At 40.6% G+C, this 70,000-nt stretch overlaps 4 protein-coding genes across 7 annotated transcripts in view; 3 read left to right on the forward strand and 1 right to left on the reverse strand.

Moving 5' to 3' along the window:
• The first annotated feature begins 5,335 nt into the window (after window positions 1-5,335).
• SLC24A5 (solute carrier family 24 member 5) lies at window positions 5,336-17,442 on the forward strand. The gene is made up of 9 exons (XM_070761975.1): window positions 5,336-5,420; window positions 7,413-7,592; window positions 8,491-8,574; window positions 8,673-8,776; window positions 10,626-10,726; window positions 11,963-12,237; window positions 13,183-13,389; window positions 15,696-15,797; window positions 17,003-17,442. Exons 2-9 carry the CDS (start codon window positions 7,526-7,528, stop codon window positions 17,323-17,325), a joined length of 1,263 nt encoding a protein of 420 aa, XP_070618076.1. The 5' UTR covers window positions 5,336-5,420; window positions 7,413-7,525; the 3' UTR covers window positions 17,326-17,442.
• Window positions 17,443-18,170: 728 nt separating this feature from the next.
• Window positions 18,171-37,557, reverse strand: MYEF2 (myelin expression factor 2). Its single transcript, XM_070762307.1, has 18 exons — window positions 37,317-37,557; window positions 32,644-32,873; window positions 31,395-31,447; window positions 30,184-30,191; window positions 30,000-30,093; window positions 29,086-29,277; window positions 28,487-28,640; window positions 26,535-26,584; window positions 26,370-26,433; window positions 26,100-26,201; window positions 25,669-25,719; window positions 25,520-25,591; window positions 25,356-25,442; window positions 24,068-24,166; window positions 23,317-23,388; window positions 20,977-21,191; window positions 20,836-20,887; window positions 18,171-18,737 (listed from the first exon to the last, which is right to left on the reverse strand). Exons 1-18 carry the CDS (start codon window positions 37,472-37,474, stop codon window positions 18,574-18,576), a joined length of 1,917 nt encoding a protein of 638 aa, XP_070618408.1. The 5' UTR covers window positions 37,475-37,557; the 3' UTR covers window positions 18,171-18,573.
• An 8,626-nt stretch (window positions 37,558-46,183) lies between these two features.
• CTXN2 (cortexin 2) lies at window positions 46,184-57,535 on the forward strand. Of its 3 annotated transcripts, XM_070762040.1 has the most exons (4): window positions 46,184-46,337; window positions 52,476-52,526; window positions 56,524-56,633; window positions 57,101-57,535. In XM_070762040.1, the coding sequence occupies exon 4, from the start codon at window positions 57,143-57,145 to the stop codon at window positions 57,386-57,388; it is 246 nt and encodes an 81-aa protein (XP_070618141.1). In that variant the 5' UTR covers window positions 46,184-46,337; window positions 52,476-52,526; window positions 56,524-56,633; window positions 57,101-57,142; the 3' UTR covers window positions 57,389-57,535. The 3 variants fall into 3 exon arrangements, with proteins under 3 accessions (XP_070618141.1, XP_070618139.1, XP_070618140.1); XM_070762038.1 differs by lacking the exon at window positions 56,524-56,633; XM_070762039.1 differs by lacking the exons at window positions 46,184-46,337; window positions 56,524-56,633 and adding an exon at window positions 48,056-48,083.
• Window positions 57,536-63,772: 6,237 nt separating this feature from the next.
• The window catches only part of SLC12A1 (solute carrier family 12 member 1), a 68,742-nt gene continuing 62,514 nt past the window's right edge, over window positions 63,773-70,000 (forward strand). For both annotated transcript variants that reach the window (XM_070763306.1, XM_070763307.1), the window contains exons 1-2: window positions 63,773-63,905; window positions 66,361-66,885. In XM_070763306.1, the coding sequence (XP_070619407.1) occupies window positions 66,475-66,885 (411 nt within the window). In that variant the 5' untranslated portion in view covers window positions 63,773-63,905; window positions 66,361-66,474. The remainder of the gene's footprint in view (window positions 63,906-66,360; window positions 66,886-70,000) is intronic.

The raw sequence follows: 70,000 nt of genomic DNA on the forward strand, positions 1-70,000 counted from the left end.
TCTCCTTCAGGTCGAATGAACAGAGGGCAGCTATCTTCTCCGATTGGAGCATAAAAGAAAAGCTTGTTTCTCGTCCTTTCTCTTCACCGTTTTTTCCCTACGCCTTGTGTTTTTCAGATTACAAAGCTAAGGTCAAGGAGCGTCTTTATACAGATATTTATAAACTGCCCCGGGAGACCTTTTGAAGGGAGAGGGGAGAGGAATTCTGAAAAATGAACAAATGCATTTATGCAGGCAGAAGGATAGAGTCAGCATCCCGCTAAGATCTAATCCAATAAGCTAATCATGCGTCGTGGCCGGTAAACCTAAGTAGGTTGGGTGACTGCAGCAAAGGTTTTTGCCACTAATTTTAATAAAGGAAACTTTCTCTCTCCTTTTTTTACATGCCTTTTACATGTATCTTTGGAGCGGCATCATGGCCTAGTGATGAAAACTCTCACCCTCCCACTCAGAAACAGAGAAACGTAGAAACGTAGAAACGTAGAAATGTAGAAACGTAGAAACATAGAAGACTGACAGCAGAAAAAGACCTCATGGTCCATCTAGTCTGCCCTTATACTATTTTCTGTATTTTATCTTAGAATGGATATATGTTTATCCCAGGCATGTTTAAATTCAGTTACTGTGGATTTATCTACCACGTCTGCTGGAAGTTTGTTCCAAGGATCTACTACTCTTTCAGTAAAATAATATTTTCTCACGTTGCTTTTGATCTTTCCCCCAACTAACTTCAGATTGTGTCCCCTTGTTCTTGTGTTCACTTTCCTATTAAAAACACTTCCCTCCTGAACCTTATTTAACCCTTTAACATATTTAAATGTTTCGATCCTGTCCCCCCTTTTCCTTCTGTCCTCCAGACTATACAGATTGAGTTCATTGAGTCTTTCCTGATACGTTTTATGCTTAAGACCTTCCACCATTCTTGTAGCCCGTCTTTGGACCCCTTCAATTTTGTCAATATCTTTTTGTAGGTGAGGTCTCCAGAACTGAACACAGTATTCCAAATGGGGTCTCACCAGCGCTCTATATAGCGGGATCATAATCTCCCTCTTCCTGCTTGTTATACCTCTAGCTATGCAGCCAAGCATCCTACTTGCTTTCCCTACCGTCTGACTGCACTGTTCACCCATTTTGAGACTGTCAGAAATCACGACCCCTAAATCCTTTTCTTCTAAGTGAGTCCTTCCTTCTCATTAGGTGGCCAAAGTGTTTGTGTTGGATCTCCTCTAGGACTGACCGGTTGGATTGCCTTGCAAGTCCAAGGGACTTGCAATCTCAAGCTAGCCAGACCCAATCCTTCCAACGCAAATGGCTTAAATCAGAGGCTAATTCCCTGGTGCGCTCTCTATAATTAGTTTAAAATACCAGTTCCGTGTCAAAATGGCACGCAGCCATCCATCTTGTTTCATTTAGTTGCGAAAGGAAAGGCTGTTTTGACAAGTTAACACATTCTTGGATATTTACAGACTGGCAGGATAATATTAGATGCCTTTGTGCGCTACCCTATAATCGATGTTCTGCTTTGTTAACGGTAAAATCTATAAAGATTTCTGAATGGGAGGCTGTAAAAAAAAAAAAAACCTCATGTAAATGAGTCAAACCACCAGAAATAGAAACATAGAAATATAGAAGACTGACGGCAGAAAAAGACCTCATGGTCCATCTAGTCTGCCCTTATACTATTTTCTGTCTTTTATCTTAGGATGGATCTATGTTTATCCCAGGCATGTTTACATTCAGTTCCTGTGGATTTATCTACCATGTCTGCTGGAAGTTTGTTCCAAGGATCTACTACTCTTTCAGTAAAATAATATTTTCTCATGTTGCTTTTGATCTTTCCCCCAACTAGCTTCAGATTGTGTCCCCTTGTTCTTGTGTTCACTTTCCTATTAAAAACACTTCCCTCCTGGACCTTATTTAACCCTTTAACATATTTAAAATGGTAACACTGAAGAGGCAATATTGAGAAGAACCACAAACATGTTATTTTTTATTTTTTAAATGGAAGAGATACAATTTGACTTAAGGGAGAGTGCATTTTATTTAGATTATCTGTGGGACCGCCTTCTGCCGCATGAGTCCCAGCGACTGGTTAGGTCTCACAGAGTCGGACTTCTCCAGGTCCCGTTACTAGACAATGTCGCTTGGCGGGGCCTAGGGGAAGAGCCTTCTCTGTGGTGGCCCCGGCCCTCTGGAATCAGCTCCCCCCATAGATCCACACTGCCCCCACCCTCCTCGCAAGAGTCTTAAGACTCATCTATGCTGCCAGGCTTGGAGTGATTAGATTCTAGCCCCTCTGGCCAATGAATATTATATATGGCTGTTGTTTGGGTATGATTGTTTTTTTTTTAATAATATTGGGTTTTTAAATTAACTGGATTTAGATGATTATATTCTATTGTTCTTTTTATGTTTTGTAAGCCACCTCGAGTTGGCCTTCTCCAGGTCCCGTCGACTAAACAATGTCGTTTGGTGAGACCCAGGGGAAGAGCCTTCTCTGTGGTGGCCCCAACCCTCTGGAACCAGCTTCCCCTGGAGATTAGAATTGCCCCGACCCTCCTTGCCTTTCGTAAACTTGTTAAAACCCACCTCTGCCGTCAGGCATGGGGGAATTGAGACATCTCCCCCGGGCCTATACAGTTTATGCATGCTATGTTTGTGTGTATGTTTTTGCTTTTTAATAAGGGTTTTTTAGTGATTTAAAATTATTAGATTTGTTATACATTGTTTTACTGTTGTTGTGAGCCGCCCCAAGTCTATGGAGAGGGGCGGCATACAAATCTAATTAATACTAATAATACTAATAATCCTAATCCTAATACTAATACTACTAATAATACTAATACTTATACTACTACTACTACTACTAATAATAATAATAATAATAATAATAACAACAACAATAATAATAATCCTCCCACCCGCCTTCTTATTCCAAGCAACTAATAGGCCCCAAATATCTCCATGCCAGTGATAAGTCGGATTTAAACGCACCATTATTTAAACAGCAACCAAATACAAGTGTGCAAAATCGACGTGAAAATATTTACCGAAGCTAACAAGCTCTCTAATTCGATAGAGCCGTAACTTGGCGTTTCGCCTTTCAACAGCCCGTCATTATTCCTAGACAGATTTTTTTTTTTTTTTTTTAAAGGCTGTGTCTTGAAAACAGACGAGTGTATTAGCATTTCATCCTTAATTACACGGATAGCTTCCATGTTGCAAAAGGGCATCTGAAGAAGCCGAGGAGGAAATAGCTAAGGAGTTTTCTTGTTTGCTTGCTGCTAGTTATTTGGGTGGGGGTGGGGGTTATATTTTTTTTTCTCACTTGGCTAAGAATCTTTTTTTTAAAAAAAAATGTTTACATTAAATTTAGGACTCTTTGTCCAGAATCGTCTAGGTGTGAGTTGTGGGACTCACACATGGGTAGTAATATAGAATTGTTTTTAAAAAATAAATCAAATAAATAAATGAGACTCTTTTTCCTACTGCCTCTCCCCCATCGAAGCTGAGTTGGGGGAGGTAGAAATTCCCAAAGAATTTTCCTTTCTCTTTTCTGGAACGGGTCCCATCGACATTCCTGCCTTCTCTGTCTAACCAACCCAACCAATCCTTGAGAGCATGTGCACCAAAGACAAATTCCTTTTGGTTCCAATCACACTTGGCCAGTAAAAAATTCTATTCTATTCTATTCTATTCGGGGGGGCGTTTGCCCAGGTTCGCCTGGTGCACCAGTTGCGGCCCTATTTGGACCGGGACTCACTGCTCACAGTCACTCATGCCCTCATCACCTCGAGGTTCGACTACTGTAATGCTCTCTACATGGGGCTACCTTTGAAAAGTGTTCGGAAACTTCAGATCGTGCAGAATGCAGCTGCGAGAGCAATCATGGGCTTTTCCAAATATGCCCATGTTACACCAACACTCCGCAGTCTGCATTGGTTGCCGATCAGTTTCCAGTCACAATTCAAAGTGTTGGTTATGACCTATAAAGCCCTTCATGGCATCAGACCAGAATATCTCCGAGACCGCCTTCTGCTGCACGAATCCCAGCGACCGATTAGGTCCCACAGAGTCGGCCTTCTCCGGGTCCCATCAACTAAACAATGTCGGTTGGTGGGCCCCAGGGGAAGACACTTCTCTGTGGCGGCCCCGACTCTCTGGAACCAGCTCCCCCCAGAGATTAGAACTGCCCCTACCCTCCAAACCCACCTTTGTCGTCAGGCATGGGGGAACTGAGATATTTCCACCGGGCCTATATAATTTATGTATGGTATGTTTGTATGTATGTCTGCTTAATAATGGGGTTTTTAAAATATTTTACATTGTAAATTATTAGATTTGTCATGAATTGTTTTATTGTATTGTGAGCCGCCCCGAGTCTACGGAGAGGGACGGCATACAAATCTAATAAATAAATAAATAAAATAAATTCTATTCTATTCCATTCCATTCCTCCATTCTATTCCATTTAATTCCACTCCAATCCACTCCTCTCCTCCGTTTTCTTCCCTTCCCTTTTATAATTCAGTTCAATTCTATTCTATTCTATTCCGTTATATTCTTCTCTTCTCTTCCCTTCCCTTCCCTTGTCTTCCCTTCTATAATTCAATTCAGTTCCGTTCCGTTCCACTTTCTATTCTATTCTATTCCATTCTCCAATATTCTATTCTATTCTATTCTATTCTATTCATCCTTGGGTTACAGTTCACACCGTTGAGTTTACTTAGCTTCCTTTTTCAACTCAGGCTGGGAAACTTCTACAAGCACCTTCGAGGCCCAAAATTCCTTCCGAGTCTGCCTTTCGGCTAAGACCGCCTCGCCAACCGTTTTAAAAGATCACCAAAGTTTTAAGGCTTCGAAGAACCCTCCAGTAGCAACCGCAAGGGCGCACGAATGCCACCATGAAACGAAGCCAGTCTCAGTCTAAAAGGACACCGCATAAACGTTAGTTGAATCCCTTCTAAGCCTCGCAACGTGTCTCTTCCCCCGACGAAGACCTCTGAAGGACCCTAAAGCTTACAAAGTTTTTTGTGTGGGTTTTTTTTCCCCTGCGCCAAATTCCGCCGCCGCTGCCAGCCCTGGTCGGCTGATTTCGCGCCGCTTCCCAAAATCTTTTCTTTCGAGGACTTGAAGCCTCCCTCCCTCTCAGCCCCCCCCCCCCCAGGCCCGACAAGGCCTTCCCAGCGGACTCACATGATGCCTCCGCAGCCCCCGAGCCCGGTCGCCTGCCTGCCCGCCCGCCCTGCCCAATGCGCGCTTCCAGCCTTGCGAGATGTCTCCAGCTCAGCGTCTCCCCGAAAGCCGCCGGGCGCCCCGCGTGGTCGCCCTGGGTCTGGGTCTGCTTTGGGGGACCGGGGGCTTTTCAGGGGTGTTACCTCTGCCGGGAGCGAGCGCTCAGCATCTCCGCGAGGATCTCGGTAAGGCCGGGCGAGTTCCCCTTCCCCTTTTTGCAGCTGCCCCCTCCGCGTCCTAGCGCGCACTGCCCTGGAAAACGGGTTCTTTTCGGAATGGGGACGGTTTCTCTTTTCGGGACTCGTCTACTTGTGAGTTAAGTTAAAACAATTAATCAGTGGAACGGCTTGCCACCAGAAGTTGTGAATGCTCCAACATTGGAAGTTTTTAAGAAAGTGAACACAAGAACAAGGGGGCACAATCTGAGGTGAGTTGGGGGAAAGATCAGAAGCAACGTGAGAAAATATGATTGGACTGAAAGAGTAGTAGATGCTTGGAACAAACTCCCAGCAGACGTGGTTGGTAAATCCACAGTCACTGAATTCAAACATGTCTGGGATAAACATATATCCATCCTAAGATAAAATGCAGGAAATAGTATAAGGGCAGACTGGATGGACCAGGAGGTCTTTTTCTGCTGTCAATCTTCTATGTTTCTAAGAAGATGTTGGATAACCATCTGTCTAAAGTAATGTAGGGTTTCCTGCCTAAGCAGGGGGTTGGACTAGAAGACCTCCAAGTTTCCTTTTAACTCTATTGTTTATTTGTTTGTTTGTTTTATTGATTTTGATTTATTTATAGGCCGCCCTTCTCCTAAAAAAGACAAGGTAATAATAGAATACAATTAAAACATTAGAAAACATGGATAAAACCCAATATAAAAACCATCAATCATTCCTCGTTCTAATACTAATGGCCAGAGCAGAACTATCGCTCACGGTTCCCAGGCCTACTGGCATGAATGTGTTTTTAATGCCTTTCGGAAGGTGAGGAGAGTGGGGGCGGTACGAATCTCCAGGGGACGGGGGCCACAACAGTGAAGGCTCTCCCCTGCGGACCTTCCAGTCGGCATTGTTTGGCTGATGGGACCCAGAGGAGGCTGATTCTGCGTGACCTAACTAGTCGCTGGGACACATGAGGCATTCCTGGTGGGATTATTGGTGGTAGAGGTCCCAGAATGTTTTGGGTGTTGTCCAAAAGGAGCTTTTCTAAAAGGCAATTGGACATTCTAGGGTTTTTTTTCCTCTTGGAAACATTTCACTTGTCATTCAAGAAGCTTCTTCAGTTCTGACTGAATTCTTCAGAACTGAAGAAGCTTCTTGAAGGAGAAGCAAAATGTTTTCAAAGGAAACAAAACAAGAAAAGCACCTTTGGGACAATCAGGACCTGGAGGATTGAGAATCTCCATCGACATTTTGGAGAATTATATGAGCGTGTAATACATTTGCAGGGGGAGCCATGAGCTTTGTTTATTTATTTTAAGCGGTCTTTTTAAGCTACTTCTCCCAGAGAAGAAAGAGATTATCCTTTAAAAGGATCCTTTGTGATCCCGCTGTATAGAGCGCTGGTGAGACCACATTTGGAATACTGTGTTCAGTTCTGGAAACCTCACCTACAAAAAGATATTGATCAAATTGAACGGGTCCAAAGACGGGCTACAAAAATGGTGGAAGGTTTTAAGCATAAAACTTATCAGGAAAGACTTCATGAACTCCATCTGTATAGTCAGGAGGACAGAAGGAAAAGGGGGGACATGATCGAAACATTTAAATATGTTAAAGGGTTAAATAAGGTACAGGAGGGAAGTGTTTTTAATAGGAAAGTGAACACAAGAACAAGGGGGCACAACCTGAGGTTAGTTGGGGGAAAGATCAGAAGCAACATGAGAAAATATTATTTTACTGAAATAGTAGATTTTGGAACAAACTTCCAGCAGACGTGGTTGGGAAATCCATAGGAACTGAATTTAAACATGCCTAGGATAAACATATATCCACCCTAAGATAAAATACAGGAAATTGTATAAGGGCAGAGGAGATGGACCATGAGGTCTTTTTCTGCCGTCAATCTTCTATGTTTCTATGTAAGTTCTGCCTGGCCCTTCTTCAAAGTGAATCTACTCAGGCAGCCTAGATGGGCTTTTGATGAAATTAGGATTTTCCTAACTTGTTTTACAGAAAACAAAAGCCGGTGTGTTCTCTCCCCATCGTCGGAATTCCCCGAAGGGTTTTTCACGCCGCAAGAACGAGTGGAAGGCGGCATCGTGATCTATTTTATCATCATTTTTTACATGTTCCTGGCAGTGGCCATTGTCTGCGATGATTACTTCCTCCCGGCGTTGGAGATGATCAGTCATAGTAAGTCTGCCGTGGGCGATCGTATCCCCTCCCAAAACTGAATGGCCACTGGTGTCAAGACATTGATGATAAATTAACAGGCTTGCCACACTATCTATAGAAGGCCTGATATTTATGGGAACTTGGGAGGGTTGATCTTCATGAGTCTACGGAGAGGGGTGGCATACAAATCTAATAAATGAATGAATGAATGAATGAATGAATGAATGAATCCATCATTATCTCTACCATCGTATTTATTATCTATCATCTAGCTAGCTAGCTAGCTAGCTAGTTATGTTATCTACCTGTCATCTATCCCTATTATCTATCTATCTATCTATCTATCTACCTACCTACCTATCATATACTGTATCTATCCATCATCTATCTACTTAGCTAGCTATCATCTATCATCTCTACCTACCTACCTACCTACCTACCTATCTACACATTCATCTATCATTCTCTATCATCTATCATCTACTCATCATTTATCCATCGTCTATCTCTATCATCCATCTATCTATCTATCTATCTATCTATCTATCTATCTATCTATCTATCTATCTATGTATCTATGTATCTATGTATCTTTCTTTCTTTCTTTTTTCTCTTTCTTTCTTTCTATCTATCCATATACTATTCATCCATTCATCCATCATCTATCTATCTATCTATCTATCTATCTATCTATCTATCTATCCATCCATCCATCAAATAATTATCATCCCTGCCTGTTTTTTCATGCTATTATATCAATATCTTTTTAAGTTGCTTGAAGCCAATGGACATTGAAGGGACATATGTAGAAGTAAGAAAAACAAATACAAACAAATACAAATACAAACGTCGTTCCTTGATTTTTACCCATCCCTGATGATTGCATGCCTCTTGTCCCTACTGACCCTTCCTCTAGCTCTGGGCCTCTCTCAAGACGTGGCAGGAGCAACCTTCATGGCAGCGGGCAGTTCTGCTCCCGAGTTAGTCACCGCTTTTCTTGGTAAGCCACCCTTTAACCAGCTTTGGTCGACTTTCGAACCGTGTTTCAGTCTGTGCAACAGCAAAAGTCAGCCCTGTCAACCAATGCTTCATTTTTAGGTGTTTTTGTCACGAAGGGAGATATCGGAGTCAGCACAATCCTTGGCTCTGCCATCTATAATCTTCTCGGCATCTGTGCAGCCTGTGGGCTCTTAGCCGGCATGGTGCGTACGCTCTTTTATTATTTATTTATTTATTTATTCATTCATTCATTCATTCATTCATTCATTCATTCATTCATTCTTTGATTTGATTTGTATGCCGCCTGGTCGCTGGGATTCGTGTGGCAGAAGGCGGTCCCTGAGATAATCTGGTCCGGTGCCATGAAGGGCTTTATAGGTCATAACCAACACTTTGAATTGTGACCGGAAACTGATCGGCAACCAATTCAGATTGCGGAGTGTTGGTGTAACATGGGCATATTTAGGGAAGCCCATGATTGCTCTCGCAGCTGCATTCTGCACGACCTGAAGTTTCCGAACACTTTTCAAAGGTAGCCCCGTGTAGAGAGCGTTACAGTAGTCGAACCTCGAGGTGATGAGGGCATGAGTGACTGTGAGCAGTCCAAATAGGGCTGCAACTGGTGAACCAGGCAAACCTGGGCGAACGCCCCCCTCGCCACAGCTGAAAGATGTTTCTCTAATGTGAGCTGTGGATCGAGGAGGACGCCCAAGTTGCAGACCCTCTCTGAGGGGGTCAATGACTCCCCCCCCCAGGGTGATGGACGGACAGATGGAATTGTCCTTGGGAGGCAAGACCCACAGCCACTCCGTCTTGTCTGGGTTGAGTTTGAGTTTGTTGACACCCATCCAGGCCCCAACAGTCTCCAGGCACTGACACATCACTTCCACTACTTCGTTGACTTTTGAACTGTGATTATGATTCCGCCTTCCCCTTAATTGCAAAGGGAAATTAATTTGAGGGCCAAATGATGGTACTTCCCATCCCAGGTAGGATGTTACTGATCAGGGATAACCCCAAAAAAGTTTAGCATAATAAGTTACTGAGATCTTGGTACTTCTAGAAAATTGATACATCCTGCAAATTGGTACTTGGTAACTTCTGAAAATTTATACAACTATTGTTGGATAGTTGTATCCAATAATTTCCATATTGCAAAGGGAAATACATATCTTAGGTTAAGTAGATGCAAAAAGAATGTTGAGACTCTAGAAAAAGTGCAGAGAAGAGCGACAAAGATGATTGGGGGACTGGAAGCTAAAACATAAGAAGAACAGTTGCAAGAACTGGGCATGACTAGTTCGATGAAGAGAAGGACCAGGGGAGACATGATACTGGTGTTCCAATATCTCAGGGGTTGCCACAAAGAAGGAGTCAACCTATTCTCTAGCACCTGAGTGTAGAACAAGAAGCAATGGATGGAAATTAAACAAGGAGAGAAGCAACTTAGAACTAAGGAGAAATTTCCTGACAGTCAGAACAGTTAATCAGTGGAACAGCTTGCCTCCAGAAGTTGTGAATGCCCCAACACTGGCGGTTTTTAAGAAGATGTTGGATCATCATCTGTCTGAAGTAGTGTAGGGTTTCCTGCCTAAGCAGGGGGTTGGACTAGAAGGTCCCTTCCAACTCTGTTGTTGTTGTTGTTGTTGTTGTTGTTGTTGTTGTTGTTATTATTATTATTATTATTATTATTATTATTATTATTATTACTATTATTATGAAATTGCTTACTGGGCATGTTGACATTTTTAAGACATTCTTGGATGAAATTTGGAACACGCCAACCAAAGCTTGACTGATGGTAATCCTGAAGATCAGTGGTTATTATCTTCATGTTGGGGGGGGACGACTGTCCTTGAAGACCATCTGTTGGGAGATGGTGAGCTTCCATCTATACTTAGTTGGTCCCTGGGAGAAAGCACAGCTGGACCAGATGGATTGAGATCCAATCCAACAAGGAAGCTCTTATGTTCTCGAAGGACCCATTTGTTACAAAGACTTGAAAAATCTCACGTAATCCAAATGTTATATTGTCGGAATTGTGTTCTCTAGGCTTCACACCTTTCTTGCTGGCCATTGTTCAGAGATTGCTTGGCTTATATTATTAGTGCGGGGGCCGTCCTTGGCATGATTGTGGACAACAAAGTTCATTGGTAAGTGTTCCCTGGAAGTAGCAATTGCATTTAGATTTTAGCATTTAGCATTTAGATTTATATACCGCTTCACAGTGCTTTACAGCCCTCTTAAGCAGTTTACAGAGAATAAGCATATTGCCCCTAACATATTACAAGGAGTTTTTCCCTTATGCCATCACTCTGCTAAACAACTAATTCCCACAACAAACTTTTTTAAAAGGCAATATTGCCATCATTATTCTTATTTTCCTTATTACCTATCTCCTTATAACTGTTGCTTATGACTATTATTTGTATGTACATTGGTATGCACTAGGAACAAATTCTTTGTGTCTAATCACACTTGGCCAATAAAGAATTTCTATTCTATTCTAAATTCTATTCTATTCTAAATTCTACTCTAAATTCTACTCTATTCCAAATTCTATTCTATTCCATACTTTTCTATTCCATTCTAAATTTTATTCTATGCTATGCTATTCTAAATTCTATTCCATTCTAAATTCTATTCCATTCTAAATTCTATTATATACTTTTCTATTGCATTCTAAATTTTATTCTATGCTATTCTACTCTAAATTCTATTCTATTCTAAAATCTTTATAGAACATTAGAATATTCTTTTCTATTCTAATTTATATTATATTATATTATTTTCTATTCTATTCTAAATTATATTCTATTTTAAATTCAATTCTATTCTAAATTCTACTCTAAATTCTAATCTATTCTAAATTCTATTCTATTCCATACTTTTCTATTCCATTCTAAATTTTATTCTATGCTATGCTATTCTAAATTCTATTCTATTCTTTTCTATTGTATTCTAAATTTTATTCTGCTATTCTACTCTAAATTCTATTCTATTCTAAAATCTTTATAGAATATTAGAATAGAATATTATTTTCTATTCTTTTCTAATTTATATTCTATTCTTTTCTATTCTATTCTATTCTAAATTCTATTCTATTTTAAATTCAATTCTATTCTATTCTAAATTCTATTCTATTCTTTTCTATCCTATCAGACTAGATGGACCATGGGGTCTTTTTCTGCCGTCAGTCTTCTATGTTTCTATGTTTCTATATTCTATTTTTTGCAAGATACATGGGCTTGCATCACGCTATGGTCTTATCATGGCTGATAAATGGACCAGTTACGACTGGCTAGTTTGCCTACCACATCAAAGCAAAGTGGGTGTTTTCACACAACCTGCTAAGCCCACATTGACGCAAAGTTTTTACTTTGTCTTAGGTATGAATGTGCTTCACTCCTGTTAATATATGGCATCTATATTTTAGTACTCTGCTTTGACATTAAAATCAGCCAATATTTCATGAGCAAGTTTAGTCCTTGCTGCACCTGCTTCTTGCTGAACGCGGAAAAAGCCGAAGACCAGCCGCTCTCGGGATGGAGGGACGAGACTCAACCTCTCGTCCGGCGGCTGTCGAGACCAGACGATATTTTCCACGAGTCTGATTACTCTCAACTTTCCGCAAGCTTACACGGACTCGATACCATTTCTGAAGGTATTTATTTTAGCCAGGACCTCTTTTAAAACTGTTGCAAGAACAACTGCTAATTGGATATAAATCCAATTAAATAAATAATTAAATAAATACATGTATTTTTTTTAAAAAAATCCTAAACGCGAAAATATGAAGCATGTAGTATTTTTTTAAAAAATCTTTATATTTTTCAAATGCTGGAAGTAAATTTTAGATACAAAAATACTTTACCATTTGATAAATATGTCAAGACTATGTCATGACTAATTTGTAACAAAGTTGTGATTAAGTATACGACTCCCCCAGGTCAATACATTGGCTCCTGATATCAGTGGGGCAAGGCAAGGACAAATATCTAATTTTTTTGCTTTGTGTCATTTAACTTCTAAGATACAAGCTTCCAATTTTCAGATTTGTACATCTAGAGAAAAAATTCATGGAATAATAAAGCCCTGTACAGGGTTCCCTCGATTTTCGCGGGTTCGAACTTCGCGGAGTCTATACCACGGTTTTTCAAAAATATTAATTAAAAAATACTTTGCGGGTTTTTCCCCTATACCACGGTTTTTCCCACCCGATGACGTCATATGTCATCGCCAAACTTTCGTCTGCCTTTAATAAATATTTTTTTAATAAACTTTAATAAATAAACATGGTGAGTAATAATCTGAATGGTTGCTAAGGGAATGGAAAATTGCAATTTAGGGGTTTAAAGTGTTAAGGGGAGGCTTGTGATACTGTTCATAGCCAAAAATAGTGTATTTACTTCCGCATATCTACTTCGCGGAAATTCGACTTTTGCGGGCGGTCTCGGAACGCATCCCCGCGAAAAGCGAGGGAACACTGTATATTTATAATAAAGAGAGCTTTGTAAAGAACTAAAATAACCGCATTATCAGGGAAAGTGCATGTTTTTTTTTAAGCATCGGGACCTCATTTCTTCAAATGATTCTTTTCATCGGACAGATCCCCCAAGCGTGTTCACCGTGCCGGAAGATGATCTGAAGAGAATTCTGTGGGTGCTTGCCCTTCCCATCACCACCGTACTGTATTTGACGATTCCAGACTGCAGAAAACTCTTTTGGAAAAAGTGGTTTATGATTTCCTTCTTCATGTCAGCAGTGTGGATTTCTGCTTTTACGTACATTCTCGTATGGATGGTGACCATAGTAGGTAGGTTTAATTAGCCTGCCTGCTCCAACCAACACGTTAACGGCATCTCAAAATACAAAACTTGATTTCAGGTGATTACTAATCACACACGTTAAGACTGTAGACTAGAGTTGAAGAATTAAGGTTCAAAATTCAGACAATACAGTGGTACCCTCTATCTACGAACGCCTCTACTTACGAACTGTTCTAGATAACAACTGGATGTTCAATATTTTTTTGCCTCTTCTCAAGAACCATTTTTCAGTTACAAACCCGAGCCTCCGAAATTGTAACCGGAAAAGGCAGGGAGAAGCCTCCGTGGGGCCTCTCCAGGTATCTCCTGGGAGGAAACAGGGCCGGAAAAGGCAGTGAGAAGCCTCCGTGGGGCCTCTCCAGGAATCTCCTAGGAGGAAACAGGGCCGGAAAAGGCAGGGAGAAGCCTCCGTGGGGCCTCTCCAGGAATCTCCTGGGAGGAAACAGGGCCGGAAAAGGCAGACAGAAGCCTCCGTGGGGCCTCTCTAGGAATCTCCTAGGAGGAAAACAGGGCCTCCACCCTCCCTGTGGTTTCCCTAATCGCACGCATTATTTGCTTTTACATTGATTCCTATGGGGAAAATTGCTTCTTACAAACGTTTCTACTTAAGAACCTGGTCACGGAACGAATTAAGTTCGTAAGGAGAGGTACCACTGTACTGAGGGCGGTCTCAGAACAGCTAAGGTTGTATGTTTTTTAAAAATCACTTGAGAATTGTGTCAAGCCAGTCTACATGTCCCAAAGTGAATGACCATCTTAAATGCGTCACTCCTGGCTTACGTAACCTACACCTCTAGACTCTGAAAGCTTTTACCTGAGCATGTAATGCAAAACACTGCAGGGATGGACACCTGCAGAAGATAAAACCATTCGAAAAGGATATAAAAGGAAACGAAACCTAGAACCCTCAGACCGATTACACCCTATAAGAGAGTTAATCTGGACAGGAAATGTTTTAAGGTAGTAGAAATTAACTTGCCAAGTTATCAGACATTGGCATATTTTCACTGTTCCTGAATAATTTAATTATTTATTTTATTTTATTTATTCCATCTTTATGCCGCCCTTCTCCTTAGACTCAGAGCGGCTTACAACATGTTAGCAATAGCACTTTTTAACAGAGCCAGCCTATTGCCCCCACAATCCGGTCCTCATTTTACCCCCCTCGGAAGGATGGAAGGCTGAGTCAACCTTGAGCCGGTGATGAGATTTGAACCGCTGACCTTCAGATCTACAGTCAGCTTCAGTGGCCTGCAGTACAGCACTCTACCTGCTGCGCCACCCCGGCTCTTAATTAATCTGACTTCTATGCCACCCAACCCCAATGGGTCTCAATAAACCACCATGGCTGGATTACAGAAATAAAAAAACCACTAAGGCTTAGAATGTTGCATGAACTGTGTTTTTCCAGCCCAAAATTTGTTGAAGACTCTTTTTCCATAATCCCCCAATTAAATGCTCTCCCCTATATGTTCAAGAGAATAAACTAAGAGTCCTTCCATGTAGTCCACATATCAGATGCCCTATAGCCCTTGGCCCAAAGACTTGTCTGCAATTACATTATCTAGAAGAAATCTATCCAAGGACGTCAAAACCACCTTAGACTGTTTTTCATCTATCGCTACCGAGTGAAACAAATTCAAAGCAAGTGTTGGGTAATAAATCTATATTTCCACCTTTTAAAAGTGAGCCATTATTGGCTCAATTTATTTTAAAGTTAAAAACTTGTGCCGCGCATGAAAATGTATTTTATAGCAGGAAAGTATGCTTTTCACTGCTGTTCTACAAACCAAAGACCTCTTTTCATCTGACATTTAGTTTTTAGAGAACTAAAGGATTATTAGCAGGCTCCAGACCCCTCCCCCTACGAGAATGCAAGCATTTCCCCCCCCCCCAAGAGTAGATTTTTGAGAGAGGTTAGTGCCTCATATGACTTCAAAAAGCTCATGTGATGAAGATACCAAAGTAACTGAAGGGATTAGGCTGGTTGTAGCTATTCCAAAAGACTGCGGCTATCAAGAACAGCAGACTTCTCTGGTATTTGAAGGAAAGGTTATATAGCTTTTCATAATATTCAGTGACCCAAGTTTTTCAAAGCTAAATAGTTTCCTCTGTTCAACTCGTGCAGTTGAGGGGTTATCTGCTTTCAGAAAATAAGGGTAGCCTAGTTCATTGGTATTTGTTGGGTCATTTTGACTTTAAAACACAATTCTCTTAAAATATTACGTGTGGTTACTTCCCAATTCATACTCAAGGAAATGAGATAGTTGCTTTTGGATTTTTCTGATTACAGGGGAAACCCTGCATATTCCTGAAACTGTCATGGGCCTTACACTACTAGCAGCTGGAACCAGCATTCCAGACACAATTGCCAGTGTTCTGGTGGCTAAAAGAGGTAAGCCCTTCGTACCGGTTAAGCCAACATGGCCAAGTTGGTAACCATGTGACAAAATGGGACATCTTTTTCCAATTTTTGACACCTAAATTAATAAGCTGACTACATTCAGAAGTGCAAGCGGTCCTTCAAATACAGTGATACCTTGTCTTACAAACTTAATTGGTTCCGGGATGAGGTTCTTAAGGTGAAAAGTTTGTAAGACGAAACAATGTTTCCCATAGGAATCAATGGAAAAGCAATTAATGCGTGCAAGCCTAAAATTCACCCCTTTTGCCAGCCGAAGCGCCCGTTTTTGCGCTGCTGGGATTCCCCTGAGGCTCCCCTCCAAGGGAAACCCCACCTCTGGACTTCCGCGTTTTTGTGATGCTGCAGAATCCCAGCAGGGGAATCCCAGCAGCGCAAAAACAGGCGCTTCGCTGGCGATGGAAGTCCGGAGGTGGGGTTTCCCAGCGAAGGGAGCATCAGTGAAATCACAGCATCGCAAAAACACCAAAGTCCTCGAAACCCCACCTCCAGACCTCTGTGTTTTTGCGATGCTGCGATTTCACTGAGGCTCCCCTCGCCTGTTTTTGCGCTGCTGGGATTCCCCTGCAGCATTACAAAAACACTGAAGTCCGGAGGTGGGGTTTCCCATGGAGGGAAGCCTCAGGGTAATCCCAGCAGCGCAAAAACGGATGCTTCACTGGCAACGGAAGTCCAGAGGGGCATCCCAGCGGCGGCAGTGGATTTGTAAGGTGAAAATAGTTTGTAAGAAGAGGCAAAAAAATCTTAAACCCCGGGTTTGTATCTCGAAAAGTTTGTATGACGAGGCATTTGTAAGACAAGGTATCACTGTACTTTTACCTAATAATTACTGGGATGAGACCACTGCCCTTTTGTTCTACTCGGGAAGCGAGTGGTCCCAGTTAAAAGACAAAAACACTAATTTCACTCCATTTTGGATGAGCCTAACGGTGTCACTCTTAACATTGATATGAAGGTATTTTCTTTCTTTTAAAAAAGGTTTCTTTATGAAGGTATTTTCAAACTTGCTAAGACTAGATGACGGTCTTGTGCACAAGATGCAGCAAAGGTCTTTTAAACATAAAATTGGGTCACTTTCTGTGAGTTGGGCAATTATTTAGATTTAATTCATAAACAACAAATGAAATACCACAGCAAACGTCTTAAGGCTGACATGTTTAACGTGTTCTGTCTTGCAGGGAAAGGAGATATGGCCATGTCGAACATTGTCGGATCCAATGTGTTTGATCTGTTGTGCTTGGGGTTACCGTGGTTTATAAAAACGGCCTTTGTTGACCGGTCGGGCCCTGTGCTTGTGAACAGCAGCGGATTGACTTATACGGCCATTTCTCTTATTGGCTCCATTGTTTTTATTTTTCTGGCTGTTCATTTGAATGGCTGGAAATTAGACAAAAAGCTGGGAGCCGTTTCCCTTCTGATGTACTTAGCCTTTGCCACGTTATCAATTCTGTATGAACTTGGAATCATAGGGAACAATCCTATAAAGAATTGTGGCAACTAGTTCGTTTGTGGCTGTTGGTTTTGTATAAATTAGCAATCGTGTGGAATAAGGGATGGAAAGGGTTAATCTCTTCGTTTTGCCAAGAAATAAAAACTCCAGCATCTCCATGAACTGTAAGACTTATTTAGAGAAAAAAATCCACACCATGATTTTTAAAAAAAGGAATCTGTTTTTTTATGTGAAAACAGACTTCCAAAGATCTTCAAAATGAAGAATTCTGGGGCCTCCCCGGTTCATTTTGCTCCAAATTCATAGAAACATAGAAGACTGACGGCAGAAAAAGACCTCATGATCTATCAAGTCTGCCCTTATACTATTTTTTGTATTTTATCTTAGGAGGGATCTATGTTTATCCCAGGCATGTTTAAATTCAGTGACTGTGGATTTATCTACCACGTCTGCTGGAAGTTTGTTCCAAGGATCTACTACTCTTTCAGTAAAATAATATTTTCTCATGTTGCTTTTGATCTTTCCCCCAACTAACTTCAGATTGTGTCCCCTTGTTCTTGTGTTCACTTTCCTATTAAAAACACTTCCCTCCTGAACCTTATTTAACCCTTTGACATATTTAAATGTTTCGATCATGTCCCCCCTTTTCCTTCTGTCCTCCGGACAATACAGATTGCGTTCATTAAGTCTTTCCTGATACGTTTTATGCTTAAGACCTTCCGCCATTCTTGTAGCCCGTCTTTGGACCCGTTAATGATGAATGTGATCAAGAATTAACCAGAGCAGCAACAACTACTTGTAAAACACACGGATTGGAAGAGAAATGAAAAACCCGCAGGCTTTACAATTGCAAGACAGGCCAAGCTGACAAAAGAAACAAATTCCACTATACAGACTTTTATTAAACAGAGAAAATGGCTTGTTTTATTAAAAACAGTAGAACCATTCATTTAAACTGAATGACTAGAAACACTTAGCATGATTTTTAAAGGGGCATGAAACAGCCACAGCTTCCGAGTACAAGAGAAGGTGGGGCGGTTTTAGGCCACTGAACAAGTCAGGAAAGTTTTCTCTTAAAAATCAAAATGTAATAAGAATTAACAAGTTCACACAGTATATTAAACACTATACTGTTAAAGGCTGAGGGGGGTGGGGATGAAGGGTTCTTTTAAAAGTATTGTTTCATCAACTCAAATAAAGCAGACAGTGCTACTAAAAATGACGTACTGGGAAAGGGGAGAAAGGAAGGAGCTACAGGAAACTGGCTAAAGGAATGTTCCCCAACATGTACTTTATAAATTACGCAATGCGATCCAAACGTACGTCAATTTCTCTGCCACTGATTTTTATACCGTTCATTAGTCTACAGGCTTTTTCTGCCGATTCTGGCGAGTCAAATCTGACTGTTCCACAGCCTTTTGATTTTCCATTCTCCATTTTAATTTCTGCAAACATTACATGACCTGAAAAGTTAAAACTCAGTTTAGCCGACCATGTGCTAAAGAAGAAGTAGAAATCCTATAATTACCATCAAAGTTTTTTCTAAAAAAATAATCACGTTTACCCACTCTGGGAAAGCTAGTCATCGAAGCAAAGGATTAAACCACACAGATAAGATTAAATTAGCTAGCAAACTCTGTTATGTCATAGTATGTAGTCACATTGAAGGATGCCTCAATGCTTAGGGCATCATCTCAAATTTTGCTGCATGCCACTCACTGCCTTTAACTCCCCCCCCCTTCTGATTCACTCTATATTTCCTGCCTTCATCACTTCAAACCAAATATTCTTGTTTCTACCATTAGTTTGTTAGATCTTGGTTTTACGATTGGACTTTTAAGTAAAATAGAGCTGAAATAATTTAATGGCTCTTTTTAATGTTTTGGTCACTGGAATATCCGAATAATGACACCTATGGCTTTGCTGAAATAAATGTTTGAGTAATATTAAATATTTGGATACTGTGAACCAGAATTTAGGCATTGCTTGTAAATAAAATAAGAACAATGTTGAAGAGGCCCTCCTGGGGCACTTTAATTTGATCTAGTTAAGCCCCTATTCACATTAAGAAAGAAAAACAGAAGCCAGGTTTAAAAAAACATAAAGCATAATGTATAAAACTATATATAAATATCATCTTATGAAGAACATATGTGAAAAATCTTGTTTTTTATATATTTAGCACAGAATACGAAGAACCTAGCGGGTTTGCTGAATTTTAAAGTTTTAGAATGAACAGATAAGAACATATTTTCTAGTAAACTGCTATTAAATAAAAGATAAACATATTTGAAGCTATTAATTTATATATAGCAAAACAGGTTTTCGCTACAGATTACAACATATTGAAGACAGCAGACTTATATTTTATAATTAAAGAAATAAATGGCATGTTAAGTCTTTTTGTCAGAAATTGCAAAATCACTTTTTCTTTGTGCAAGTTTTCAAATGCTACAAATATCCTTGGCATTTTCAGAAAAAAATTAAGACATACCCTACTCCCTTTAAAATTCAAAGTCTTTTGTTCTGAATCTGAATTCAATGTGAAACTAAATAAATTTTAACTTATCTATTGAGCAGAATATAAAGATTATTCCCCCAAAAGAATTAACCACCCTGTCTATATGTCATAAGAACATCAAAAGCTAAATTGTTATAATATTCATATATATCTAAAAAGGTCTTACTTATCAATGTTTTTTCATGGCACCCAACCAATAAGCTAAAAAAGTTTTAATCCTCACTAATTTATAAATAAACATAACAGCATAATTTGTATATTACACTATATATAAAAAAACCATGCTATAGGATAGCATTATCTATAAACAAATTTACAGTATGTATGTATGTAATGTATGTATGTAATGTATGTATGTATGTAATGTATGTATGTATGTATGTATGTATGTATGTATGTATGTATTTATTTAGAGTCAAGGGCGAAATCAGGGCAGATTTCAAGTAGCATAGTTTATTGCAATGTTAATATCTATGGAGATTCTCAGTCATCCAGGTTCATGGTTATCCCAAAGATGCTTTTTCAAGAGGCAACTGGATTTTCCGGTTTTTCTTTGAAGGCATTTCACTTCTCATCCAAGAAGTTTCTTCAACTCTGACTGGATGGTGGGGAATGGAATCCAGAAAGCATAGCTGCCTCTTGAAAAAGAATACTGCAATGTAACCAAACCCAATCAAAGTCTGGGCCATAGTTTGGGCCATCACATCTGGGTCAACAAACTATAATTTAGGGTAAATACACTACCCTCTAAAATCAGCGATAGTCCAGAGCCAAGTACATCGGGCGCATAACTCATGGCCTAAGAGGAAGCCAAGGGTGGCCAGTCTGTTCCTCAAGGGAAATACCAGAAAGGAACACAAAAAGGGGCAGCTCTTCCCAACCACGCACTTCAAGGGAACACGACACCCCAAGAGGCCTGGGCATGGGCAGAGAGGCTCCACAGAAGAGAAGAGAGGAATTGGGTCAGAAAGCCACCGACACAGACACTCATCGTTGCTTGTTAATTCTGAGAGGCAGCCTTATTTGTGCCTAATACTTACCGCACTGGCTGAACTTTTCCTTAAGCTTCTGCCAGGTCAAGTCAAAAGGAAGCTGAAATGAAGATAAGCATAGAGTAGTAACCTTCGGGAGGAAAAGCGGGGAGAATTATGCTGCTCATCGGTTTTAATTCAGAGGCTTACATTTCTGACAAATATTTGGTTGCCTTTGGTGCCTACTCGGTCTCTCAGACCACTTCCCATTGGGCCAGGCACAAATCCTCGGTCCATGTCCAGGTTTCTCTCCAGGGCCGTCCCCATGGTGGGGCCCATCCGATCGAAACTGCTGCTCATCCGATCCATTCCCATGCCCATCCCCATGCCACCGGTCATGCTATTCATGCCACTTAGTCCACTACCTGCAAAGACAGAGAAGGACAGACAGGGGGGGAAAGTGAGTATTTTAGGACCCTGGGGGAAAGGGGGGGAGCTGAAGCGGAATTGGGTTTCGTTTTGGGGTGGGGTTTTTTTTTGCAAAGGCAGAGGCAATTCAGCAGAGGGAGCTAAGTAATTCTTCTCAATTGCACCGACTAATGAATAGTACTTCTACGCCTTTCCCACCCCCCTATTTTTATTCAATTATGTCTGATTCTTGGTGGACTCCCTGAACAAGTCCATGCAATTTTCCGGACAAGGTTTTTCAGAGGTGGTTGCCATCTCCGTTCCCTCTAAACTGCGCAGAGAGAGAGAGAGAGAAATGATAGAAAAAAGGGGAGAAAAAAAGAGAAATGAGAAAATGATTGAAGCAAAGAATGACAGGAAAGAGAGAGAAACAGAGAGAGAAGTGACTCTTGATTTAAACATATGGTAAAAGCACTTAAATAATAACAGAGGGGAAAAAACCCAGCCCTCACCTGTTTTTATTAAGTTATGTTTTTGGTTTTGCTGGTTGATTTAGTTTTAATAGTAATGGATTTTAGTTTTTTTAAATTATTAATTTCTTTTAATAAAAAAGAAGGGATTTTTTTCTTATTTATTTATTTATTTATTTTATGCCATCCAGTCCCAAGGGGACTGCTGCTCAGACACTATACTTTTCCGCCCACACCGAAAAAAAATTAGAGGGAACATTGGTTGCCATTACCTCCTTCCTAAGGACGGAGAGGAATTGACTGGCTCAAGATCACCCAGCTGGCTATGTATCCACGACAGGACTAGAAGTTTACGGATTCCTGGCCTTTTTTGCCTGCTGCCTTAACCATTACACCAAACGTGGTTCTCTAGAGCAGTGTTTCCCAACCTTGGCAACTTGAAGATATCTGGACTTCAACTCCCAGAATCCCCCAGCCAGCGAATGCTGGGAGTGGAAGTCCAAATATCTTCAAGTTGCCAAGGTTGGGAAACACTGCTCCAGAGATGTCAAGACAGATCTTATTGCAGGTAGAGATGCCACCTTTATCCGTTTCCTTCCGCCTTGCATTCTATCTTTCTAGTTAACTCTCAGTAATGTACGGCTGCGAAAGTGGGTGGCCCAGGGAAAGGTTAGTTGCCAAACACTGCAAGGTTGAATCTCAACCCAATCTATTTGGGGGGCTGTCTCTATTGGTCCAAGATTAAGGTTAATTTCAGTTGTGAATGCCCTGTGGCGAGTGAGAGCCACGGCTTTGCAATAAGTTCATTAAATCGCGCAGCAATCCACTGATTCCAAAAAAGAGGCTCACTCCATAGGATATTATTAGTTCAATTACAGCAACCTTCCTGATATTCTAGTTATTCTGCGACTGGGGTCAGGCATCATGGCTTTACACACTGTGCCAAACATGCATGCTATGATTTACATTTCTCAACCCGTGCGCCTGCTATTTGCTCAGTGCAGTCTTAGCGAAACTGCACATCCTTAAGATGCCATCTCTTAAGATCCAGATGTAAAGGTCTCGGGTTCAATCTCCAACATCTGCTTGGACGTAAAGCCAGCTTCATTGGCTCTTATTATGAAAAGGTGTTAGTTTTTCCAAAGATAAGCATAATGGTTCTCATGAGGATGGAACTGTCAATGTGTAAAGCCCTCGAGGAATGAGAACTTGCGGCAGGGGTGAAGACACACAATCACATTTGCAACACATCCATTTATCGAACAGCCATGCATGACAACTCAGTGAATCTTCCTTTTACACATTTAAGCCACCCATGTCATTTATATGCACCTGAAGTATCATACAGCTAGAACTGTCCCTACGGTTTTCCTCAAATCCATTATTTCTACAGTTGCCCTAGAAATACCTGTTTCCTAAGTAGCAAACCTGGCTCACAAAAGGTTTTGTTTCTGAAATGCTCTAATATAAGGCTAAAAGTTAAACATAGAGCCAGATGCAAGATATATACACATCTTAAAATAAACTCCAATTACAACTAAGCCCCGTGATCTAGGAAATCCTGCTTTTGTGGTGGGGGAGCAACAGACTTTCCCACCTACTAGATCTATCTCAAATGCTAAGGAGCCTTTCTAAAGCTGAATTTATTCTTTGTTGCAACAGATCAACCTACTCATTCCAGATCCTACTGGGCCCATATTAGAAGCTCCCATGCCTCCTGCAAAACCACCAACCATTGCACCACCTAAACAAGAATAAAAAAAAAATGAAGTTACATAAATCCATTTCACTTTAAGCTGGGGAAATTTTCCAAACTTCTGCAGGGGTTTTATAATCATCCACTTACTTCTTCTGAGCATACTATTCAAATAGATCTACATATTTTTAAAAGTGAGGTAAATACCACAAGAGAAGACCCATTGTAATTATTCTGACATATAAATTAAATAGCATGTAAGGCTGTTAAGCAGCAAATGCACCTCTTAAGATTTAAAAAAGTCTTGTGACTTAGGTTTTATTGTCTCAAAAATATACCATGCTTCCCAGAAAATATGACTGTCTTATACTTTTTTGAATCCTGAAATAACTGCTTGGCCTTATTGCTATGCACTCAAAAGCCTGATTAGGCTTATTATCAGGGGGTGTCTTATCTGGGGGGGACACGGACAGCTATGCATGAGTCTACGGAGAGGGGCGGCATACAAATCTAATAAATAATAATAATAATAATGAGATCTGGCATAGTGTCCCTCTCTGGAGTGAAGGAACACCCTTTTGTTTTTTAAAGAAAACTATACTGAGAATAGAGATAAAAGAAAGATTTTGAGTATGAAGTGGTATCATGCTCATTTGTGAAAATGACTTGCATGCTGGTTATTAGATTTGTGGGAGTAGGGTTGGGGATTGGTTGCCAGGAGTCATACCCATTCTCCCAAAAGTGTCTCCAAAACCACGGCTCAAGGCCATATCGCTTCGACCAAAGTCTCTGTCAAGAGTTCCTCCCATGCCACCACGGAACATTTCTGAAAGGAAAAGACAGCATTCAACGCTTCTTTGGATTCCCAAGTGATGCACAAACCACAATTCAGATGTACACAAATTCAGTCCGATAGTACACAATTACTCTTCAGAGGTGGTAACTTGAGAGAATTAAAAAAGTTAATTAGCTAACTGCTGTTAAATGGCTAAGGAACTCGGCCGCTGTGTATATTTATTTTGGGATGTTTTGTTTTAAACATTCGTTTTTATTGCTTTATTTCTTATACTTGTGAAATCATAAGCCACCCAGTCATTGATTGAGATGACCAGCTATAGAAATTGAATGAATCAACGGATGGATCGGGCCATGCATCCATCCATCAATGTGAATGGGAAGCCTCTCTTTCAAAGTTAGAATCTTTAAGGATCTTTTGAGTACAGTGATACCTTGTCTTACAAACTTAATTGGTTCCGAGACGAGGTTCTTAAGGTGAAAGGTTTGTAAGACGAAACAATGTTTCCCATAGGAATCAATGGAAAAGTGATTAATGCGTGCAAGCCCAACATTCACCCCTTTTGCCAGCCGAAGGGCCCATTTTTGTGCTGCTGGGAATCCCCTGAGGTTCCCCTCCATAGGAAACCCCACCTCCGGACTTCTGTGTTTTTGCAATGCTGCAGAGGAATCCCAGCAGGGGAATCCCAGCATCGCAAAAACAAGCGCTTCGCTGGCAACGGAAGTCCGGAGGTGGGGTTTCCCATGGAGGGGAGCCTCAGGGGAATCCCAGCAGCACAAAAATGGGTGCATCACTGGCAACAGGAGTCCGGAGGTGGGGCATCCCAGCGGCGGCGGTGGGTTTGTAAGGTGAAAATAGTTTGTAAGAAGAGGCAAAAAAATCTTAAACTCCGGGTTTGTATCTTGAAAAGTTTGTATGATGAGGCGTTTGTAAGATGAGGTATCACTGTATATTAATTGGATAAACTGAATTGTTATGTCTTTTATATATGCTGCGAGCCGCCCCGAGTCCTCGGAGAGGGGTGGCATACAAATCCAATTAAACTAAACTAAACTCTCAAACAGCTCTTTAAGAGGATCATTGAAATTTACTTTTCACAGAATGTTTTAATTAAGTAGAAGGCAATCTAGGTCTATATTGTTTATTATAACCTCTTAAGCCATAATAGCCCATTTTATAAAAAGTTTACTTTGGAAGAATAGGCTAAATATAAACTTACCTCCCATCCCAGCTGCCATGCCCGTTCCTAGGCCACCACTCATTCCGCTACCTATGTTCCCTCTGAAGTCATCTACGCTTCCCATACCTAGAAAGATTGTACTTTTAACACTATTGCCTGACAAGCTGAATATTTTGTATTGTAAGGAATAAACGTTTACTTACCTCCCAGTCGGTTGACTCCGCCAAATCCTCCCATATTTGCCATTCCTTTCATGCCACCAAAACCGCCAACACCTGAACAGTAAGTGAAGAGTTTTTTATGAATGCCATAACATTTACACAGAAATAAAGGAACAGGTGAACACACCTACCTCCGCTCATTCGATTCATTCCTCCAAAGCCAGGTCCATCCACTCCCATTCCTTAAAACATATGAATCAATTGCAGAATTACAGGTTTTCTCTTTATTTAGCATAGGTCTGTAGGCATTTATAATATAGCAAGTAGATTGATATATTTCCTTCTTTCTTTCCCTCCCTCCCTTCCCTATTAATCAGCAATCAAGTTAAATGTTAATCTAGACTGATACTGAATTTTAAAAGCTGGATGTCCAAACAAGAATAGAATTGGGAAAGTTATAGCTATTTTTTTTGTTGGGGGGGGGAGGTACCATAAAAAGTGCCAGCATCTATTCTTCCCCAAGTTAATAGACCTAACACACCACTCTACATTTAACACCTTTCTATAAAAGTCCAAGTATTTCCCCCCTTATCTCAAGGTCAAAAAGAGAAAGTCTGCTGACCTCCTGGAGTCATGTTCCCCATTCCACTTCCCATGCTCAGTTGGGTGGCGCTGATTGGCTGTCCCCCAGGACCAAGTCCCATTCCGATCCCTCCAAGTCCACCTTCAAAAGAAAAAGAAAAAAAAACCTCCTCCATAAAATTTTAAGGGCTAGGGCTTCTCCAGAATGGCACTGTAGCCACATAAGACCTGAAGACGGAGCTACTTTCTGAAAGGTGAACTGATAGCCAAAGCCAGATTAACAAACAGCAAAGAAAAGGACCATACTCACGGGGTAACTGAGGTGTCTTGCTATCGGCTGCGCGGAAATCATCGTGAGGAATTGATTTGTCATCCTTAAAAAAAAAAAAGGCTTTTGAGTGATGTTTCTGCAGCTGGGACACTACATCCCCCCCCCGCCCCCTCTCTGTGGAAAAATTAGAAAGGCACAACTCACCATTTTCACATGCATGGGTCTATCAAAGAGGAACTGTCCATTGAACATTGCTGAGCACACAGTCAAGGATCCTTGTTTTTAAAAATGAGATATTCAACCAAAAAACAATCTCTCTCATATTTACACTACTGTTCATATACATGAGGTATCACTAATATATCACTTTCAACCGGAACTGCATTGACTGCCAATTGGTTTTATTTTTATATGCTGTAAGCCACCCCAAGTCCTCGGAGAGGGGCGGCTTATAAATTCATTCATTCATTCAATCATTCAATCAATCAATCAATCAACTAACTAATTAACTAACTAACTACAGGAGCTATATTCCAAGAAGCAAGGGAAAGGCTACATTTGATTTCATTAACATTTATAATTAAATATAGCCAATCAGTTTTTGCTATCACACATTCAATTACTTGTCGCTTTTCTCATATTTAAAATTATGGTTCAGTAGTTCTCGAGGGGGGGGGGGGCACAGTTAAGGCTTCAGATTGTCCACCCCTAACCTAATTTAACGATTCAATCTGCACTGCTGCATATGCAAATTTCTGGTGGGAAGAAAGCACTGATCTGCATGTCAGCACTGAGAATTCTGATCCATGGCACAAGAGCAGTTTAATTCCCTTTGAAAATGGTGCCCGGTTGCTGATGAGTTGGTAAATGTACACGGTATACAAGTGTGATTTTTAAAAAATCCGCCTTTTTCAAACACTAATTCAAACCAGGCAGTGAACCACTTGTGCAGTTTCTTCAACTGCAAGAAAGCAGTGAATTTGGATGACATCTTTTGCTTATAGAAAGCTATTTTGGACTTTTGGAAGAGTGGGGCATGAAGGAAAACTGAGAATTCTGAATTTCATTATCAGCTTCCCTACATTTCATAATCCAAATAGCATTGCATCTCGGCTGGCTATGAGCACTTTCGCCTAACAGGAAATAGTTATCGGAAAACTAATTATCAGAAGAAAGCAATTTGAATGCCAGGTACATCAATGATTCAAGTCTTCTTCAACCATAATTTAAGAACTCTATTATCAGAACAATTTCCTTACACACAGCAGTGACACCCAACATCACAAATACTATTTATTTTCCATATCATCTACCTACTTTTGCAAATTATTCTGTTAGTTATTCAAAAGGGTAGCAATTACCACCACCAGGGCGTAGCAAAAAATAATAATTAAATAAGCAGCTTTTACAGTTGGATTAGCAAAGTATCTGAAATTAACACTCTGACTTCTTTGTTTTTCTCCAGATGACCCCCCCACCCCCCACCCCAAACTTTCAATCTACCTGCTTGCTATTCCTCGGAAAATGGCAATTAATTCAGGATGCATATCAACTCTGATCAGAATCAGAAATCTAATTATCTGCTCGGATCCAATACCAAAATCCCTTTCTAAAACAGTGATCCGTTCCAACAGTGCAGGAGTTTGGAATTTCAAGGTGGTATTGAACCATGACTCTGAAGTGATGGCCAACACAGGGGTGCTACTGGGTCACAGGTTCCCATATATACAATTCCAAAAGAGAGATATACAGCTTATAAGACACTACCCTGTTTCCCCCAAAATAAGACAGCCCCTGATAATAAGTCTAATCGGGCTTTTGAGTGCATGGCAATAAGGTCAAGCGCTCATTTCAGGGTTCAAAAAAATATAGGAACGGGTCTCATTTTCCAGGATACTTCTATAATCCTCTTAAGAGCTGCCAATCTACCCCCACACTAATACTGCCTCCAACAGATGCCCTCCAAAGTATACGATCAGTACTGTAATTTCAGTTAGTTCAAACCATGCTTTGTCAAAAAGATAAATTGATGGCAGAGTTCACAGGCAACCAAGCCCTGTCTGAAGTCAAATATGGTAGGAAGACTGTTTTTAACTTGCTTACACAGACTAAACTTGACAACATCACTCTTTGATCAGATTGACTTGTGAGGATACATATCGCCTGAACAGCTTCAATGGACTGCTCAAAAGTCACAGTTCCCATCCCCCGACTTTTGCCGTCTTTGTCTTCTTTGATATCCGCACGTTTCACCGTCCCAGCAATGCTGAACACTTCCTTTAATTTCTTCCAGCCAACCTTAAAGTCAAGCTAAAAAAAGACAAAAGATTCCATGGGAAAGAAGAACAATTTTTTTCCTATCTTAAAAGCTCTTCATTCCGTTCATGCTCTCAATGCAACCGCACCTGTACTTTCATTTTTCAACATGCTGGCAGAATAAAAGAAGCAACACCCCTAGTTTCCTAATGAAGTTATTAAAAAGGCAAATAACAAAAAGTATTAAAACACGATTATTCGTTTCTCATTGATTGCAAGGCCCACACGAGCAGTTCATGAATTTTGAAAGCAGATTACAAAAACGTTCGAGCTAAAAATTCGAGCTCAGAACTTGAAGAATATCAAAACATCCAGAGACAACATCAAAGGGTATTTATCAATGCCTAACATCCCATTAAAATCAGCATAGCTCTTCTCACTTGATGATAATGTACTGTAACAATTGTCTAGGGCTTTCCACTGCTTTTCTATTACTTACATTGGCAACAAAAATGCTGGTGCCAAGCCTGCCAGCTTGTAGGTTGCTGATAATCTCAGGAGGAATATTTGGGTTATTAAGTATAGAAGGCGGCAAATTCATTAAGCCAGGTGTTATATCTGGACCATGTCCGCCTGTAAATGGCCCACTCCCACGCTGCAGTGCCCTGCGGGCATGCTCACCATCCAGATCCTACAAAATAGATGATGAAGAAAATATGCATCAATTGATCCTAAGTCAGTAGTAATAAATTAGACAATTTTAAATTCCATGGAGCATCCACAAAGCAGGTAGCATTCTTAGCAAGGGCAGCAGAAGGAACGGATATTTCATGTTGATGGAGACCTAGCCCCCTCACTTCTATTAAGTCCCCTTGTCACTTCCTATTGTGTCACTTAGCCCAAAGATCACCCAAAGTAAGTAAGTCAAACTAATGTTTCTTCCAAACATCAAATTCAACGATTTTAGAATAGTCTGTTAATATCATCTGTGGAAGATATATTTCAATGAAGGCAGGATTCATAGACTCGGGATAGTGACACCACATTCATTTCCACCCTGGTTCACAATTAAGCAGTCAGAAGATACACAGATTCAAGTCATATAGTGTTTAAAAATCATCATTCAACCAACTCTAGGTTTAAAGCTTCTAAGTAAGTAGATATATTTCAGGTCTTACAGGTAATCAGTGGTGCTTGACAAAGCACTCTTACTTGCAAATTCCATTATTCAGGGACGTGAGAATTTTCTCATGAAACATTAATAAGGCTGGAACCTACTGCATTATCATTTTACATAGAGCGGAAAAAGAGGGATCATTCACATATACATATACATACATATATATAGCTCTATTTCATTTCTTTTATTTTAAAAGAAAGTCACAATGTTATGCGGTAAAAATACAAACATACCTCTTTTATGTTAAGTGGTCTTCCATTAAGATCATATTTATTCATGGTTTCCAGTGCTTTCTTTACAAATTCTTCATCTTTGAATTCGACCACACTGAATTAAAAAGAATTAAATGCTTATTTATGTTTACTTTTCTAAATAGCATAAATATTAAGGGGCGAAAAAACTATAAAACACACTTACCCACAGCCCTATATCCATGAGGTGGTTTGTCAACGCAGGAAAGAACAAAAATAAATGAAAAATAATCAGTAAATGTCAGTGTTATACTAAAATGAAGAATAAAGTCTGAACAAAGAACAGAAATGTTGGAGTGGGAAGGCCAGTTTTAACTATAATTTTATCCTACCACCATTTTACTCAAAACATTTTAGTTAATTTGAAAAGCAAAAAAGGTGGGGATTCATTTTGCTTTATTGCAGTTTTTTTTCTATTAGGATTCTCTTAAGCCAAATCATATACAGAATGTGGAAATGCCACACAGACAGCTTTATCCACAAAAAACCTGAGAATGTCCATTATTATCCTTGAACTGTTATCTTCAGGAATAATATCCACATTTTCTATAACATAATGGCAGTTATTAACAATTGTTGGTGTTGTTGCCCTCTTTAAAAAGAAACATTTGACTTTTAAAAAGTTACTCTTTATCCAGCTCTGGCTTATTTATTTATTTATTTAATGAAAGTTCCCCAAGGGTCAAATGAAAATTGCAGTTAAATAAAAATCTTAAGGGACAAATAATCAAACACCAAACAGGTATTTCTGATTACATCTGAGTCAAACCTGTGTTTCGTGTGTTCACACAGCAGGCTCAGACTTACTACAGTTTGAACGTTTGACCCTTTTAAGAAGAAAGACACAAAGCAGCTTTAAACATTATTTGCACAATTGTCTCCCTTGTTGCAGATATCTCCTACCTAACAGCCAACTTCTTCCATTCCTTTTTTTTAAAACCTAGACAAGGTTTTTTTAAAAAAATACCTAGACAAGTTCAATAATCCAAAATAGTCCTGCACTCTTTAGGCTCATCAAAGTTTATACTCAGCCTCTAGTTAGAATGGTACACTTAATTTATCATTTCAGTTATTTTTTTTTCCAGTCCTCAACTTAAACACACTAAACACAACAGAAATCCTAAAGTGAGCTGCTTTAATTAATTAGGTAAATGCCATTTATTTAAAACACATATTATAACGGCTTGTCCCTTGCATCCAACTACACAAATTTAAAATAAAGGTTGACACACTGTATCTGATATAGAAACCTCTGTCTATAATATCAATATTTTAAAAAATGAAACTTACTTTCCAGTTACTGGTACAAGAATTATACAAAAGTAAAACTGCTGAGGAACTTTAAACCTCTAGCAGATGTTTGCCCATGGCACTTACCCTTGATTTTCCTTCTGCATCCTTAAACAGCTCCACGTATGTAACCTCACCAACTACATAAGACATACAAAGGGAAAATACCAAGAGACAATGCATTTAAACACCAGTGTCTTTCTTTGCTGTGTCCCTGTGCACAACTCTACAGAGAAACACCTATTATTCACCAACAATCAAAACCAGACCAACATACCTCCTGTCAAGGGCTATATAATTTAGCTAATTTTCAGGAATATGCAACAGCCACATTCTCAAAAGCTAAAAAAAACAACTATGTTTAACCTAATTCATACTATAGATCATATATTTGGCCAGTATGATATGGTTGGTGAACAAGTTCAGATATACAGATAGACCCTTCACCTATCGATTAGAACATCAACAATAAACACTTTTCAGTGACATTTGTCATCCTGCTAACAACAGCTGTTTTAAGGTGACTTTCTCCCTGAATATCTTCAAATAGTAAAGAGGTTGCCTTCAATAGAATAACCAATTTACAAGAGTCAATAAAATTTCACAGCAAGCCACACACTTTCTAAAATAAAGTTTCGTTGCATAAAACTAATCATATAGTCACGTCACCTTACAACAGATACGCCTAGCACAATTAAAAGGTGTGTTTTGATTAATTATACCTAGAAACCAAGTATGCTTGGCATGATTTTGAAGTAATGGTATTTTCCCAGATTAATACAAAACTAGCTTTTGACATTGCGTGAGTTGAGATTTCACCTGTCCCAGACCTGCCTGTGGCAAGAAGTTTGAGAAATTCAAATAGTTCTGTCAAACTACAACAGTAGTCACACACTTGAGAAGAGCTCCAGAGAGACAAGTCATGGCAGAAGTGACAAGGCAGACATAAATAATTCCAAGCCGGATTCCACCAAGGAAAAATACTGAATATTGAGAGGTATCCCTTTATCTTTCATTCTTAGGAACACACTAAGTAGTGCTTATATTCAGAACTATGGCTAGACATAACACACTCCCTTTTAAAGGTTCGTTCATGAGAATTGCCATGTCCACTACGCTGGCCGTTGTCGTTCTAGCATAGGGGACTGGATGCTTCGTTCGTTTACCAGACTGTCCTGCAAGGCAAATGTCTCCAGTGGAAGGAAAGGGGGTAAATAGACATATGAGGCAGAAGTTGGAAAGGACACACACCAAATTTGCATGACTTTATAATATTTAGGGTACTTATGATTGTCCCTTTTTCCTGCGTGGAGAAGATGGCAAGAAGTAAAGTTACCTTTCTCTCTCATAAGATCTTTAATGGACTGCCATTTCATGTCATATGGGATGTTGCTAATGAAAACTCTATTACGGTTAAGACTCTTCTTTTCCCCAGTGCCTGCACTCTTTTCCTTCGTGTATGGATGAAATCTATTCCTGTGTCCAAGAGATGGGATGGCCTTTGGTTTTGAAATGTACTTTGATTTCGATGGTGGGCTCTCATCTTTGCCTGCTTCGTCGTTTTCCCTGCATTTGGAAAGAACAAAGTTACGATGGCTTTGGGATGGATGATTCTACTTGCTTTTAAGCCAGTGTTTCTCAACCATGGTACCTGTCAGATGTGTGGACTTCAACTCCCAGAATTCCTCCACCTCCCATTGCTTGACCAAATAAGCCACCTAAACATGAACAAAATTCTCAAAAGAACTAGGAGATCCTGCTACGTTCTGGTCATACTGTACCAAGTGATCATATAAGTCCTCTTTGGATCTTCTCGCTCAACATGGTCAAGATTTAAATCAGCGGTCCCCAAACTACGGCCCGTGGGCCGCATGCGGCCCCCTGAGGCCATTTATCCGGCCCGCCGGTGATTGACAGGAGCACAGGGAAGAGAGCAAGAAAGAAAGAAAAGGGAAAGAGAGGGAGGGAAAGAGAAGTGGAGAGGAATGAAGGAGGGAAAGAAGGAAGGAAAGAAGGAAGGAAGGAAGGAGAAATGGACGGACAGAGGAAGGAAGGACTTTTTTCTCTTAACATACATTCAAACAATACAGTGTACCATCTAATTTCCCATGAATAAAATGCGGTATTTTGTTAGTAACTAATATCAATCATCAAAAAAGTTGCAAAAGTTTTTTTTCTAATTTTGCCATTCAGTTACATTCATTTTTTTAAATTAAATTTCCTCCTTAATGTTCCTTCAAAAAGTACACCAATTATTTTTCTAACTTATTAACCATTATGCCAAAGTGCTTCCTTCTTTCTTTATACATTTTTCTATAAGCCAAGAAAACCTTGTATAGCCAATCAGATGTTAACAAAAGAAAATTAAAAACAAAACATAAACATATATGAATTTCAGACTTCTTCCCCCCCCCCCCTCTAAATAGTACATCCCCATTTTGTTTTTTACTTTAAGATAAGGTATGTGCAGTGTGCATAGGGATTTGCTCATAGAGGTTTTTTTATAGTCCGGCCCTCCAACAGCCCGAGGGACAGTGAACTGGCCCCCTGTCTAAAAAGTTTGGGGACCCCTGATTTAAATGATGGACATACAGGTAAGGTAAAGATTCCCCTTGCACATACGTGCTAGTCATTCCCGACTCTAGGGGGCAGTGCTCATCTCTGTTTCTGAGTTGAAGAGCCAGCACTGTCCCAAGACATCTCTGTGGTCATGTGGCCGGCATGATTAAACACCGAAGGCGCACGGAATGCTGTCACTTTCCCACCAAAGGCAGTCCCTATTTTTCTACTTGCATTTTTACAAGCTTTGGAACTGCTGAAATTCTTGAGCCTGGTGAGATTTGAACTGCCAAATTGCACGCAGGCAGCAGGCAGAAGTAGCTTGCAGTACTGCACTCTAACCAGTGCACCACCAAGGTTCTCAAATGGTCCTACAGCCCAGTTTTTGTCATTAGATAGGAAGCTTACAAGTACCTAGAGGTGCAATGATATAATTGTATCAGATGTTTGATACAGCTGTCACAGCTACATCTTGTAATTCAAATAGCGACTTGCATCTGATTAATACTGAATGCCACCTACTGTATTTTTCGGAGTATAAGATGCACCTCCCCCCAACCCCAAAGTGGGTGGAAATGTTGGTGCATCTTATATACTGAACACAGCCATTTTTGGCCTCCCTGTTTTTGGCAAAATGGGGACAAAGGGTCTGAAAAGACTGCAGAGAGATCCTGGGACTGGAAGAAGGCAAAAATGCCCCTATTTTTGTGGAAAAAACAGGCAAACAATTGCCCATTTTTTGCAAAAATGGGGGCATTTTTGCCATCTCCCAGCACCCAGGATCTCTCTGCAGTCTTTTCAGACCCTTTGCCCACCCCATTTTTGCAAAAACAAAACAAAACCCAGGAAAAATAGGCTGTTTTCCGCAAAAACCGGGTGTTTTTGCGTTCTAATTACCCCATTTAGCATGACTGGAGAAGGAATTCTTGGAGTTGAAGTCCACTAGTTTTAAAGCTGCCAAGTTTGAAGACCCCTGGATTAGGGGTGCAAGGGTCTTCAAACTTGGCATGCTTAATTAAGACTTGTGGGTTTCAACTCCCATTCCTGAGCCAGCATGACTAGAGGGCGAATTCTGGGAGCTGAAGTCCATAAATCTTAAAGCTGTCAAGTTTGAAGTTTGTAAAAAGTGTACACGGCTGCAAAAAATATACATGATTGTAAAAGGTATTCTGCTACACTGGTATTTTATTAAATAATATATTACTACTGGTTCAGAATACTTTTTTTCCTGTTTTCCTCCTCTAAAATGTAGGTGAATCTTATATTCTGAAAAATAGGGTACAGTAGTCCCTCGCTATACCGCGCTTCACCTACTGCGGCTTCACTTCATCGCGGGTTTCTGAGGAAGCCGATCGGCAGATTTAAACAGCCCGCCGAACTCGATCGGCAGGTTTTTCAAAAAAAAAAAATATCTAAAATTGTAAATACTGTATTTAAATACTGTATCTAAAATAAATACTGTGTGGGAAGGGTTTATAAACACTTAAAACAATGAAAACCTACCAAACAATTACAATATAAATACTTAAATAAGTACTATCAGTCGATAAATTCCCCATCGCGGATTTCACCTATCGCGGCCAGGTCTGGAACGTAACACCAGCGATAGGTGAGGGACTACTGTATTTATGAATAAAATGCCACTTGTTTGATTTGTATGGTACTGACTAGTTCTACATCAAAGCAAGCTAAAATTACAGAAGTGGGAAGAACAGACAAAACCTTGTAATATTCATGATTATCGAAGGAGTGCAAAAGTCAAAAGAACACAGATATCCACATTCAACTTCATTATAACAATCCTGCATCAGCTGGACTCGTGCAAATTCCCTCAGACCCTTCTAAGGGCAGGGAGGCTTGCTTGTTACCTGTGGAATCCATCTCAGAACAAGGCTGGAAAAAAATTGTGGGAGACAAAAGCTTCTGCCAAAATAAAAGGCAGAAGAAAGGTCAGTATTTTCAGTTTAAGCAATTGCAACCTTCTAGCCAGTTTTTAATTCAGAGGCTGGGCTAGCCAAAAAAGCAAACATCCCACCGCAGGCTGATTCAACCAGGGTTTATCATGGACAATCAGGGTGTTTCTTTCATACCACAGGACCCATCCAGGGCTCCAGAGCGATGGCCACAGGCTATGCATTTCTTTTCCCCTGCTGCTTTTTTAACAACCTCCTTGAGCCTGCAAACAATGGCAGGAGCAAGAGGAAGGCAGGGGCTTTAGCCCTGAAGAATTTCTGCTCTAATCCTCCCTTTCCCCTCCATTTGAAGATGCAGGTTTACAGGCTTGGACTGGGGGGAACCAGGTCTCCCCCTCTTCAGCTCAATGAACTTGACTCCCCTTTTAAAGGGGGGAAAGGCTACTAAAAGACTGTCCCTCCTTCCTCCCCTTAGGGCAGCCCCCCTCCTCTTTTGTCTGCGAAGTCCCTCCAAAGTCTTCCTCACCCGCCTTTTTTGAAAGATCATATCATACATTTATTTTCAGTGTGCTTCTAATGTGTCAGAAATTCCAGCATGCAGAAATTCACACACAAAAAGAAAAAACACTCTCTAAACATTGGCATAGAAAAAGAAATGTAGAGAAAAAAAATTAAAGGGGGGGGGGATCACATTTATTCAATATATTTTGAATATATATATTCATATACCATGATTCCATATTTACAACAGCATGAAGCTTAAAGCTTCAGCCTGATGATGGTGAATGTGATTTCACCCGAACATATGCGCCAAGACCTTCATACCTGTACCTGTGAAAATCTACGAAATATGTATGTATGCATGTATGTAGATTGTTGTGAGTTCGGGTTTTTCCCATGTAATATTTTGAGTATCTTTAAGATGTTTCAGCGAAATCACATTCACCATTATCAGGCTGAAGTTATTGGCTTTGCACTGCTTTGAATACATATTGAACCATATTCAAAGCAGCAAGAAGCCAATAACTTCAGCCTGATGATGGTGAATGTGATTTTGCCTAAACGTCTTAAAAGACACTCAAAATATTACACAGGAAAAACCCGAACTTACAACAATCTACATACATAAACCCGTGAAAATCTACGAAATTACGAATCTACGAATATATAGGGGTTTTTTTTAAGGCGGCCAAGCAGCCCGCCTGCCTTCTCTCACCACGAAAAACGGGTGTGTTTTTGTATTCATACACAAAGAGGACAAATTAGAGCAGGGGGGGGAATTCAGGTGACTGCCCTCGGAGGGTGGGAGAAAGAACCGGCAGACCGCCGCTCTTCCGACCACCTTGGCCCCGCGGCCTAGGCGGTTGGCCGCATCCCCGTCCTCAAGTAGCGGCTCGGGGCCCGGGCGACACGCCCCCTTCCCGGCCGAGACCCGCGGAGCGCGAGCGCGCGTGTGCGCAGGCGCGAACTTCTCCCCCCTCCCCCCCCCTCCTCTCTCTCTTTCCCCCCCTTTCCCTTCAGGCGGGCGCGCGCGTACGTTTTCACCCCGTTTGCGCTCCCGCCGCCCTCGGCCGGGCCCGCTCCGTCCGCTTCTTCCTCCTGCTGCCGGTCGTGGTCGTTGACGGCGGCCTCCTCGGCCTCGGCTATCGGCGGCGGCGCAGCCGAGCCGGCCTCGTACTTGTCATCCTCCGCCATTTCCTCAGCCGTGTGCGCGAAAAAAGGAGAAGCGGGCGAGAGAAGACCGCCTCCTCCTCCTCTCAGTCCCTCAGCCACTCGCTCTGCAGCGTCTCTGGTGCCGTGCTCTCGCGAGAACCGAAGCATCGCGGGAAATGGGAATAAGAGGAGTCTTGCGAGAGAGGCGGGCCGCGGCTCTGTTACTATGGCGACGAGGACTCTTCCACCCGCCACCTTCCACTCCCGCCTCGAGTGCCTTGTTTCCGCAGATATTCTATTCTATTCTATCTCTGTATCTATCTCTATTTATCTCTATCTATCTATCTATCTATCTATCTATCTATCTATCTATCTATCTATCTCTCTCTCTCTCTCTCTATCTATCTATCTATCTATCCATATCTATCTATCTCTATTTATCTCTATCTCTCTATCTATCCATCTATCTATCTATCCATTATCTATCTATCTATCTATCTATCTATCTATAGATCTAATCTATCGATCGATCGATCTAATATATCTATCAGATTTCTATGCCGCCCTTCTGGGACGCAGGGCGACTCACTGTAAACAAATACAGAAACAAGAATAAATCTAATATTAAATGCTCTAAAAATCTCAATACTAAAAACACATAGAAATCTAACATGTTATATTCTAAAATCCCTATATATTAATAAACCAATCATCCATATTCATATCATACTTCACTCGTATTCCTTGCTTCCTTGCCAGTTTAAAAAAAAATTAAACTAAATTTATATTGCCGCCCAGATCACACACAAATGACTCAGGGACCCTCCACCCAATTGATGGTGATTTTTATGTCCACCATCGTGATTGACATATATTTTATGTAATTATCTTAAATCATATGGCTGTAATTCTCACACACGAGCTGGGGACATTATTTTCTTGGTTTCCTCTAAGAGTTATTTATTTATCTATTTCTTAGATAACTATCCCTGCTTGCACACCCTCCTCACATGGCTGTATTCACATTGATTTTCTTTTTTTCTGTTTTTTAGTTTTATTTTTTATTTTTCTCCACTGTACATCAAAAAACTACATCCATATTAACCACACATAGTAATCTTGTTTTGACTTCAATCCAAATACTCACATGGCTGTATTCACATTGGTTTTTCTTTCTTTATTGCTTGTTCTAGTGTTCCATTACATTGCTACTGTTTCCTTTAAACTTTTTTCATTTTCAAATTTTTCTGTTTTTTTTAATTAATTGAGTAATTTTAAAAACAACATACATACACAAAATATACATATATGTACAAGTCAAAAATACATTAAACTCCACGTAACAATGACATACAAAACCTAACCTAACAAATAACATGTATCAATAATATTAACATCTTTTTACAGTGTTACGTATTTCTATATCTATGTTCCTATATCACTATTCCATTAACTTATCCATAATCACATTTTTTTTATTTTAAACCATTTCTCTCTTCATCATCCTTCATAGTTTATAATCAATCTACCTGTCATCTTTTATTTTATGTTTGTTGCTCATTGTTTCAGTTTATTTTTGCATTCCAACCATTTGTACCAGCTTTCCCAAATCTTATGAAATTCTGTTTCCTCTTTGTTCTGAAATTCTAGAATCAATTTAAACATTTTTGCACATTCTAATATTTTTGTTGTGGTCATTAGGTTTGTAAGCTGCCTAGAGTAGCAAGATAGGGGGCAAATAAATGTAACAAATAAAGTGCAACGAAAATCATAGTTTAAAAAGTCATATAGTGTTCACATATAGTGGATCTATAAATCTATAATCAATAATCTCTTGAGACCCTTGAATTTCAATACATCAAGGTGGAGAACATGATTTCTTCCCCCGCCCCGAAAATCCTCCCTTCATACCATTGTTTATTTGGGAGAAATTATTTGAATTAGAAATTTTCCTCCTTTTATTGCTTTAAGGATCAGAGAACATTGTAATAAATATTCATCAAGCAGGAAGACCAGAGGTGGATTTATTGATTTATTGATTGATTTTTTCATTTGATTTGATTTGATTTGATTTGATTCGATATGATTTGATTTGACTTGTATGCCGCCCCTCTCCAAAGACTTGGGGCGGCTAACAATAAAAAAGACAATGTAAACAAATCTAATATTAAAAATAATCTAAAAAACTCCAATTTAAAAAACCAATCATACATACAAGCATACCATGTATAAATTCTATAAGCCTAGGGTGAAGGGAAAAATTTCAATTCCCCCATGCCTGACGACAGAGGTGGGTTTTAAGGAGCTTGAGAAAAGCAAGGAGGGTGGAGGCAACTCTGATATCTGGGGGGAGCTGGTTCCAGAGGGTCGGGGCCGCCACAGAGAAGGCTCTTCTCCTGGGTCCCGCCAAACGACATTGTTTACTTGACGGGACCTGGAGAAGGCCAACTCTGTGGGACCTAACCGGTCGCTGGGATTCATGCGGCAGAAGGCGGTCCCGGAGATATTCTGGTCCGATGCCATGAAGGGCTTTATAGGTCATAACCAACACTTTGAATTGTGACCGCAAATTGATTGGCAACCAATGCAGACTGCGGAGTGTTGGTGTAACATGGGCATATTTGGGAAAGCCCATGATTGCTCTCGCAGCTGCATTCTGCACAATCTGAAGTTTCCGAACACTTTTCAAAGGTAGCCCCATGTAGAGAGCGTTACAGTAGTCGAAACTCGAGGTGATGAGGGCATGAGTGACTGTGAGCAGTGAGTCCCGGTCCAGATAGGGCCGCAACTGGTGCACCAGGCGAACCTGGGCGAATGCCCCCCTCACCACAGCTGAAAGATGTTTCTCTAATGTGAGCTGATATTATGCTGATAAGAAGACCAGTAGTGTATTCTAAAACCCGTGACTACCGGTTTGTGTGCACTTCTCCGCAAGGGTCCTGGATGGGTGGGTGGAGCCTCCCACCATCAGCGCTACCCGTTCTTAGAATCGGGCCGAACCAGGAACAATCCGCCGCTGAAGTAGACCATGATCAATTTGATTTCACTTTGATTTTAAAAACAAACAAACAAACTCTTAGCTATCAGCAGCTAAACATTAAAAAAAAACCTCTACAATATTTGCCCATAAATACCAAGTGAATGGAAAAGTTTATAAGGAGTGGACATTTTCATTTAAACCACCCTTTACAGTTTGAGTTCTCAGACACAGTAACTGATTGATGTGCAATGAGTGGCACACGAAGGCCAAAGGCCAGATGTCCCCAAGCTGTTTTTCAAAACAGAACTGGACTTTCTAGGGTTGTTTTTTTCTTTTTCCTTTTAGAATAGAATAGAATAGAATTTTTATTGGCCAAGTGTGATTGGACACACAAGGAATTTGCCTTGGTGCATATGCTCTCAGCGTACATAAAATAAAATATACATTTGTCAAGAATCATGTGGTACGACACTTAATGATTGTCATAGGGGTCAAATAAGCAATGAAGAAGCAATATTAATAAAAATCTTAGGATACAAGCAACAAGTTACAGTCATACAGTCAACATGGGAGGAAATGGGTGATAGGAATGATGAGAAAAACTAGTAGAATAGAAGTGCAGATTTAGTAGAAAGTCTGACAGTGTTGAGGGAATTATTTGTTTAGTAGAGTGATGGCGTTCGGGAAAAAACTGTTCTTGTGTCTAGTTGTCTTGGTGTGCAGTGCTCTGTAGCGACGTTTTGAGGGTAGGAGTTGAAACAATTTGTGTCCAGGATGTGAGGGGTCAGTAAATATTTTACCCGCCCTCTTTTTGACTCGTGCAGTATACAGGTCCTCAATGGAAGGCAGGTTGGCAGCAATTGTTTTTTCTGCAATTCTGATTATCCTCTGAAGTCTGTGTCGGTCATGTTGGGTTGCAGCACCAAACCAGACGGTTATAGAGGTGCAGATGACAGACTCAATGATTCCTCTGTAGAACTGAATCAGCAGCTCCTTGGGCAGTTTGAGCTTCCTGAGCTGGCGCAGAAAGAACATTCTTTGTTGTGCTTTTTTGATGATGTTTTGCACTTTGCTTCTCATTTAAGAAGCTTCTTCAATGAAGTGGACTGAAAACGTTTCTTGAATGAGAAGTGAAATATTTTCAAAGAAAAACCATAAAGTCCAATTGCCTCTTGAAAAAACACAACCGAGACATGGATGACTGAGAATCTCCATAGACACAAATAAATGATATAATATATAAGCACGGAAAGAATATAATGCAATTTGAACTCTTAATAACAATTTTTGCTTTTCTCCTGTATTGCCATTACTATCATTAGATTTAAGACATGAAATAGCTGATATGAATTGATATTTTGTTGTTTTGAAGAGAAGTAGATTTGGATTTTTCCTCTTAAAGGGCAGCTATATTCAAGTGAGGGTTAAAAAACATGAATGAGATAAGTAAGTATACTGCTCAAAAAAAGAAAGGGAACACTTAAATAACACAATACAACTCCAAGTAAATCTTATTTTATTTATTTTATTTATTTATTGGACTTGTATGCCACCCCTCTCCTGGACCTTATTTAATCCTTTAACATATTTAAATGTTTCGATCATGTCCCCCCTTTCCCTTCTGTTCTCCAGACTCTACAGATGGAGCTCATGAAGTCTTTGCTGATAAGTTTTATGCTTAAGACCTTCCACCATTCTTGTAGCCTGTCTTTGGACCCGTTCAATTTTGTCAATATCTTTTTGTAGGTGAGGTCTCCAGAACTATCAAGTTCTGCATGGGAATAACAGGTAGACAGTCTTTGGCTTACGAGCCCACAATTTCCGTTGCTAAGCAAGACAGTGGCTAGGTCCATTTTGTCCCATTTTACAACCTTTCTCGTGATTCATTGTAAAGTGAATCACTGCAGCTGTTAAATTCTTTATTGGTCAAGTGTGATTGGACACCCAAGGAATTTGTCTTTGGTGCAGATGCTCTCAGTGTACATAAAAGAAAATATATATTTGTTAAGAATCACGAGGTACAACACTTAATGATTGTCATAGAGGGTCAAATAAGCAACCAGGAAACAATATGAATAAAAATCTTAAGCCCTTCACTCCTCCACGCGAAACAGAACACCCTACAAAAATAGACTAACAATCCTGGGTCTAGAAAGCTTAGAACTACGGCGCCTAAAACACGATTTAAGTATTGCCCACAAGATCATATGCTGCAACGTCCTACCGGTCAATGACTACTTCAGCTTCAACCGCAACAACACAAGAGCACGCAACAGATTCAAACTTAATATTAACCACTCCAAACTTGACTGTAAAAAATAGGACTTTAACAATCGAAGCATGGAACTCATTACCAGACTCAATAGTGTCAACCCCTAACCCCCAACATTTCTCCCTTAGACTCTCCATGATTGACCTCTCCAGGTTCCTAAGAGGTCAGTAAGGGGAGTAGATAAGTGCACTAGTGTGCCTTTCGTCCCCTGTCCAATTGTCTTTCCTTTATCTCATATATCATATATCTTTTCTTCCTTTCATATATCTTCTCCTCTATTTTTACATATTATCTTTATATATATGACTTCATGTCTATTCTCTTCCATATCTCCGAGACCGCCTCCTGCCGCACGAATCCCAGCGACCGATTAGGTCCCACAGAGTGGGCCTTCTCCGGGTCCCGTCGACTAAACAATGTCGGTTGGCGGGCCCCAGGCGAAGAGCCTTCTCTGTGGCGGCACCGGCTCTCTGGAACCAACTCCCCCCGGAGATTAGAACTGCCCCTACTCTTCCTGCCTTCCGTAAACTCCTTAAAACCCACCTTTGCCGTCAGGCATGGGGGAATTGAAACATCTCCCCCTGGGCACGTTTAATTTATACATGGTATGCTTGTGTGTGTGTCTGTTAGTAGATGGGTGTTTTTTTAAAAAAAAATCTTTAAATATTTTAATTAATTGGATTATTTATGATTTGTTTCACTTGTTGTGAGCCGCCCCGAGTCTTCGGAGAGGGGCGGCATACAAATCCAAATAATAAATAAAATAAATAAATAAATGTGTATTGTGTATTGGACAAATGAATAAATAAATAAATAAATAAATAATACAAGCAACAAGTTACATCATACAATCATATGACTATCATGCAGACTGTGATAGTCATAGGGTAGAAATAAGCAATCCAATCATACCAGGAAACAATCAATATAAATCATAAGGATACAAGGAACAAGTTATAGTCATGCAGTCTTAAATGGGAGATGATGGGTTATTATAGGAACAATGGAAGATTAATAGTAATGCCGACAGTGAATAGTTTGACTGTTGAAGGAATTATTTGTTTAGCAGTGTGGTCGGGCGGTAGGAAAGGCAAGTAGGATGCTTGGCTGCATAGCTAGAGGTATAACAAGCAGGAAGAGGGAGATTGTGATCCTCTTATATAGAGCGCTGGTGAGACCACATTTGGAGTACAGTACTGTGTTCAGTTCTGGAGACCTCACCTACAAAAAGATATTGACAAAATTGAACGGGTCCAAAGACGGGCTACAAGAATGGTGGAAGGTCTTAAGTATAAAACGTATCAGGAAAGACTTCATGGACTCAATCTCTATAGTCTGGAAGACAGAAGGAAAAGGGGGGACATGATCGAAACATTTAAATATGTTAAAGGGTTAAATAAGGTCCAGGAGGGAAGTGTTTTTAATAGGAAAGTGAACACAAGAACAAGAGGACAGAATCTGAAGTTAGTTGGGGGAAAGATCAAAGGCAACATGAGAAAATATTATTTTACTGAAAGAGTAGTAGATCCTTGGAACAAACTTCCAGCAGACGTGGTTGGTACATGCCTGGGATAAACATATATCCATTGTAAGATAAAATACAGGAAATAGTATAAGGGCAGACTAGATGGACCAGGAGGTCTTTTTCTGCCGTCAGTCTTCTATGTTTCTATGTTTCTATGTTTCTATGTTTCTATGTTTCTATGTTTCTATGTTTCTATGTTTCTATGTTTCTATGTTTCTATGTTTCTATGTTTCTATGTTTCTATGTTTCTATGTTTCTATGATAGCGTTCGGGGGAGAAACTGTTCTTGTGTCTGCTTGTCTTGATGTGCAGTACTCTATAGTGTCGTTTTGAGGGTAAGGGTTGAAACAGTTCATGTCCAGCATGCGAGGGGTCTGCAGAAATTTTCACAGCCCTCTTTTTGACTGGTGCATCTTGGAGGAGGGACTGCCTTTGTTAGCTGTCAAATTTTGCTGTAAGAGGTTTCTTGAAATACCCTGTCTTGGATGGGTTTCCAAATCTGCCCTTTCTATAAAAGTTGGCCACCTCTGTTTTCGTTTGGGGGCAGGGAGAATAGGGCTGGTTTCTGCCTCCCTTTTTTTCCTTTAGGGAAATATAACCTCCGGAACCGCCTGCTACCGCACGAATCCCAGCGACCGATAAGGTCCCACAGAGTTGGCCTTCCCCGGGTCCCGTCGACTAAACAATGTCGTTTGGCAGGCCCCAGGGGAAGAGCCTTCTCTGTGGCGTCCCTGGCCCTCTGGAACCAACTCGCCCCCGGAGATTAGAACTGCCCCCACCCTCCCTGTCTTTCGTAAACTACTCAAGACTCACTTATACCGCCAGGCATGGGGGAGTTGAGACACCTTTCCCCCAGGCTTTTTTATACTTTGTTTTATGTTTGGTATGAATGTGCTGTTTGGTTTTTTAAAATAATGATAGGGATTTATATGCTTTTTAATATTAGATTTGTTCCACTGCTATATCGTTTTTATTACTGTTGTGAGCCGCTCCGAGTCTTTGGAGAGGGGTGGCATACAAATCTAATAAATAAAAATAAATAAATACTGTAAATAAATAATATGCCTTTTTAAAATATTTTCCCAAATATTTCATTCTTCCGGGATGTGGGGGTGGCTTCCCACAAAATTTAAGTCGAAGGCTACCTGTAACCTCTGACTAATCGGCCCAGTGGCTAAGACACTGAGCTCGGCGGTTCGAATCCCTAGTATAGATCTCCTGCATCATGAACAGGGGGTTGGACTAGATGACCTCCAAGGTCTCTTCCAACTCTGTTACTCTTACGGTAAAGAACCCCAGGTAGCTTCAAAAGCCAGCTCGAGCACTCCCAGCACTGGGGATGGGATGGGGGGAGTAATCCGAGTCCCTTCGTAACCCGGGTGCCAAAGTCCTCTCCCCGCACCTTCTCGGCTCAGCAACCCCAAGAAAAGGCGGGCCGGTTCGAGACCCCAGGACGTCCTAAATGAAAATAAAGGAAGACCGGCCGATGGAGGTTTTGCCTTCCCCGAGGGCAACGCAGGCAGGAAGCCGAGTCTTCCCTGGGGTTTGGGGGCTTGGCATCTTTTGCTTTCCCGACTCCAGCCGCTTCGCAAAGGAAAACCATCCGGCCCCGGGCCAGCCGCCTCCGCTGCAGAGAATTTGGGAATGCCTCGCACGTAGCCTTGGGCAGGAACTTTCCACGCGCGCCTTCGGGGCGAACCTGGACCCAAAAATTGGGGAAGGAGGCTCGGGAAAGAGTGGGGAGGGGGTCTAGCCTTCACCTCGCCCCCCTCCTCCTCCTCCATCATCGTCCCCTCCACGCCGCGCCACCCACCCACCCGAATCAGGTCCTTGCCTTGCTTGGACCCCACCCTGAAGACAAACACGCGTGGGGAAACCCGGCGGAAGGCGCGCCCATTGGGAGCCCAGCCTCTCGGGAGAAGAAGGAGAGGGGAGCCTGGTGCTGGGGGGGGGGGGCAGTGGGCATCACCTCGCCGAAGATGAACCCCGAAGATGGTCTGGCGGCCGGGCGGGGGTGAGAGAGCGGAGAGCCGGCGGGTCGCAGCCGGATCCGCTCGGGGAGACCTTGAAAACTTCCACCCGGCAAGCGTGGGGGGCTGCCCGCTCAGGATGCCTGGCTGGAAGAGGGGTGAGTGGAGGGGCCTTGGGGGTTTAGAGGGAGGGAGGGGCTGATGGGCGTAAGAAGAAGGGGAGGTGGTCGGCTTGGGGTCGCTCAGCCTGATGCTCCAACGCAACAGGGTGCTCAGATCTTGATTTGCAGGTTCCTCTGGGTTTTGGGGGACCGCTATAAACCCAGAATCGTGGTTCTTTGCATCCTTTAACCGCCTCTGTCTGGTTCTAACCAGGTAAGACCTGACAGCAGTGCCGAGGAAGGGAGGGGAGGGAAGGGAAGGATTTGGTTGCCATGAGCAGATCCCAAAGCTCGGGGAAGCGCGGGTCAATATTTGCAGGTTTCAAACGGCAGCTGCTGGAGCTCAGCGTTTTTTAACCGGAATCCGGAGAGATTTAACTGGAAAACAGACCCATGGTGGTTTCCAGGAGGCTTCCCCAGGGGGGGAGTACAGTGACAACTGCAGCATTTATGGGAGAGGCGTTATCCCAGGAGGGAAGCAACAATTGGTTTACGTGTTGTTGTTGTTTTCTTTGCTTTGCACAGCTTGTTGTGATGTGGCATCCGCTGTTGTGTTCACAAGCAGCCTATTTAGGCTGAAGTCCAGGCTCCATACAAAGATCCGTTTTTAGGACAGGGGTCCCCAAAGTTGGCAACTTTAAGACTTGTGGACTTCAACTCCCAGAATTCCCCCAGGCCAGCCGGCTGGAGAATTCTGGGAATCGAAGTCCACAGGTCTTAAAGTTGCCAAGTTTGAAGACATTTATTTATTTTATTTTATTTTATTGTTTGTTTGTTTTGTCAAATGGGTATTGGGGGTATACAAAGATATAATAATATTTATATACATGATACTAGTAAAAGAGAAACATTAGGACAGGGGACGGAAGGCACTCTGGTACACTCTTAATAACCATCTCTGAGAATTATTATTATTATTATTATTATTATTATTATTATTATTATTATTACTATTATTATTATTGGATTTGTATGCCGCCCCTCTCCGTGGACTCGGGGCGGCTAACAACAGTGATAAAAACAGCATGTGACAATCCAATACTAAAACAGCTAAAAACCCTTGCTATAATACATACAAACATACCATGCATAAATTGTAGAAGCCTAGGGGGAAAGAATATCTCAGTTCCCCCATGCCTGACGGCAGAGGTGGGTTTTAAGGAGCTTACGAAAGGCAAGGAGGGTGGGGGCTATTCTAATCTCTGGGGGGAGTTGGTTCCAGAGGGCCGGGGCCGCCACAGAGAAGGCTCTTCCCCTGGATCCTGCCAAACGACATTGTTTCGTTGACGGGACCCGGAGAAGGCCCACTCTGTGGGACCTAACTGGTCGCTGAGATTCGTGCGGCAGAAGGCGGTCCCGGAGAGAATACTTTGGCAAAGCAATTTACAAAATTAAAGTTTGGGAATTGCTACCTGTTAATATGTGGTTGTTGTGGGGTGAACAAATCCAGCAATTGGCCTCTGGTTGACCTTGTCTTGGCTCAGAAGCTAAGCAGGATCAGGCTTGGTTAGTATCTCTGAATATTCTAGGGCTGCCACTAGATTGAGAAATTTTGAAAGATCCTGAAAGGTGGCAATTGCAAATCCTTTTGATAATGGTGTTGTGAAAACAACACAAATGTTGCCCGATTGAAAATGTCGGAATTGACCTGGAGATTTCTGCTGCTTACACATCTACTTAGTAGATTTCCTTGAAGACTCGGTGGCTATTTACAGTGTAATAACAGGAAACACAATAGAGAAGGTAGTCGGTGTTGAATTTTAACTCTCTGAAGAAGAGATATAATGCAAATTTGTTCCATGCAATCGGTGGAGAATTGGTATTCATTTCTTGCTGCAAAGCAAAACATGTTTTCTATGTTAGCATCTGGATTGTGGCAAATACATATTGCATTTTCCCAATATTCCAAGGCCAGTGGTCTGCTATTGGAGAAATATTTGCCACCAGGAAGTGTTTTGCTTGGACTGTCTGGAATCGTGGTTAAGAATTCTAACTGCCTGATTGTTTCCTTGCTCCAGCTTTGCAATCTTGTGTAATTCCCACTGTATTTAGTAGGGTCCATACGGAAATAACCTGGTTATTGGATAGGGTCCCTAGATATGGGCCTTGAAGATGTGTTGTATGCATCATAGCACAGCAGCTCTGTATGTTTCAATTTAAGGAGACTATGACTTCTTAGGCATGAAAGCCAACTTTGGACCAGCCTCTCCCTCTGTCCAACCCACCTTATTGGGGTGTTATGGTGGGGAAAATAGGAGGAAGAAGGAAGGATGGAGGATGGGAGGATGGATGGAAGGATGGAAGGGTGATGTGGTGGCCTAGAGATGGTGTTCTCACCTCACAATCAGGAGGCTGTGAGTTCAATCCTAGGTAGAAGCAAATATTTCTCTCTGGGCCTGTTGAGAATATATCTGCTGAATATAACTCCGCATTGGTGACAGGAAAGGCATTGATCAGTAAACACTCAACACCATTCAGTTACCCAGACTTCATCCTCCACAAGGGATTATGGAGTCATTAAAGATAGATAGATAGATAGATAGATAGATAGATAGATAGATAGGTAGGTAGGTAGGTAGGTAGGTAGGTAGGTAGGTAGGTAGGAAGGAAGGAAGGAAGGAAGGTAGGTAGGTAGGTAGGTAGGAAGGAAGGAAGGAAGGTAGATAGGTAGGTAGGTAGGTAGATAGGTAGGTAGGAAGGTAGGTAGGTAGGTAGGAAGGTGGGTAGGTAGGTAGGTAGGTAGGTAGGTAGGTAGATAGATAGATAGATAGATAGATAGATAGATGAGAGAGATTATATTTTTCAAGAGAATTAAAGGGTACCATAAAAAACTGATAATAAGCATATTAAAAATTGCCTTTTAAAAAGGACTAGTCTATTAATTATCCAATCCAATTCCATTAATTTAAGAATAAATAATAAATCCAGGCAGCATTTCTCCTCCTGTATTCCTCTTTTTCACTAATGAATCACTGAAATCTGTACCAAACCTGGCAGGGAACATAATGTTACATGTTGTCATGGCATGTCCTAGACTAGAATAATAGCAAGGCCGAAGAACTGAAATCCAAAGACTTTGATGGCTGAACTGCAATTTTCATCCGTTCACTGCTTCCGCTAAAGGGAGGGGGGAAGTGTGTGCGTGTGTTTTGTTCTGTTCAATGTCCATAGTTGTTGTTTTTTTAATCGTGCCATAATACACAAATGAAGTGGAGCGAGAAGTACAGGCTGCTTTTGACCTTCACGATTAGACAATTTCATTTTGAAACCATTCTTCCAAACTCCAGTAATGATGAAATATGAGACAAGTCAGGATGAAATACAGTACTTCCATGTACTTCTAAAAGGCTCCTTCTCTTTCAATAAAAGAGAAGTTTCAGAGTTGTGGGATTAGTTGATGGTAGGGGAAAAGTCCAAGATTGGATGCTTCCAATGTTTTTTTTAAAGGATAGAATAGAGTAGAGTAGAGCAGAGTAGAATAGAAAGAACAGAATAGAAGGATAAACAGAATAGAATAAGAATAGGGATGGAATGGAATGGAGTAGAGTAGAATAGAATAGAACAGAATAGAATAAGAATAAGAAAAGGGGTGGAATGGAGTAGAGTAGAATAGAATAGAATAGAATAGAACAGAATAGAAGGATAAACAGAATAGAATAAGAATAGGGATGGAATGGAATGGAGTAGAGTAGAATAGAATAGAAGAGAATAGAAGGATAAATAGAATAGAATAAGAATAAGAATAGGAATGGAATGAAGTAGAGCAGAGTAGAGTAGAATAGAATAGAACAGAATAGAAGGATAAACAGAATAGAATAGAATAAGAATAGGAATGGAATGGAATGGAGTAGAGTAGAGTAGAATAGAATAGAACAGAATAGAAGGATAAACAGAATAGAATAAGAATAAGAATAAGAATAGGGATGGGATGGGATGGAGTAGAGTAGAGTAGAATAGAATAGAACAGAATAGAAGGATAAACAGAATAGAATAAGAATAAGAATAGGGATGGAATGGAGTAGAGTAGAGTAGAATAGAATAGAACAGAATAGAAGGATAAATAGAATAGAATAAGAATAGGGATGGAATGGAATGGAATGGAGTAGAGTAGAGTAGAATAGAATAGAACAGAATAGAAGGATAAACAGAATAGAATAGAATAAGAATAGGGATGGAATGGAGTGGAGTAGAGTAGAGTAGAGTAGAGTAGAACAGAACAGAATAGAATAGAACAGAATTCTTTATTGGCCAAGTGTGATTGCACACACAAGGAATTTGTCTTTGGTGCATATACTCTCAGTGTACATTAAAGAAAAAGATACATTTGCCAAGAATCACGGGGTACAACACTTAATGATTGTCATAGGGATCAAATAAGCAAAGTGGAAACAATCAACATCAATAAAAATCTTAAGGATACAAGCATCAAGTTACAGTCATGAGTGGGGGGAAATGGGTGATAGGAAAGATGAGAAAAAACTAGTAGGAATAGTAGTGCAGACTTAGTAAATAGTGTGACAGTGTTGAGCGAATTATTTGTTTGGCAGAATGATGGCATTCGAGGAAAAAACTGTTCTTGTGTCTAGTTGTCTTGGTGTCCAGTCTCCTGTAGCCAATGAAGGGCTACCAAAATTTTTACTACCACATTTGGGTCATATAAACCTGGCCACTATGGGTTTGAAGCTACGGGGCTTGAAAGTCAGAAGGAAGAAAAACATCTCGGCTAAAATGTTTACATCAGTGCATCCCAACCTTGGCAACTTTAAGATATGTGGACTTCAACTCCCACAATTCCCCAGCCAGCCATGAGAATTCTGGGAGTTGAAGTCCACATATCTGAAAAAGTTGTCAAGGCTTGGAAAGGCTGGTTTAGATGAGGATAGAGACCATAGTGGTTAGAAGAATAGCAGGAAAGAAAGGGGAGGGGAGGAAAGGACAGAAAAGGATAAAACTTAATACGAACCGCTCCAAACTTGACTGTAAAAAATATGATTTCAACAATCAAGTTATTGAAGCGTGGAACTCATTACCGGACTCAATTGTGTCAACCCCTAACCCCCAACATTTCTCCCTTAGACTCTCCACGATTGACCTCTCCAGGTTCCTAAGAGGCCAGTAAGGGGCGTACATAAGTGCACTGGTGTGCCTTTCGTCCCCTGTCCAATTGTCTTTCCTTTCTCTCACTTATCATATATATTTTCTTTCTTTCATATATCCTCTCCTATAAGTTCACTTTTACCCTTATATATATTACTACATGTCTATTTTTCTTCCTATGTATTTATGTATTGGACAAATGAATAAATAAATAAAAAATAGAGAAAGAAAGGAAAGGATACAACACAGGCAGGTAGGCTGAATATAATGACAAAGTTATAAACGGTTGATTGATTTTGTACATTGAATTCTTATCTGGAATTCAGCTCAGTACTTTAAAGCAGTGATTTTCAACCTTTTTTGAGCCGCGGCACATTTTTTACATTTACAAAATCCTGGGGCACATTACCAACCGAAATGACACCAAATGACATTCTAAGACACTCTGCTCTCTTTTTCCATCCCTGTCTCCTCCCCACCTTTGTGTGTGTGTATACACACTCTTGAACCATTTCCAAAAACAGGTGAGGGCTGGGTTTTTTCTCTCTCTTATTCTTTGGGTGCTTTTTATCCTATGCTTTAAATCAAGAGTCACTTCTCTCTCATTTTTTCCTCTCTCTCTCTCCTGTCATTCTCTGTCTCAATCATTTTCTCATTTCTCTTTTTCCCTACCCTTTTTGCTCATTTCTCTCTGTCTCTCTCTCCCTTCCTCTCCTTTTTTCTCTCTCTCTCTTGCTTTCTTTCTCTCTCACTCTTGCGTTCTCTCTTTCTTTTCTTTCTCTCTATTGCTTTCTCTCTCTCTTTCTCTCTCTCTTGCTTTCTTTCTCTTTCTCTTGCTTTCTTTCTCTCTCTCTCACTCTCTCTCTCTCAGCAAAAAGTTGCGAGAGCGGAACCTGAGCTTCCTTCTTCGCGGCACACCTGACCATGTCTCGCGGCACACTAGTGTGCCACAGCACACTGGTTGAAAAACACTGCTTTAAAGAATGTAATCCTAACCCCAAAGTCTCACTTTTTTCTCTTTTTTTTATGTCTCTACAGCTGTTCAATCTTCAGAAAACTCAGGAATTGTGCCTTACATGAATGCATCAGGTAGCATTTATTATATCAACATTGAGAGTTGCCTTAATCACTTGCATTTAATTGGGAGTCCTAGCTCATCAGTTAAAAACAAATACACCATTTCTTTCAATTCTTGAGGGAAGAATTATTAAAGAAAACGGGGGGAGGAGGAAGAGGAGGATGTTTTTTTTTAAATATGAATTAGTAAGATAACTCAACCCAGACAAGACGGAGTGGCTGTGGGTCTTGCCTCCCAAGGACAATTCCATCTGTCCATCCATTACTCTGGGGGGAGAATCATTGACCCCCTCAGAGAGGGTTCGCAACTTGGGCGTCATCCTCGATCCACAGCTCACATTAAAGAACCATCTTTCAGCTGTGGCGAGGGGGGCATTTGCCCAGGCTCACCTGGTGCACCAGTTGCGGCCCTATTTGGACCGGGAGTCACTGCTCACAGTCACTCATGCCCTCATCACCTCGAGGCTCGACTACTGTAATGCTCTCTACATGAGGCTACCTTTGAAAAGTGGTCGGAAACTTCAGATCGTGCAGAATGCAGCTGCGAGAGCAGTCATGGGCTTCCCTAGGTATGCCCATGTTTCACCAACACTCCGCAGTCTGCATTGGTTGCCGATCAGTTTCCGGTCACAATTCAAAGTGTTGGTTATGACCTATAAAGCCCTTCATGGCACCGGACCAGATTATCTCAGGGACCGCCTTCTGCTGCACGAATCCCAGTGGGCCTTCTCCGGGTCCCGTCAACTAAACAATGTCGCTTGGCGGGACCCAGGGGAAGAGCCTTCTCTGTGGTGGCCCCAGCCCTCTGGAACCAACTCCCCCCAGAAATTAGAATTGCCCCCACCCTCCTTGCCTTTTGTAAGCTTCTTAAAACCCACCTCTGCCGCCAGGCATGGGGGAATTGAGATACCCTTTCCCCCTAGGCCTTTACAATTTTATGCATGGTATGTCTGTATGTATGTTTGGTTTTTATATTAATGGGTTTTTAATCGTTTTTAGTATTGGATTATTACTGTACGCTGTCTTATTATTGCTGTGAGCCATCCTGAGTCTCCGGAGAGGGGCGGCATACAAATCCAATAAATAAATAAATAAACAAACAAACAAACAAACAAACAAACAAACAAACAAACAAACAAACAAACAAATAAATAAATAAATAAATAAAATAAGATTGAGCCCCATTTGCAATAAAATGAAAAACAAAGCAGGAATGCAGGGGGAAAAAACAAAGCAGGAATGCAGAGCAAGCCCAGCATCTCCTTGAGGAAGAAATCCAGTAGAGGATTTAGATTAGCAAAATTATTGCAGGAATGAAATTGTTGTAGGGATGAAGGCAGCTCATAATAAGCTGCCACCACCAATAGATCAAGTTTACTCCAAAGCTGGGTCTCAACCGGTGCTTAAATGCCAAATTCCATCACCGCAGCTGTCATAGATTAATCACGGGTTATGCCATTCTGTATTAGCATTTATATGCAATTTTGATATAGGAAATGAATAATGTAGTTGATAAGACAGAGGGGCCTCCGTTGCCACACAAGAGATGGAAACCAATATATCTGGGAGGCAACTGAGGGACTATAAATTAAGAGGAGATATATATCCGCTTCCTTCAGACATGTTGGAATGAAGAATTTGAACAAGTGGGTGGAAAGTATAGAGTTGCTGCAACCTGGGGGAAGGCAAGATGGGTTTGGTGGTATAATGGGTCCTCAGGTGCCTTTCTTGGTATGTGTTCTGGCTTCTGGTAGAAGTTTAGTAATTACAAAGAACTCTCATTAAATGCATCATTTCATGAATAAAGCAATTCCGTTTATTTCTCTGCTCTCTTGTACTTCAACACATTCCAGACATCAATCAGTCCGTTATCTCTCTTCTTGCTGCATTCCTCACATTCCTTTTCCTGCTTCACTTAGGCAAGATTTATTTCCTAACTACATAGCTATAAAAAGCAGCAGTACTGAGTAAATACAATACAAAATATTTTGGCTTACTTTAGCGTGACGAAAAACCCCCTCCATATTTCTCTTCAGCAACGTTGAAACTCCACCCTTCTTCTCCACTGACCCCCTGACATGCCAAATACCTCACTACAACATTTAACCCATTCCTCTCTTTAATATCTTCTTCCAGACCTCTGTTCTCTACGTTTTTGGGCCCTTCTGAATTTAGGGTTAACCCAGCGAGCGTCTGATTCTCCCTCGCTAGATCCTGAACTCATAGCCCCATCCTGTGGCTGGCCTCCCACCTGTTCTACTATCTGTAACCCCTGACACCCCACTACTTCATAAACAATATCTGAATCCGAGTCCTTAATATCTTCATCATCCTCCAACTGATCAAGAGTATGTACAACAGTATGTCTGAAAGCGTTTAAAAACCCCAAAGCAGGCGATTCTGCTGCAAAACAATGTGTTTAGGAAAGGTATAAGTATAAAAGAGATAAGATTTGGGATGAATTCTATGTGATCTGGGTTTCTGCCTCCCCTTCCTTTCCGAATGGCTAGAATATTCTCTAGAACAGAGGTCTTCATAGCTGGCTTGAGAATTCTAGGAGTTAAAACTTACAAGTCTTTAAAGTTGCCAGGTTTGGGCATCCATGCTCTAGAAAATAAAATGAATAATGCTTGAAACCTAAAGTTTTGCCAGAAACCTTGATTTAGTTTGGGAGTCTGCAGGAAAGAGGGTTAAGTTACGTTGAATGGAGCATTTTGGGATGTTCACTTAGGCTGCGAAAATAGCAAGGAACACTTTAGATTGTTGCCTTTGAGTAAGTGGCCATTCTCTGGCATCGGACCAGAATACCTCCGGGACCGCCTGCTCTGCCGCACAAATCCCAGCGACCGATTAGGTCCCACAGAGTTGGCCTTCTCCGGGTCCCGTTGACGAAACAATGCCGTCTGGCAGGACCCAGGGGAAGAGCCTTCTCTGTGGTGGCCCCAGCCCTCTGGAATTAGCTCCCCCCGGAGATTAGGACTGCCCCCACCCTCCTTGCCTTTCGCAAACTTTTGAAAACTCATCTATGTCGCCATGCATGGAGGAATTGATATATCCTTAGCTGCCTTTGATTTTATGGATGGTGTGTTTGGGCTGTATGACTGTTTTAATAGGGTTTTTTTTAAAGACTATTTTAACATTGGATTTGTATATGGTGTTTTATTGTTGTGAGCTGCTCCGAGTCCTCGGAGAGGGGCGGTATACAAATCTAATAAATTATTATTATTAATTATTAATTTTTTTAATCATGAAGGCACCTTTATGACAATGCTCAAAATGTGCTTTCAAAATTCTAAGTGAGATGCTTCTGTCATTTCACTGTTCTATAGTTGCTCACTTTTAGGATGTGGGCGAATTCGATGACCTGCTTGTTTTGAGTCCATTGATATGGGGATTGTTTTGAGGTTCTTGGAAAATCCTTGGTCAAGTCACACGACTGTCAAGCCACTCTCACCCGGTTACGTGGCCAGCAAGCCACTCCTACCCAATCACATGACTATCAAGCCACACCCACAAAATAAACCACACCCACAGTGTGCTAGTAAAAAAATTGGTAGCTCTTCACTGCCTACATCAGATCATAGGCATCTTGGCAGCCATTTTCTGAAACCATCAATTACACTCTCTCATAAATCCAACCTTAGAAACATAGAAACATAGAAGACTGACGGCAGAAAAAGACCTCATGATCCATCTAGTCTGCCCTTATACTATTTTCTGTATTTTATCTTAGGATGGATATATGTTTATCCCAGGCATGTTTAAATTCAGTTACTGTGGATTTATCAACCACGTCTGCTGGAAGTTTGTTCCAAGGATCTACTACTCTTTCAGTAAAATAATATTTTCTCATGTTGCTTTTGATCTTTCCCCCAACTAACTTCAGATTGCGTCCCCTTGTTCTTGGGTTCACTTTCCTATTAAAAACACTTCCCTCCTGGACCTTATTTAACCCTTTAACATATTTAAATGTTTCGATCATGTCCCCCCTTTTCCTTCTGTCCTCCAGACTATAGAGATTGAGTTCACGAAGTCTTTCCTGATACGTTTTATGCTGAAGACCTTCCACCATTTTTGTAGCCCGTCTTTGGACCCGTTCAATTTTGTCAATATCTTTTTGTAGGTGATATGTTTTATTACAAATTTATTATATTTTATTTTATTATAAATAGAAAAAGGGAATATAAGGGACTGGATTTTATAATATTGTTATTTGTAGATCTCATGTGCGGTTAATTTTAATTAACTTAGCAAAGAAGAGGATAAAAAGTACATATCGAAAGTATTATTAGCGCTTTTTTCTCTCTCCGAATGTTTAACATACCTAAGAAATATTATCAATTCATTTTAAGCATTGATTCTGTGTTTTTTATTGCTTATGTTGTTTTATTGTATTGTGAAAGAAAAATAAAGAAAAAATTTATACCCCCTCCCAAAAAAAATCCAACCTGAGGAGAACATCAAATCCCCTCAAAACTGGCCTGTCCCTGCTATCTTTGGGTGCCGGGTGTGGGTGGGTGGACATCTGAGACCCCTTCCTCAGATCCAAAACAGTCTCTCTTCTATCGTTGTTGTGTTTTGTACAGATGAAGCGCGAATCCTGAATCAGCAGAATGTGAAGCCCAGAGATGAGCAGTAGCTACTGCAACAACGCGTCAGTGACCATGAGTGTCAACGAGGTGTCCAGTTTCCCGCTGACCCTGGAGCAGAAAACCGGTTTCGCCTTTGTGGGGATCCTGTGCGTCTTTCTGGGACTTTTGATCATCAGATGCTTCAAAATCTTGTTGGACCCTTACAGCAGTATGCCTTCCTCCACCTGGGAGGGCGAAGTCGAAGGTCTCGATAAGGGGACATTCGAGTACGCTCTTGCATGAAGCAAAAATCCTCAAAACGTGTCCTGCCTTAATCCCGTTTTTTTTCCCCTCCTCTCAACTGGTGGAATTCGAAAGGAAGCCATCTTTGGAAGCTGTGGCGGTAGCCATTTTGTTTTTTTGTTAAATAAAGCTTTGTGGCACACTCAATGAAACCACGTCCATCATTAGATGTGTGTTTTTTGGTTTTGACTGGGAGATGTTTCAGGGGAGTCTTCACTTGGAGAATAAAAAGGAAGATTCAATTCAATTTATTAGATTTGTATGCCGCCCCTCTCCAAAGACTCGGGGCGGCTCACAACAACGATAAAAACAATATTATAATGGCACAAATCAGTGTTCCCTCTAATTTTTTTTTGGGGGGGGGGCGGAAAAGTATAGCGTCTGAGCGGCAGTCCCTTCGGGACTGCGCGGCACAGAAATAATAAACAAACAAACAAACAAACAAACAAACAAAAAACCCACCCTGTTTTGCCTCAGAGAATTTCAAAATAAAATACTGTCCTGTGTGTCTATAACAGTGAGCTCATAATAGGGCAACTCTATCAATATCAAAATGCCACTTAAATAGTTGAGCTAGTTTCAAACTAGATTTTGATTTTCTTTCTCTCTTCCTTACTCCCATTTTTTTTCTTTCTCTTTTCCTTCCTCTCTTTTTTCTATCTGTTTCTCTCTCTTCCTCTCTTCCTCTCTCTCTCCTTCCCTCTCACTCTTTCCCTCTCGGCTTCTGGGCAGGTTTGGAAAACTCTGAGTTGATGATGATTTTTAAGTGAGCGATTGCTCACTGCTCAGCTTAGAGGGAACTATGGCACAAATCTAATATTAAAAATAATTAAAAACCCTATCATAATTAAAAACCAAACAGAACATACATACCAAACATAAATTATAATGAGCCTGGGGGAAAGATGTCTCTAGTCCCCCATGCCTGGCGGTATAGGTGGGTCTTAAGTAGTTTACGGAAGACGAGGGTGGGAGCAGTTCTAATCTCCGGGGGGAGTTGATTCCAGAGGGCCGGGGCCGCCACAGAGAAGGCTCTTCCCCTGGGGCCCGCCAGATGACATTGTTTAGTCGACGGGACCCAGAGAAGGCCAACTCTGTGGGACCTTATCCGCCGCTGGGATTCGTGGGGTAGCAGGCGGTTCCGGAGGTACTCTGGTCCAATGCCATGTAGGGCTTTAAAGGTCATGACTAACACTTTGAATTGTGACTAGAAACTGATCGGCAGCCAATGCAGGCCACGGAGTGTTGTAGATACGTGGGCGAATCTGGGAAGCCCCACGATGGCTCTCGCGGCCGCGTTCATTCACTAGAAGTAGGTAAAAAAAGCACCAGAATTTGATAGAATAACAAAATTGGAAGGGAACTTGGAGGTCTTCTAGTCCAACCATCTGCTTGAGCAGGAGACCCTACTGTGTAGTAATGGGCTGTTGACCCCACAGTGGGTGGGAATGCAGTGAGGGTAGTAAGTTTATGCACTATTTATTGAATACTTATTGAATACTTAATAGGTTTTTATTGTCCTTCCTTCTGCTTAGCATGAGCCTTTGTGAGACGCCCAGAGTCTACGGAGAGGGGCGGCATACAAATCTAATATAAAAATAAAATAAAATAAAATAAAATAAAATAAAATAAAATAAAATAAAATAAAATAAAATAAAATAAAATAAAATAAAATAAAATAAAATAAAATAAAATAAAATAAAATAAAATAAAATAAAATAAAATAAAATAAAATAAAATAAAATAAAATAAAATAAAATAAAATAATAAAATAAAATAAAATAAAAAAATAAAATAAATAAAATAAAATAAAATAAATAAATAAAATAAAATAATAAAATAAAAAATAAAATAAAAAATAAAATAAAAAAATAAAATAAAATAAAATAAAATAAAATAATAAAATAAAATAATAAAATAAAATAAAATAAAATAAATAAAATAAAATAAAATAAATAAATAAAATAAAATAAAAAATAAAAATAAAATAAAAAATAAAAACATAAAATAAAATAAAATAAAATATGAATGAATGAATGAATGAATAAATAAATAAATAACTATTAAAATAGAAACAATTTATGGTTTTTTAAACCCCTAAACGCTTTAATCATTTGAATCATTACCTTGAACTGAACTTTCATAGCAATTCAAGAAAATTGAACTACTTGCCTAACCTGTTATCATACTGAACCTTGTGGGTTCAGTACAAAATCTTAAAAGGTTACTGTGCCCCTCAACAAATAATGCTATCTATCATTTGTCACTGAACCACAAGGTTCAGTATGATAACAGATTAGGCAAGAACTCAATTTTCTTGAATTGCTATGAAAGTTCAGTTCATTCAACTCCCCCCAGATAGAGTTGCCCCCACCCTCCTAGCCTTTCGTAAGCTCCTTAAAACCCACCTCTGTTGTCAGGCATGGGGGAATTGACATGTTCCTTCCCCCCTAGGCTTATAAAATTTATGTATGGTATGCTAGTGTGTATGATTGGTTTTAACTTGTGGTGTTTTAAAATTAATTTAAATATTGGATTTGTTTACATTGTATGGCGATTGCTGTGAGCCGCCCCGAGTCTGCGGAGAGGGGCGGCATACAAATCTGATTAATAAATAAATAAATAAATAAATAAATAAATAAATAAATAAAAGCTCACGATTAAAATGATCGAAAGGTTTATGGGAGAAAACATGCTATTTAATTATTTCCTATTTTAAAAGCAATTAAGGATCATACTAAGGCATTAGAGAAGGAAGGACAATAAAAAAAACACTATTAAGTATTCAATAAATCGTGCATAAACTTACTACCCCTACTGGGGGAAGCAGCCCATTAATGAACCTGTTCCTCTTTTCAATCATTCAAGACAGACACAATTTCAAGGTCACCTTTTTTGCTCACAGAGAGGAGCAGCAGAAGAAGAAGGGCCCAAACTGCTGTGGACAGCTCTTCTATTCCATTTTAAGAACAGTTGGAACCAACATTTCATTTCGAACGTTGTTCCTATCTTTAAAGTGCGCTCTAAGAACACCATTCAGTTCAGACGGATGATGGCTCCTCGTCTCCATAATTTAATATGGCGCCGTTTGCTTTATAACCTAGACAGATGACAACTGAGGGAATTGTGATTCTGTCGGCTAAATGAAATGCCACTCAAATCGTACAAGAAAAGCCAGGAGGAACACATCGTACAAAAATAGGCTCAGATGAAGCCAGAAATATGGATACAACACAGCACAGTACTGTTAAAAGCACACATACCGTGTTTTCCCGAAAATAAGACACTGTCTTATATTAATTTTTGCTCCAAAAGTTGTGCTATGTCTTATTTTCGGGGGGGTGCCTTATATTTCTCAAATAAGACAAATTCACAGGCAGAAAAGCTGACACCCCCAAAGAAAGTGTACGGTACGGTACACTGATTACGGTAGGGTACCTGTCAGTATGGCACCCACACACACAAACGACGGCACTTATATGGTACAACACTCCCGCTATTGCAGCTTCCGGCCACCACAGGAACTACAGTCTACGCACTGTAGTGGAGACTGTAATGGCGGTGAGACAGCAGCAGACTGTGTCTGCTGTACTGGACGGTACAAAGCGATGGAAGGGGCCAGCAGGGGACGCCACGTTATTACGGCACCGCTATGAACAGCTTTGAATGGTACCATATGTTTTTCCACCGTACTGTATGTAAACTTGACTATGCCTTATTTTCGGGGGGTGCCTTATATTAGCAAATTCTGCAAAACCTCTGACATGCCTTACTTTCGGGGTACGTCTTATTTTCGGGGAAACAGGGTAATATAAGGTCAGTGTGTATGTACACACTGCTCAAAAATAAAATAAAGGGAACATTCAAATATGCCCATGTTACACCAACACTCCGCAGTCTGCATTGGTTGCCGATCAGTTTCCGATCACAAATCAAAGTGTTGGTTATGACCTATAAAGCCCTTCATGGCATCGGAACAGATTATCTCAGGGACCGCCTTCTGCTGCACGAATCCCAGCAACTAGTTAGGTCCCACAGAGTGGGTCTTCTCCGGGTCCCGTCAACTAAAGAATGTCACTTGGCGGGACCCAGGGGAAGAGCCTTCTCTGTGGCGGCCCCGGCCCTCTGGAACCAACTCCCCCCAAAGATTAGAATTGACCCCACCCTCCTTGCCTTTCGTAAGCTGCTTAAAACCCACCTCTGCCATCAGGCATGGGGGAATTGAGACCCTCTTCCCCCTAGGCCTTTACAATTCTATGCATGGTATGTATGTATGTATGTATGTATGTATGTATGTATGTTTTTTTTATATTAATGGGCTTTTAATTATTTCTAACATCAGACTACTATTGTACACTGCTTTATTGTTGCTGTTAGCCGCCCCGAGTCTCCGGAGAGGGGTGGCATACAAATCCAACAAGTAAGTAAGTAAGTAAGTAAGTAGGTAAGTAAGTAAGTAAGTAAGTAAGTAAGTAAGTAAGTAAGTAAGTAAGTAAGTAAGTAAGTAAGTAAGTAAGTAAGAAAGAAAGAAAGAAAGTAAATAAACAAACAACAAACACATCCTAGATCTGAATGAATGTAATATTCTCATTGAATACTTTGTTCTGCAGAACACTGAATGTGCACAACAGCATGTGAAATTGATTGCCAATTCAGTCCACTTAGGAAGCAACACTGATTGACAATCAATTCCACATACTGTTGCGCACGTTCAGCTTTGTACAGAACAAAGTATTCAATGCGAATATTTCATTCATTCAGATCTAGGATGTGTTATTGGAGTGTTCCCTTTATTTTTTTTGAGCAATATATATTTCACTAAAGCAAACTCTTAGGGTTCCTAATAGCACCGAAAATTAAATCAGAGTCCAAAGCAAAGTGTTCCTCAAAGTTCCACTTTTTTTAGCAGACTTATGTTGGCACATCTCGGAGAAACCCGAATCTAAATCTACGAGGGTTTCTCCACCCAATTTAAAGTTCATTCCCTTTCTCCCAGACCCACAAGTTTATCACGTTGGACAGGACTCACTGCTCACAGTCACTCATGCCCTCATCACCTCGAGGTTCGACTACTGTAATGCTTTCTACATGGGGCTACCTTTGAAAAGTGTTCGGAAACTTCAGATCGTGCAGAATGCAGCTGCGAGAGCAATCATGGGCTTCCCAAGGCATGCCCATGTTACACCAACACTCCGCAGTCTGCATTGGTTGCCGATCAATTTCCGGTCACAATTCAAAGTGTTGGTTATGACCTATAAAGCCCTTCATGGCATCGGACCAGAATATCTCCAGGACTGCCTTTTGCCGCACGAATCCTAGCGACCAGTTAGGTCCCACAGAGTTGGCCTTCTCCGGGTCCCGTCGACTAAGCAATGTCATTTGGTGGGACCCAGGAGAAGAGCCTTCTCTGTGGTGGCCCTGACCCTCTGGAACCAGCTCCCCCCATGTATCAGAGTTTCCCCCACCCTCCTTAAAACCCACCTCTGTCGTCAGGCATGGGGGAATTGAAATTTCCCTTCCACCTAGGCTTATAGAATTTATACATGGTATGCTTGTATGTATGAATGGTTCTTTAAATTGGGGTTTTTTTTAGATTGTCTTTTAATATTAGATTTGTTTACATTGTCTTTTTATATTGTTGTTAGCCGCCCCGAGTCTTCGGAGAGGGGCGGCATACAAATCTAATAAATAAATAAATAAATCAACTTCCGGCCAGGTACTGAACAAAAGATGACCTTGAGAATCTAGAACGAATTTGTTGATATGGCTACATCTCTCCATCCCTTGTGCCACAGCGCCTCCCAAGTCCCCACAGCAAGAATACATTCTAAAGAATAAAGCATGGCAGGCCGAAGTCTCCAAATCAATGTCACAAACATTTTTTTTTGATTCCCAGCAACACATTGCTAAAACCGAGCCTGGAGAATATAATAGCTACCCAAGACCTTTCTCTGCTTCAAGGGTAAAAATAAAATATATCCCCATGAATATTTAAGGAGTTTTTCACACTGCTGCATAAAAGTTATTTCAGTAGCGCATGACTGCTTGGGAATATGGTGTTGCTGCTTCATCTGTCATTTATAAACTTAAAACAGTAGCAGTTAGGGTATTGATGAGCATGTAAATGACTTTCATTAGATCCACTGACTTTCCGTAAGAGACCAATGCAAGATTGCACTTCTACCATTCCAAGTATTAATGAGTTCATTACAAGCTAATATTTAACAGGCTGAAATATTCCTCGCGGCTAGGGGTAACCAAGGCTTGTCTGCTGGATTCTAGGATTGGCTGATTTCCTTGTTAATTTATAGAGAGACCAGTAGAATACGGTCCACAGCGAAATACGCTTAAATTTCACCCCCTAAATAAGAAATGAAACTACTGCTTCGTTTAACAGAGCGCCAGAAGCAGCTAAAACTATTTTGGATATGGTAGCTGATTTTATACCTAGCCTGAATATACTTTTGAGACGAAGAGCTGCAGCAAAACACACTTAGTGCCAATAGTTGGTTAAGAGGTAAGGTGTTTTTTTTAAATGTATTTCATTTCCAGCTAGGATTACAAGTCGTTCCTAATTTATGTTCGAAAACCTCCCTATTTCGAAAACAGCTCATCCATAACAAATAAACTTTTTTTAATGGGAAGAACCAGACCACATTTTCACGTTTTAAAAAATCCCAACAATCGAGTTGGTTAAAGTGTAAGCGATATCAATCAAACTCTTGAGACGATGGGCTTCAACTGACGCATATTATTATTATTATTATTATTATTATTATTATTATTATTATTATTATTATTATTATTACTACTACTACTATTACTACTACTATTACTACTATTACTATTATTATTATTATTATTATTATTATTATTATTATTATTATTATTATTATTATGTCAGTACAACACAGCAAACGAGATCACTATGCTGGATTTCATATTTCCTCACCAGTCGGGCGCTTTCCAAGCACCTAGGACTGCGTGATATAGCGGCGGATTATGTTTGCCGATTCCAGTAAAGCGGCCTTTTGCAATTGACAGATGGAGATTTTGTCAATTCCGATGGTTTTCAAATGTCCGCTGAGATCCTTTGGCCCTGCGCCCAGCGTGCCAAGTACCACTGGGACCACTTTCACTGGCTTATGCCAGAGTCGTTGCAGCTCGATTTTTAGATCCTCGTATTTCACTAATTTCTCTAGCTGCTTCTCCTCAATTCTGCTCTCCCCTGGGATTGCGATGTCGATGATCCATACTTTCTTTTTCTCCACGATCACAATGTCTGGTGTGTTATGCTTCAGAATTCGGTCAGTCTGAAGTCGGAAGTCCCACAGTAGTTTTGCTTGCTCATTTTCGACCACTTTTTCGGGCTTATGATCCCACCAGTTCTTTGACACTGGTAAATGGTTGTTCCGGCACAAGTTCCAGTGGATCATCTGTGCCACAGCATCATGTCTATGCTTGTAGTCAGTTTGTGCGATCTTTTTGCAGCAGCTGAGTATGTGATCGATTGTTTCATCTGTTTCTTTACAGAGTCTGCACTTTGGACTATTAATAATAATAATAATAATAATAATAATAATAATAATAATAATAATAAGATTTGTATGCCACCCTTCTTTGAAGTCTCAGGGCGGAATGCTAAAGTACAATTTTTGAACTTGGTACAATTTTTATCACGCTTAAATTTGCACCAGACAAGCTGGGTGTTCGAATGTTCACACATGCTCTAGAAATCTGAATGTGGGCATTTGTGTGCTATAGTAGGTTTCTAACAAGCAAACTGGTGTCTTTTTCCCTCCCTGCTTGGATGTCAGATTAATAAATGACTGGAACCCTTTTCATTTTTCTTCTCCATAATCTCTTGTTCCAGGCTGTTGCTTACAATCTTCAGCTTAATAGTCATTTGTTACCAGAGTTCCTTGCTCTTTAAATTCCTACCTAAAGATTTCTCCTTCGGAGCAGCATCTGAGCATCATTTAAACATCTTTAATTTTTTAAAATCTCAGGACAACTCCCCACTTTTTGAAATGTGGTGTACCATAAATGAGTTTTTCGTTGTATGGGTCAGTGTTTTTCAACCAGTGTGCCGCGAGACATGGTCAGGTGTGCCGCGAAGCTCAGAGAGAAAGAAAGCAAGAGAGAGAGAAAGCAAGTAAGAGAGAGAGAGAGAGAGAAAGAGAGAGAGAAAGAAAGCAAGAGAGAGAGAGAGAACAAGAGAAAGCAAGAGAGAGAGAAAGGGAGAGAAAGAGAGAAAGAAAGCAAGAGAGAGAGAAAGCAAGTAAGAGAGAGAGAGAGAGAGAAAGAGAGCAAGAGAGAGAGAAAGAAAGCAAGAGAGAACAAGAGAAAGAAAGAGAGAGAGAAAGGGAGAGAAAGAGAGAAAGAAAACAAGAGAGAGAGAAAGAGAGGGAGGGAAGGAGAGAGAGAGAAAGACATAGAGGGAGGGAGGGAGGGAGAGAGAAAGAGAGCAAAAAAGAGGAAGGAAGGAAGAGAAAGAAAGGAAGGGAGAGAAAGGGAGGGAGAAAAAAATAGAGTGAAGGGGAGGAAGAGAGAGAGAATTTTTTTGTCCAAACTTTTTTTAGCCCCCCCCCCCCGCTCAATGTGTCCCAGGGTTTCGTAAATGTAAAAAATGTGCCGCGGCTCAAAAAAGGTTGAAAATCACTGGTATGGGTTATATTTATCGATATTTACCCTATGAAACATTAAAATTGACCTATTTTTTATATTATTTTTATTAGTTTTTTATTTCTAAATATTTACATCGTGATATCAGGTAGGTCGACATCCTTATATTTACATTCTTTTTTTAATTGATTTTATTTAACATACAAACATTTAAACACCATACAAACAACATTAAACATTTACAGTTTCCTATATGCATAAAAAGTTAATCTTTTACAATTCTATTTACTATGTATTTTTTTTTAATTTCCACCCAATTGTACAATTTTTCCCACACTCTGTAATAGTCCTCTTGTGAATCACAAAAGATCATCTAGACAACCCTGCTGCCTTTTGGAAAAAAATAGTCTGACAACACAGAACAGCGATATCAGTGAAATAAAGACCGGTTATCCACAACCATGTCAATGAATAATTCTACAAATGTATTCTTGGACCCGCATTTGCATAGATTTCAGGTTAACGTCATTAACGAAAGCAACGAGAACTCAATTCACTCTCAGGGAGACCCTGACTCACAACGTTATGAAGAGACCTCTTTCGCCAAAGATGCCACCAAAAGACTCCACATCAGCTTCAAGTCTCGAACCCAAGAAAGATACGACCGTTTCTTCCAAAATGGCGACACTACCAAAACAGAGGGAAGCTTTCATCCCTACGACACGCACAGTAACACATATTACCTCAAAACCTTTGGACATAACACCATGGATGTTGTGCCAAAAATTGATTATTACCAGAACACTGGAAGCATCCGAGGAGCCAAAATGAACCGGCCAAGTCTGATGGATATTCACGAACACTTGGCAAAGGTATGTCCAATATATATATATATTATATATATATGAAGGAATAGATTATTTTGCCTTCCTTAAACAGCCAGAAGGAAAGGCATTCTTAGGACTCCTACAAATGTGCAAAAACCTAAGGTTTCCTTCTTTTGGGATGTTTGTAACTTGCACAAGCGTAGTTATGGAACCTAAACCATCTGAGTTTTATGCTTAAGACCTTCTACAAAAATGGTGGAAGGTCTTAAGCATAAAACTTATCAGGAAAGACTTCATGAACTCAATCTGTATAGTCTGGAAAACAGAAGGGAAAGGGAGGACATGATCAAAACATTAAAATATGTTAGAGGGTTTAAAAAAGTTCGGGAGGGAAGTGTTTTCAGTAGGAAAGAGAACCCAAGAACAAGGGGGCACAAGATTAGGTTAGCTGGGGGAAAGATCAGAAGCAACGTGAGAAAACATTATTTGACTGAAAGAGTAGTAGATGCTTGGAACAAACTTCCAGCAGACGTGGTTGGTAAATCCATAGTAACTGAATTTAAACATGCCTGGGATAAACATATATCCATCTGTTCTGCCAGCGTGTTTCAACCGCCCGTAATTACAGGGTAATTAGTCCAGGAAGACACACACCACCCGATAAAAGAAAAACCCAAAAGTTTTTATCAACAGAAAAACAGAAACAGCTCGCTTTTTAAATGTCAAAGGGATTTTCTGGTACACACAAGGCACAGGTTAAATGCAATCCAATTGCTCACCCAATAACTGGGAAATTGAGTCCAATTCTAAAGTCCAGAGAGTCCACACACAATCTTGAACAGCAGAAAAACCACAATCTTGACGAAACAATGAATCAGATAAACTGCCATGAGCCTAAAACACCAGGTTGCACTTTTATCTGTAGCACTAATTTCAGCAGCCCCACCCAACCACAGGTGGCCTCATTTTCTCTTGTAATAATCCTTCAGTTGTTGTCTCCTATGCATCACTCTACGCATGCGTGGATGTGTCATTAATTCTTGTTCAGAATCCAAGGATGATACAGATGATTGATCTCCTCCTGGGCTGTCTGCCAAACTCCCCTCTTCCCCATCACTCATGCTTCCTTGGTCAGAGGAGGCTTCGTCGGCAGATTCCATCGGGAGCAAAACAGGCCTGCAGCATGTGGATGTTTCCCCCACATCCACCTCCACATTGCTTGGGGCAGGAGCTGGGCCAGAGCTAACCACAGCATCCATCCTAAGATAAAATACAGGGAATAGCATAAGGGCAGAGTAGATGGATCATGAGGTCTTTTTCTGCCATCAATCTTCTATGTTTCTATGACATTGATTCTCCCCACACCCCAAATGTTTGCTGTAGCAATAAATGTTTGTAGCTCAGGGTTGAAATGAAGGATCTTGGTACTCTCTGAGCTTGCTTGTTTTCTTGCAGACGTTTCATTGCCCAAACTAGGTAACATCATCAGTCCTAGTAGGAGTGTGATTTGCTGTCAGTTTGTATCCTAATGTCTTGCCCACTTAGTGTTGCTTGGGGTGGTCTTAGAGGTTCTTTGGTTGGGCTGTTTACTGTTGGTTTCTTTGGCAGTTTCCTGATTGGGGTATTGCTTACTTAATTGTTGGTCTGATGTTAACCTTGGAATTCATCTTAATTAATTAATTAATTAATTAATTGATTGATTAATTAATTAATTAATTAGTCTGAATGTATATGTTGATTTTAAAATATTGGGGTCTTAGGTTAGTTATCTAGTTTAATTAATTGGATTTGGGTTTGTATTTTATTGTTTTTTATTATATGTTGTATAGAAATCCAATCGATCAATCAATCAATCAATCAATCAATCAATAATCTATGTTGATCTGGATGCTGATTGCTGGTGGAGAACTTCTGGAGTTTTTTTCTCCTCTTTTGGGCTGGTTGATTGTCTCTTTTGCACTACAGTATATGTAAATGTTGTTAATGTCTATGTGTCTGTTGATGGCTGATTTGTCAGTTTGCTACGCTTCTAGAAAATCCCTGGAATTTTTGGACTTGGCTTGGTCTAGGGTGGTCACATTTTCCCAATCCAAATTACGAATCAACCTGTCTATACGTTGTGAAGTTAAATGAAACAATTTCACAAAATATAGTCAGAAATAGCCATAGCTTCAGTGGGGAAAATGCGATCATCCTAGAGAGATAGGGTTATGTCAGTTTAGCAGTACTTGAATTAACATAATTGTTAATTAAGTTAATTAACAATTAACTTAATGAACTCAATCTGTATAGTCTGGAGGACAGAAGGAAAAGGGGGGACATGATCGAAACATTTAAATATGTTAAAGGGTTAAATAAGGTCCAGGAGGGAAGTGTTTTTAATAGGAAAGTGAACACAAGAACAAGGGGACACAATCTGAAGTTAGTTAGGGGAAAGATCAGAAGCAACATGAGAAAATATTATTTGACTGAAAGAGTAGTAGATCCTTGGAACAAACTTCCAGCAGACGTGGTAGATAAATCCACAGTAACTGAATTTAAACATGCCTGGGATAAACATATATCCATCCTAAGGGCAGACTAGATGGACCATGAGGTCTTTTTCTGCCGTCAGACTTCTATGTTTCTATGTAACAGTTTTTAGAATATGCCTGCTACATACTATAAACGTTTTATATAATGTTTGTGTATGTTTGTAACAGTATCAGGTTGCTACCCGGTATGCGCCACACTGCGATTTCGCTTCTGCGCATGGGCAGGAAGGAAAATATCACAAGGGGACATGGAGACGCTGGGGGGGAAAATCACAAGAAACCGGTGGGTTCATATTGGTGCCGCTCCCTGGGCCATGCCAGTATAAACCCACCCCTGCCTACCCGGCTTCAGAAAGGCCTGTGCACATGCGCGGTGGTGGGGGGAAGAGGGAAGGGGTGTGGCATGTGCACGCATGCTAGCACACAACACCCCCCCCCCCCTTTGGCAAGCGAACCAAAAAAGGTTCGCCATCACTGCTCTAAGTTATCTAAGCCCAAAATTTCAAGTCTGGTGGAATAAGGAATTCTGTTGCGGGCAGAGGAGTGGAGGACTCTGCTTGTGGAATATTTCTGGACTTTCCCTTTACATCTGAAATATTTGAATCTAGCTCTCTTTTTTTTAAATG

The sequence above is a fragment of the Erythrolamprus reginae genome, chromosome 10, assembly GCF_031021105.1.
Source record: "Erythrolamprus reginae isolate rEryReg1 chromosome 10, rEryReg1.hap1, whole genome shotgun sequence".
Lineage (NCBI taxonomy): Eukaryota > Metazoa > Chordata > Lepidosauria > Squamata > Dipsadidae > Erythrolamprus > Erythrolamprus reginae.

Excerpts from the sequence above, each read along its gene's own strand:
- SLC24A5 (XM_070761975.1), top strand. The coding sequence starts at position 7,526 with ATGTTCCTGGCAGTGGCCATTGTCTGCGATGATTACTTCCTCCCGGCG. Across the intron at positions 8,575-8,672 it reads GTTAGTCACCGCTTTTCTTG|GTGTTTTTGTCACGAAGGGA; the intron begins GTAAGCCACCCT and ends CTTCATTTTTAG. Across the intron at positions 10,727-11,962 it reads GTGGACAACAAAGTTCATTG|GTATGAATGTGCTTCACTCC; the intron begins GTAAGTGTTCCC and ends ACTTTGTCTTAG.
- MYEF2 (XM_070762307.1), bottom strand. The coding sequence starts at position 37,474 with ATGGCGGAGGATGACAAGTACGAGGCCGGCTCGGCTGCGCCGCCGCCG. Across the intron at positions 32,874-37,316 it reads AGCGCAAACGGGGTGAAAAC|GGAAAACGACGAAGCAGGCA; the intron begins GTACGCGCGCGC and ends TTCCAAATGCAG. Across the intron at positions 20,888-20,976 it reads ACCAAATATTTGTCAGAAAT|CTTCCTTTTGACTTGACCTG; the intron begins GTAAGCCTCTGA and ends TCTTCATTTCAG.
- CTXN2 (XM_070762040.1), top strand. The coding sequence starts at position 57,143 with ATGAGCAGTAGCTACTGCAACAACGCGTCAGTGACCATGAGTGTCAAC.